At 29.0% G+C, this 62,877-nt stretch overlaps 1 protein-coding gene and 1 pseudogene across 1 annotated transcript; one reads left to right on the top strand and one right to left on the bottom strand.

Annotated features, from left to right (window-relative positions):
- Positions 1–5,924: 5,924 nt before the first annotated feature.
- LOC112692387 lies at positions 5,925–13,982 on the bottom strand (annotated as a pseudogene).
- A 6,162-nt stretch (positions 13,983–20,144) lies between these two features.
- LOC112692357 lies at positions 20,145–48,331 on the top strand. The gene is made up of 4 exons (XM_025567006.1): positions 20,145–20,363; positions 20,492–20,691; positions 46,025–46,215; positions 48,099–48,331. Exons 1-4 carry the CDS (start codon positions 20,331–20,333, stop codon positions 48,272–48,274), a joined length of 600 nt encoding a protein of 199 aa, XP_025422791.1. The 5' UTR covers positions 20,145–20,330; the 3' UTR covers positions 48,275–48,331.
- Positions 48,332–62,877: the final 14,546 nt, after the last annotated feature.

The raw sequence follows: 62,877 nt of genomic DNA, 5'->3' as shown, positions 1-62,877 counted from the left end.
TATTACATAGCCAGACAACAAATTATTTGTTACATACAATATTATAGCATAATACGGTTCGTTTCCACCGAGTCAAGCGTGACTTGTACAGCGATTATCCAAAAATTACATACAGAAACTATAGCAAGTATCGTGTACAAAAGAAACTCCATTTTATTTTTTTAAAAAAAATCTATATCAAAATTTATATATTGAAGTAGCAATGAATCAATTGAGGATAGTAACAAAGCAAGAAATTGGAATAGATGGAGAAGCAATTAACTTATTGAGTTTTGCTGATTGAACATTGCTTTTTGTGCAGAAACAGTGAATGTTTTGTAAAACATTTTATTTAACATAAATAACATACTATGGGACAAATATGGAATGTGATTAAATATAAAGAAGACAAAGGTTATGGTGTGCAGCAAAAAAAAACCCTATTCAGCTTAACATAAATATAGATAATGCATGCACAGAAAAAATGCATCATTTTAATTCACTTTAATTACTTAGGAAGTAAAATAACAGAAGATGGCCGATGTAAAGATGAATTTTAAATATAATGCGCTATTCTTTACCTGGGCTAAGCAAAGAAAAATTTTCAGAATAAAAAATACTTATTCACCACTAACAGTATGGCATTAGAAATAAGGAAAAAGTTCTTAACAATTTATTTCTGGAGTATTGCGTTATATGGCAGTGAAATTTCGACAATCAGTACAGCAGGGAAAATAAAATTAGAGGCCTTTGAAATTTGGTGCTATCGTAAAATGTCAAAGATTAAATGGATTGAAAAAATAACGAACGAAGCAGTATTAGATAGAATAAAGGAAAAGAGAGTTCTTAATTATACTATAAAAGTTTTATAAGACAAAATGTTATGACATCTACTACAACACGATATCCTAATGAAAAGTGTAATGGAAGGTGACGTTGAAGGTTCTATTGAAAAGGGAAGACCAAGGATGGAGTTCATGAAGCAAATTGTGATAGACTTATGGAAGAATAGCTATAAGGGGTTAAAGAAATTGGGTAACGATAGAGACGCATGGAAATTCACCACAAACCAATCAAATGTTTGAAGGCGTTAAGAATAATTCAAATTTAGAATATTAATTGAGGTATCATCTTAGTAAACTAAAGATATGTATATACAATACATTTGTATGGATGTAGAAGTACGACACAAACATAATGTATGCGTGAAATGGAAATAATCAAGTTAAAAATAATCAAATAATGAATAGGTTAAATAGAAAGCTGTTAACATTTGTATACTCGTATATGTATTTATAGTATTTATATTATTTTATTTATAGTGCTTATAAAAAAAGTATACTTCTTTTTTTCCACTGAATATTTTTTCCGTAATACTCAAATGAATCTAACACAATACGTGTAATATCTATAACTAATTCTTTTTTGATAAAAATCGATCCTATTGTTAATTATCTAATAGCTACAACAACCACACCAGTGAGTCTAGTAAACGAAATTGTTTCTGTGTGAATTCGAATACGTACAAATCGGAACAGCCTGTTTCCAGTCCAACAACGAATGAGTCAATTAACCGTGAGGCCAATGAGCGGCGATTACTGTATATTTTAACACTATCATTATATTATTGTCAGGGCTGGGTGCATTAATTACTTTATAACTTAGCTTTTATTTCTCTAGATTAATTTAATTTTACGAGTAAAAAAAAGAAAAAAAAATCATTCATTTGTCCATCCTTGATTATTTTAAAATAATTTATAATAAGTAATTACCACTCAGTGCACTACTATCAGTTTGTATGTATTTTAATGCATTTTGCTCGTTATATTCTACTCATACACCAAATTCGATGTGTACAAACCAACAAACCAAGTGTTGAAATGTTATGTGCCATTTAATTATTTACCGGTAAAATATATATATATATGTATGAAAAAAAATAATTTGTAGTAAGACCGTAAAACCGTAAGAACTTTGAAATTAGATGTATCTAGGTTATATAATTTCGTATATTTATACGATTTTGTCTATCAAAATAAAGGTTTTTCCAATCTCACCACTCTGATACCTACTAAAACCGTATGCTTGCAGTAACAAACGGGTCGTTAAATGCATCCGACATACTTTCAGGTACGTCTTTCTAAATTCTTTCACATATACCCGCAATCAAGGGCAGTTCTGAATGTCCACTAACTCCACACCGTACACTATGACCATCCTATCCAACGTATGATCCAGTCATTCCAGCATTAATTTAATTTTCCTCATCCAATTATATCTGTATATTTTTGATTTTTTTTTTTTAATGCCAACTTAGTTTATTTTCTTATTGTCATTTTTGTTATCTCATTGTATTTATTCAGAAACATATTTAATTGTAAAAATTGTAATACTCAACGGCGTGAATTTAGTAAAATAAGTAATTAAATCAACTGTTTCCGTGTGTGACAACATTTTGACAATAGTTAAATGCTCGGGTAATATAATAATTTCAATCGAATCATATTATCGTAATAAATTCTGTTTTCGATCGACCGTTGATGGCTTTTGCGGCACCGATGAGTTCGAATTTATTGCGATTTGTTTGTCGTGGTAAAATATATTACAACGCGAATGAATTGTGCAGGCCAGTAATCGTTAAATTAAAATTTATATACGTATTTGCACTAACTCGTCGAAGAAGCGTTTAAAAAATGTATGTATATACAGAGTGTGCCCAAAAAAAGTGTAGACTGATTATACGATATATATACCACGTCTTATCTCACCACAAAAAAAGTATCAGTAAATTTTTTCGGTATTTTATCGTTGATTACGTGGGCCCGTCCAAATAGTCATTTATGACTGTTATTTATAATGTTACGGTTTGTATGTAACCGTAAAACAATTATTATAATCGATTTTCGTGCATAATAATATATTTTACATGTGTTTACAATACGATAGTCTGGAAAACAGCCGTGTACTATTGTCACCAAAAGAGTGGGTTTTAATGGCGAATGGGTGAGTGGGAGTTGTAGTCCTGCAGACTCCCAGAAAGTAGCCAGTATTAATCTATAATTATCTAACGGAAAATGTTGAAGAAACATAGTAAAACTATTTTAAAACTGAACATTATACGTATTATGTAAAACATAGTATGATGTGGAAAAAAAATATTAAATTATTAAACGTATTCCTTGGTCCACCGACGAATTTTTCTTTCCCCACGACTAGTGGTCACCAGGTACATATAATCCTTGTTTGTCAAAATTTTTTTTTGGACCTTAGAAAATTCCACGTTGGTTAGTCTTCCGTCGATGATTCGTTTAATAACTAAAATGAGTGATAATTTTCAATATAAAAAACAAACCGATACATATAATTTACTTTGAATTAAAGAAGAAAACGGATGCTTATGATTACAATACTATAATAATCGAATATCGGATGGAAAGGTGATCCAAAATGGTGGACGAAAAAAAAAAATTAAAAAAAAAAAAAATGGTTTGACGTCAATATAAATCAATAATAATTATAACCAGTTATAAATAAAAGTCGTATTTTTGTATGATATTATATTTTCATAATATTTTCATTACTTAGTTGGAGTAATTTTAGTAATTGTAGTAATTTTACTTTAAACTTTTTACGTGTACGAATACTTTGCACAATTTAAAAAAAGTGTAGAAAACAATTTCACGTGAACATCTCCATAAAATCGTCTATCTATAGTTAACTATAAGCGTTTACCAACATTTTTTTAATTTACGTACCGATTGACCACTCACTAGAACTTCGCGTACTTCATACTGATTTGGCGGCCTTTTTTATTTTTTCTTTATATATCATTATATTTTTATATGTTAACTAATCACATTCCACTCTTATTAAATTCTAATGTAATTTTAAAAATAAAAAAACTCCGTAAATTATATAATAATTCATTAAAATAAATAATTTACATAATTATGTATACTAGACATATACTAAATGAATTACTGAAGGTTGCGCCGGAGATCTAGCTCTATTTTAGATTAGAGCAATTACTAATCCTAAAAAAAACAATTTGAAAAACCCAAGATCATCTTATATTCTAATGGTATTAATTGTTATCTATTTATAATAGTTTAATTTGCTTATACCTCGATCAATAACTATAAAATCAACATATTGAATAAAATAAAATATTTCCTATCTAACCAAAATTAAAAATAATTGTACATCCAGCTAAAAAACGTTTTGACCTTTAAAAATATGATTTTCAAAAAATCCTCTTATATTGTATACCTATTAAGTATTAAAAGAACTACTATGTCAACATTTCAAGTTTATACATTTTTATTATTATATTACATTTATACTCTTTTGAGGTTTAACAATTACTCAGTAAGTGAGTAGTATTTGAATCACATGAATATAATATTTATACATAATATACGTATTATATACGGTTTTATTTGTATGAGAAAAGTTCTTTATTTTTAATTACATATTTTTTTTTACATACGAGTACATTCGAAAAAAAAATTTTAAATAAATCAAATTCAATATTTTTCCGACATCACCAATTTTTTCGCCTACCTTTTGATATCAAGTACCCTTACAGTTACACGTAGGTAGGAAAACTCTTAGTTATATTGAAACAGTCATAATCATAAATAACACATTTATAACATATCGATAAACTTTTCATTGTTGCTATACGCTGGTAATTATTTAAACGATTTTGACTTTATAGCTCGTTCCAAAGACGATAATAATAAAAAATCATTTATTATTTTTACTGTTAGCTTGCGTATTGAATTTTGACTATATATTATTATTTAATCTATTAATATGAACATAACAAAAGTTATTGCGTCTATCACGGTTTTGTTCATCTACTTCTCGGCGGTTTATCGATTTTGTAAATAGTGCATATTTATGTGTCGATAGTATCGTGAAAAAACATTAAAAACATACACATTAACATAACATCTAACATTAGTAGAGTGCATTTTTTTTTCTTTAAATATTTGATTTTCGATCATGGTTTAAATAAAACACGTATATATATATATGTTCGTTTTTTTAGGAAGAGCAAGTTAGGTATATTTGTTTTGACGGTGATATTTTTTTTTGTATTTTGAAAAAAAGTTTAAGAACAGTATATAAAGTTCAACATTTCTTTTAACCATATTAATCGATCAGAAATTTAACACAGATATAATTTCACTCATGTCGAAATTATTGAATATTTTTTAAAAAAAAAATATTTAAAATCTTTGGTAAGACGCATATACGAAAATATCTTTCTCGGTTCTAGACTCTATAAATTAATTAATTTGTGAATAGAGTTCAATTACAGTACTTCTAGATGAATAGAGAATATTCTTAAAAATTTTAAATGATAATATAAATAACTGATAAAGACAAAATATAATTTAGAACAACTTGTGCTTTTGATCTAGTTTCCTAATAAATCATTTAAATAATCATTTAATATTCACTAAAAATTCATGAGGATCGTGCTTATTAATTTTGGCATTCTAATTCCCAATCATAGTTATCAGCGATAGATAGTAACATAAGTACAAATTATTTTATTAAACATAATAATGTATAAAACGAGAGATGAAATTTTATTTTATAATTACTTGTACATCGTAGAATTATGACAACAATTATTGTTTAATAGTAGAATAACTACACTTACACCTTGTTTAAAAAATTGAAAATAAGTTAATATTTTTTTATGTGTGAAGTAATAACATTTGTATAGAATGTATGTATTCAATCAATTATTAAACTTTAGCCATAAGGAAAAATACGTTTTTCTTTTAATTTTTACAAGTTTTACATGTTACCTTAAGATATTATTTATTTAAATTAAATAAAAACTCAAGACAGTTGTTGAAAAAATAACTAATATTTAACTGATAGTTATAACTATTTTAAACTAAATTTATCATATACGGAGTAATCTAGAAATTGTTAATTTCCAATTAGAAATTTGCTATTTTTGAACCAAAAATGGATATTCTGGGTGCTCTGTAATTCTGAAATAATAATAATTTTTTTTTTTTTTTAAACAAATAAAGGAATTATAACAGTATTCATTGATCCACTAAACTTTTCAACTATACATTTAATGATTAGGCTTAGTGCATTTATAAAAAGTGTTGATTTATATCTTACTCGGGAAAGAATAGAAATCGTACAATACGCCCTCCTTCTCCTGCATCCTGACCGAGCAGAGTTTTCATTTCATTTGAATCCAGTTTGAAATCGAAAATCTTATAAATAAATAAATAACTGTTTTTTTATAAAGGATAATAACGATGGGTTTTAATATTTTTTCCCTACGAAAACAATTTACCCTTATGTTTTCCACAATCCGTTGTGGGTTTGTACTCTTGGGTATTACTGAAACGCCCTTTTGAATGATAAACCGCAATAATACCTGAGCTGGAGTTTTGTTATATCTTTTTGCTATTTTCACCAATATTGCGTTCTCCAACATTTCCGGCAAACTTTTATTACTGTAAACCACAATATAAACGATTATATATATATATTTGTACATTTAAGTAACTCGTGCATTACAACAATGATCACTGTTTAATTAAATCGAATCTAAAATGATAAAATTCTAGAAAATACGACTGCTACTATAGTAGTTGAACGCAAGTATTGTTTTCGTATTCCCTTTTATTTTCTAATTATTTATATACCATTAATAGCTTATAAGTATATTGAATTATTATTATTTGGATTTGTCCACTTGATACGATTTTCGTACTTGGAACTCTTCCCTCCCATCCACGTGATAAGTTCCTGAATACACCCTTTGATAGTTTACGGCCTTGCCTTGCACGTCGACAATATTATAAGTGAATATTTAAGTGAACAAATAAATAATTAAATAATAATACTTAAACACGTTTAAATAATGGCATAATTACGTCCACGACATTCCCATCAGTTCTCTAGAGCCTTTTGTACCCAAGCTAGAGTACGACGTCATGGCGATTGCATTTTTTTTGGCAGAACCGTACTAATTCCGGTTCTTGCAGGTATAAATGGCTTTCATTCTGAAGATTGTCGGGCTTGATGCTGCAGGTGTCCAGTATTCGTTGTATTTGTTTGATGTTGAAATTTGACAAGCCGATCGCTTTCGTGCGGCCAGCGATCACTTGCCTTTCCATTGCCTACAAATATCGAAACTTTTAAACATGATTAATTAAGATCAATTATCGATAAAACCGAAGATGAAGTGGAATTGTACTCTGCCCACCGTGGTGAGTCGGTAAGTTTCTCTCCAGCGGCACGTGGAAATGAAAAAATGTATGGCAAATGTAGAAACATTATTCTATACAAATAATGTCTTGACGAAAAGTGGTATACTTTCTTACCTTCCAAACGCTCACGTGATCCGTACCATCATCTCTTTTCATGTCACTGTATTCAACCTTGTTGTCTTTGAACACTCCGAACGGTAAGTGTACCAAATACATATCAAGGTATTCCAGTTGGAAGTCTTTTAGTGATTTTTTAATATACTTTTCCACGTCCTCAGCTTGGTTTCCATAAGCAGGGAGCTGTGTGGAATATTCATCATAAATATTGTTTTAATCTTCGAATTATTCGTAAAAAATATAAATATGTTATATATTTACTTTAGTGACGATAAACAGTTCGTCCCTCGTCACTTTACCGGATGATATCCATTCATTCAAAACCTTTCCTATGACGTGTTCGTTACCATAACCACTGGCCGTGTCGATGTACCTGTAACCGGCTTCCAGAGCATTATTCAAAGCATTTTCTAATTCTAAGTCTAGAGCCTGAAAATTATAAAGAATTATTATATTTTATTAGTTTATCTGATATTTATGATTAGGGGTGCTAAAAAGTTATCAGAATATAATCACATAAAATCGGTAAACAGCCAATGATCATATTAGGTATATAATTTGTAAAATATTATTTCAGTTTTTAGTACTTAACTACTTAATTGCTTTTTGTGTACTGAATTAATATTATTTGCGATAAACTGTGTCCTTATCTATATTCTTCCGCAAGCCACAGAATATTTTATTTCACTATATACTCGCATACTCGCATAATGCCTTTTATACTTTTGAGTAGCCGACATTCTATAGTTTTGCTTGTTTTTTAAATTTATCATTCTATTCTTGTATATTTTTGTAAAATATACCTACAAGCAAAAAACTGATTGTTCGACATTTTTCTGACATTAAAAAAATATTCTGCCACGTGAGTTATCATTGAAAAAAATCAAGTGTTTTTTTAAGTTCTAATTCAGTATTGATCAAAAAAAAAAAACTTTATTTTTAAAATTATAATTTATGTAAGTGGTCATTTTATAAATATTTTAAAACAAATAATAATCATTATTTTTGTTGATAAATTCTGTATATAAAAAACTATAAGACAATTACATTTAAACATAACTCAATAAAGAGATAAACAAATATTATTACTCCGTTTATATAAATAATTTAATGAAAAAGAGTCTACCATTTATGTGTAAACTATTTATTTTGACCAACATTGCAGAAAGTCTATTTATAGTCCATTCATAAGCCTGTGAACTATTGCATAACTATATTATTATGATCGTATTATAAGAATCACCATTATTGTACTTCAATAAAATTGACTGAACGGACGTTAGTTAACTATAAATAAATATGCATAACCATATTTATAAGACTGTCAATTTTTACGTAACCAATACAATGCTGTTAAACATGGGCGTCCCCAGGGGGCAAGACGGGGCACTTGCCCCCCCCCCCAGGAATAATGTTATTTCCACAGAATTGGTAAAATTCCAAATGATAAATTATTTTCTAAAAATAGGTCTACTAAGTTTCCATAACATATTATGTCAACGCACGGCTGACGGCTATCTATGAAAACTGTCATTAATAATAATCGGACTATTTTATCTTGATGTATTTTTTGAGTGATGTTTTAATTGTACATTATACATAAATGTCAGTAATGTCATAATTTTAATAATGACGAAATATAATAATTTACTATAAATAAAATGTATAAAAAATTTTCATTTATTTTTAAATTAATTTTGCCCCTCCCCCCCCCCTAAAAAATATCTGGGGACGCCCATGCTGTTAAACTTTTAAGATAGACAACATTCGATAAAATTTTTTACGTATTCATTGTCGTTCGCAAAGGACGGATGAACGCTGTACAGCGGTATATCGGTTTTTTTTCGTATACGAGTATTACGAGTATATACCATAGATTAGCGTTTCTCATATTTTTTCATTTACTTATCCTTTAACCTCTCATCATTGCTTTACGTACCCCCAATTGTTAAAATATGTCTATTTTCACATAGGGTTTCTAGGAAATCATAAAAATAGTTTTAATGAAAAATTAATAATTATAAAGTATTTATTTATTTTTATCAATAAGTATTATTTATTTCTTATCAGTAAGCACCGTATAATATAAACAAAAAAAATAATATACATTTTACAATATTAATATATAGGTTGTTGTAAGTACACTTAATTTTTGAAAACTGGTTCCATATAATAAGTAAACTGGTAAGTCTAAATTCACAGAAAGTCTAAATCAATACTTATTTTTAATGAACGTGTTTGAAGAAAAAGCCTTTTCAACAAAAACAACACTCCTTATCAAATTTTTCATAAATTATTTATTAATTCAAATGGGTACCTACATTAATATTTACATTCTCGGTTATTATCTTTTTTTTTTTCCTGAGTACCCTTTTTTATTTTTTCACGTATCATCGGGGGTACGGATATCCCCGGTTGAGAAAGGCAGTTATAGATAATAGATGATAATAATAGTAGCGGACGAAAAATAAAAGCATTATCGAAATGATAGGGGCTTACGTAAAATTCTGAGGAGTGGTCTCAAGGGATAAATCAATGGAAAAAGTTTGGAAAGCGAACATTAACGTATACTTTGCGGAATGAAACTTTTAAATATTAACTGGTAGAAAAAGTTTTTGATTTCTAAGATTTTGTTTCCAAGCATTACGATTTCGCAACAGCAGTATGATGGGGTAAAATAAAATATTATCTAATCGGTGTTTATATGTGTATGTAATGGTATGGCTTATTCCAAAAAGTCGTGTTGAAGTATTGACTCTAAATAGAACATTTTCGCCCGGTTAATCGTGTCAACGGTAAATCAGGTTATTCAAATTCGTTGAATAAATATAATAAATAAATAAAAGAAAAAAATTGAATAAATTATAATATCCTTTATCCACCGTATAAGTAATCGCCCCACAAGTTGTTGTCGCTGAAGCCATGACACTGGATACTACCAGCGTACACCAACTCGCTAAAATCATAATTCTGACTGATACACTTGTGTTTCGTTTTACATTCAATGGTCTAAGTTATCGTGGATTAATTTAGAGTAATTTAAATTACTTTTGTAACCGGAGTTCGTAAAAGTACGAGAAAAAAAAATTATGCTATTTGCTATTCGATACGTAACACGGTTGTACTGGATTTTAAATTATTTTATAATAGGTAGCTAATAAATTCCATACAACTGCAACATGTGAGTCGAACGGGGGACGATGAAAATACGTATTGACAGAAAACTTTAATAGTATATTATTTTACTTGAAACCGAACGTTTTGATGTGGCTGCACCTAGATAGTCGTCTAGTGGTGATATTAGAACAAAGCACAAACGTATGTAGGGCAGGGGAGAATAGCCCCCATTCGTCATTCTTCGCGCAGGTTATGATTTATTATAATTCTGAAAACTAATAATTAATGTACAATCTAATATTGTAATGCATACATACGTTCTTAATTATGACTTTATTACAATTCGCGGATGAATTAGTTTATTTATTACGATATATGGGAGTATTCAAGTCGTAAAATGAATTTCAATGTGAAATACAGTTTCAATATCGTTTTTAAATATTTTTTTTCTATGGAAAATGATGAATTCCGTATCTGATTTAAATTATTTTTCAAAAGTTGTTCATATAACTCATGTAGTACAATAATTGTTAATACGTTGCTATTAATAATGATTGGCATCGATTGCAATTATGTTCAACTTACTATAATATTGATTACTTGAATTACTTTGAGACAAACATAACATTACGTTTTCATTGCGAACTCACAATACTTATTTGCGCCGATTTCCGTAGTCATTTTACTCATTAAGTATATAATTTTCTATTGTTAGACCGTTCTCATGGGTCGTTGCTAACACCTAAGTATTACCACGACTTAAGTTTATGATTTTAATTGGAACGTCGTTATAATTAACTGATTGATCAATAACAACAATATGAGAACTTATACACTTTCACGTGTTTATAATCATCACTAAAAAGTATTATAATTGTATTGAACTTCTCGTCGAGAGCCATTGAATGTTGTATATTATAAATACTCTGAAGTCCATTTATCGAGTAGGATGTTCGGTTGGCTAATTATGTACAATTGTTCTAGAATATAATCGGTTCTTATACAAAATTAAAAACATAATAAGCTCAAAATCTTTATTATAAACAACTTGAAACATTATTTTATTTTATTAATACACACCTTATTCATAATAAAGGATACAATGGCGATTGAATTTTTAACCTACGCTTAAATATTCCAGAACATCCTACTGTAAGACCAAAAATAAATTCGTCATAAAACGCTTTACTATAATTGTTCTAACCCATAAGTTCAAAAAAATATAAAAAATAAATAATAATAATAAAAATCAAAAGTTTAAACATCATATATGAGTATATCAGAGGTTCTACTAATGAGTTTTCCTCATTTCTCATATTTTCATATGCTTTTTATTTATCTTTTCAAATTGTTATGTATAGACTGTAAATATTCTTTTAAATAAAAAAATGAAAAAAAACCTTATGCTGAATGTTTAACGTTTTTAGGAGAACGGGGTTTTATTTATTTACTTACTTTTTTTAATTGGATAAATTATTATTGAAATAATTCATTATTTGTAAAATAATGTAAGACATATTTGCTTTTAAAATGATTTTAAATCTTCAATATCCATAGTAGCAAATCACTATGGGAACAACTTGTTAAATGAAACATATCCGTACAAATGATGCGTACTTGATCCTTACCCTTGGGAAAACTTCAAAAAGGGGGAATGCCGAATGCCACTTTTAAAATCCAGATCAAGAAACATTCAAGCTGAAGAATCGCTAAAGTAAGTCAAATCGCGATTAAAAGAGTTCAACAGCATATTTATAACCACACATATCCATCTATTATTTATATTTATTTTATACAGTTACATCATTTTCGATTTTAATATTTGTATTGAAATGTTTTGATTTACCTACATCTTAATATTGGAAACTTTTTACTTGAAAGTAATTTATTTTACTTAACGTTTTATTAAAAATCAATATTTATAATAATTTACCATGAGGATTATTTTACTTTGGTATTAAAGAAAAAATTATTGTTATGTACTTATCGTTTTAATAAAGATATTTTTAACCAGATTTACGAAATAATAATATATTATTTTTGTTTTATCGGTTAATGTTAATAGTTTTCGAAAAAAACTCTTAATAATCCAAAGAAACATTATTAATTTGATATTAAAAATTTGGATTTCCAGAAACAATTTTAACAATCAATATTAAAAACTTCAATGCATCTAGATTATTAATTATTTTATTATAATGAACTTAAGACAAATTATATTTTATGCTATAATACAGACATATATAATTTCCAATTTTCTTTTCCTAATGATTTATCAATATTAATAAGAATTAAATTGTATATTATATGGTTCAGCGTATTTTTGTGAAAATATTCTCTTTAAATAACAAAAATCAATATTTATCTATAGTTATATTTATCATGTTAATTTATCATTATGGTTGATTAAAAGATATCTGCTTGTATTAATAAAGGAAGTTTCTTAAAGTTTTTATTTCTTTATACTTTCTAAAGAATAAATATATAGCGATTATAAATTTATGGTCACAATATTTCTTGCCCCTAAATTAAGATTTCTCTAGATAATATAGTACGACATTTTCCGTTTAATTTAAGATGATTCGTCAAATCTCAAAATTTCAAAAAATAATAACAAGCCAATAGTATACCAAAAAAAATATTTATTTGAATATAACAGTATAATTATACATTATATTCCGTAGAAAATATTTTTTGTATTTCCTTTTATTTTTGTAAGTTTGTATTTTTTTATTATTATTAAACTTTTATGACTTTTAATATTCGTTATTTTTTTATTGTTAAATTTTAATTAATTTTTTTATAGATTATACAACACCTTCGATAAATTTTTAGTTTTTGTTTTAAAAAAAAAAAAACAAAACGCTAATTGTTAATAATTACCACAATTTGACTGTCAATTTTTTCTGTTGACAATAGTAATTTGTTATTAAAAATAAGATATTGATTAATGCAAATGTATAGGAGTGTCACACCAAAATATAACACAACAGTAATACAATTTAAATATATTATAATATAGGTATATTAAATATATTATAAACGCATTCATACAATACTTCGATACTATTCGTAGCGTTTCAAGTATCATTCAGTAACAGTATGAAAATAATAATTGAAAATTATTTTTAATTTTTAGGACATTTTAGCTTTTCATTTTTTGTTATTTTTGTTTGTTTTTTAGGTCATCAACATCCTATCTCTAATAGTTATATTATGAAGCTTTGCTTTTAGTTTGTAGTTTTACATAGATCTTAACGGTTGTATTGCAGTAATGAATTCACACACACACACACACACACATATATATATATATATATATATATATATATACATATAATATTCCGGGATTTATTTCAAAGAAGGGTTTTTGAGAATATTATGTTAAAAAGGTAATAATTACTTTTAAATATATCTCAACACTTGAAATTCGAATCAACTTACCAAAAATGTACCGTAACCCACCATTGGCATCCTACCGCCGGATAGTAATTTCTGGTACTTCATAGTGTGCCGCTCATTGAATTTTAACTGAATAATTTAACTGAATTAACGAAGCTTTATTATTGTGTATCATAAATCATAGCTTGTATATTTTTATAGTTTTCTGTATGAACCAATGGTTGCCACGTGTAATTTTCACACGGTTTCAAAGGTAGGTGTATTTTTGTCGCAGGGAAATAATTATAATTTTAAATTACTATGCATAGTGAAAAAAATCGATTTAAAGACGAAATCTATATATTGTTGTGAAAGAAGTTTTAAATCAATTGTATGAGTATTTAAACACACATTAGTTGGTAATTATTATAATCATGTAATTATCTCCGTACAAGGCCGGATTTAGAACTAGGCTACCTAGGCTATAGACTAGGGGCACCACGACTTGGGGGCACTAAGCCATGGATGGTGAAATTTTTTTTTGTAGATACTAGATAATATAATTACTATTTGCAAATTTAATTTACCATCTACGAGAATTTATATAGTTGAACTCAAATATTAGTAATAAATAATGTTAATTATTATAAATTATTTCGCTGTTGTAAATATATATATATATATATACATAATGTGATTGTGCATGATAAATGTAGCGTGACAATCACCGTATCAAAAGTGATACATTGAAAATTGCATATAATATAAAAATAGGTTTTTTTTGTGACTATAAATCTAATTATTTCATTATTTGAGTGGCAGATTATAATTCTTACGGCGTTGACCGCCGTTTTAGTTAGGTGGACTTATTTATAGCTTATTTATCATTTTGGGTTATATTTTCAAATTTTTAACGCATTAAGCCCGATTCCACTGGTACGATACGTCACGACACGACACGACATCAAAAATTGTCTGTCGGACATATATAATCCACATACTACGACCGACAGACGCATACTTAAGTAATTCATAATAGACAAAATACAAACAGTACGAAGATAATTTTCGTTTATAGTAGTCAGTTACTTGCAAAATGATTAAAACATTTTCAATGACTGATTTAATAATAATTGCAGTATTGCTTGATGAAGAGGAAAATAATCTTAAAAATATAAATCCAAAAAGGCGTATATGGGTTCATGACATATTAAAAAAAAAGATAAGTAAACGAATAACACGTAACATTTATTTTTGTCTTTCAAGTTTCTTTAATATTTTATAATTATATTAGATAGTAAAAATAAAATAATTTTAAATTAATATGTAGTTTTAAATACCTAAAAATGTTCAATAATAATATTAATATTAATATTTTTATTTTATTGATAATTTATATTTTAGTTGCATAAAATAATGTTTGATTCAACAAATTACATTTTTTGACAGAATCCCAATAGACATTTTTCGGTTGTCTATTTACATTGAACCGACAATGAACGAACCGGCACAGATAGTCACCGACAGACCGACAAAACATTCTTATTGAGAATATTCGGTCGGTTGGTGAGTGCTGGTGCAGTGTCGGTCGTGTCAGTGTAAATATCATAATAGAAATACGTATTACAATATTTTATCGTGTCTTGTCGTGACGTGTCGTACCAGTGTGAATCGGGCTTTACACTCATTAGTGTCAAATAACCAAGAGCCACTAATGGAAAATTGGACGTTTATACATTTATATTTAATATTATTGAACATTAAGCCGCGTCCAGACTAGACGACCAAAGGTAGGCCTGCGCGATAGTCATTCATTAGGCTCGATAGTCGATAGTGTCAAAAAAAAAATCGATTATTTCGATTAATCTATAAATTTTAAAGACAAAATATATATTCTTAGTTTTTACGAAATTATTTTATTCGCCATGTACAATAGTCAATTATTGGATTGAAATAATCGATACTATCGATACTATCGGATAACCCATCATTTTTTTTAACCCACTGCACCTTAGGCTATTGGGTATTTGGACGTGGGGGGGGGTTGGATGCTGTAGAATTTGAACATACGGTAGGGTGAAATACGTGTATGCATAGTGTATGTGTGTGCCATGTGGGGCATAACTTCGTCGCTAAAAGTTACTATTATTACTGTAGTAGTGTAGTCTATTAAAAAAAAATAGCTATCAGTTATCACTGATATCAATTTATCAAATATCGATTGTATCGATATTTCCGATTATATCGATATACCCGATTAATCGATGTATATTTATTTCTTATTTATATCGATTAATCGATATATCGGCACAGGCTTAACCAAGAGTACCGAAGACACATGTGACGACCTTATTCGGTGATGTTGGTCTAGGTGTAGACAGCGCGATCGAACGAACGACGACGGCGAATGTGCCTTCGGTTGCCTTCTCTCGGGGAGTGGTATACAAAGGAATTCGTTATCAGTTTAGACATGATTTGTTGATATTTTGGTTTTCGTCAACATTTGGTCCGATCGGATATATAAAATAAATTGTGTGCGTTCACAGTTTACACCAGCGAAGGTTTCCAAACGCAGACAAACGACGAATTCGGAATAAGTTTAGACAGTATGCCAATGTCCTCACATCTAAACACAGTTAACGCCGAAAATGAAAAAAAAAAAAAAAATGAAAAAAATGAAGTAATTTTAGAAGGAACAGAAGTTGTGAAAATAAATACATTTTTCGTGATAATTAACAAATTGGTCCTAGAATTATCAGAAAGATCAAAAGCTTACACTAAACTTGATAGTCTATTTAATTTGTATTCAGACTTGCTATTTATATGCCCGAAAATATTAAAATAAAAAAATAAAAGATTAGTTGAAAAATATTCCAATTACCTAGAAGATGAGCTCTATGAGGAATGTTTGCATTTCAAGCAATTTTTACATGAGATTGAAATAGAGGAGTCAGATAAAAAATCTTTTGGCAAATTTTTAAAAATTTGAAGAGAAAAAAAAACTATTGCAACGTTTAAATTTAGACACTGCTTTGAAAATGTATCTAACCATTATTCCATCAAATACAACTGATGAAAGATCATTTATTATTTTAAAGAGAATTAAAAATTATCTACGTAGTTCCATTTCAGATACAACGGTATCTAATTTGTCGCCATTTAATGCGAATTCAGAATTACTAGAATCTATGAATTTCAATTACTTAATAAATATGTTTGCAGCATCTAAGTAAAGAAAGTGCTAAATATAAATATTATTAATTAATAAGTATTATGGATGAAAAAAATGCATTAATTATTTTTTTTTAATAAAATATATCAAGAATAATTTTTTTTCTGTCATCACAATAAAATGTATTTTTTTTGCTCTTCTGGTCTAGTATCTTACTTAACAAAAATATAAGGCATAATTTTTTAGGTTGACTGAAAAAAAAATTTAATTTAATCCACTATATATTTTTGTATATACATAAAATTGGTAAATTAATAAGGAGAGGGACTCTCAGATCTTATTGAATAAATTATGTTCCAAAGAGTAGCGGCGTTTGTTTTTTACTAGCCTAGAGGCGCCTTTTAAGTAAATCCGGCCCTATCTCCGTATCCACCGTTGGACTCCTATAAAAACGCTATAAAACATACTGTTAATTACTTACAAAAGTATATATATATGTTCTAACTCACTGTCATACGGGTATCCCATCATCCCGATGGTTACAAGATTGTTACATCAACCCACAGGTGTTGGGTTAAATTTGGAGTTTATTATATATGTCTGCAGATGTGGATTTTCGTCATATATCTTACCGCCGCGGAGACGAAACATTAACTGACGTACGATTGCGATCGTACGGTTTTCATTCAGAACTATACGGGGTTTGGTACAATAACACGTCTTAGCGTAGCCATGTTTCTGCATTTATTTTACATCACAAAACCGTATAAATGTGACCGCTAAAATGACAACAGTTAACAATGAGAAATATAAATAATTAAATTATCTATTTCACTTAAAAATTAATAAATTAAAGACTGTACTTCATACGAAATAATATCTCTGACAACTCTGATGATATTTCTGCGTGCTTTATTTTCAAATGCCGTTACGCTATTGTCTTACCATTATTCTCGCTCTTCAGACGATCATTTTATGAGGGAATCTTTCCAACTGTATTGAAAACTTGTTCAGTCACGCCGGTTCTGAAATCGGGATATCCCTCCCTTGTCTTTAACTTAAGGCCTATATCTATTCTTCTTCATATTTTTAAGGTATTTAAATTAATATTATACTTATATATTAAAGGATCCCTAAACCACATAATAACTGATGATCATCACAGATTTAGATATCAGGGAAATCAAATATTACTAGCAGCCTTGTTTTTACTATATACATTTTAGAAAGCTTCGAATCCTATTTCCAAGTTGATGCAATGTTCACTGACTTCAAAAAAACCTTTTAACACGGTAGATAATTTCTTCTTATTTCAGAATTTGAAAGACTTGGTATCAGAAACCCACTGCTTTCCTGGCTCCGGTTCTACTTGTGCTCGAGAATTCAGTATGTCAAAGTTCGTGGTGGTCCTCTCAACCCAGACTCGTAAATTATTCTCTCAACTCTCTAAGGAGTCATCTCAATCAACTCTTATTCGTTATATCCATAAATTCCATAAGTATCTATCTCTTCCACTTAAAGTCCTCTTTGCCAATGATATAAACATGTATCTTAAATTATATTCCATTTCTGATTAAATCTGATTAAATCTAAACATATAATTATTTTTGTTATTACAAATAAATAATTTATATTTTGTTACATATAAAATGTAAATGTATTAATAATTGACAATACCACATGCAATTTCCATTTGGCATTAAATAAATAAAAATAATAATCAGGATGAAAACTGCATTAAAATTGTAAAGTGAATGATTTTGATATTAGTAAGTCACCGTCATGAAAGACTAAACTCATTAAAGGTATCTCAACTCTGTTATAATTAATCAATTTTAATACTAAATTAATTAAATTATCGCTGCTATATTTATACATATGCAACAGAATCTATTGTACAAAAATGTTTGAGGTAATCTGCAGAACTCATGCATTTATACTATGAAACCAAATAAAAAATTTCAACCATCTAACTAGTAAGTTATTGACATAACTAAAGACATAACTAAAGTATAACAAAAAAAGAAGAATTTATGGTAGTTATAATTTAAAGTTACCAAATCTATTATCCACTTTGTTAAAAATGTACTGAAGTAAATTTCCAAGAAATAACTTTCTCGGTCAAATAATTATAATTAGACTTGTAGAAAAAGTTGTACTGAAATGTGTACCATTGTAAGATGTTTTCAATCTCCTCTTAAATTCATATTCTAGCTCCTCCATTATGATTCATTTCATCATGAACACCGACTTTACTGATTTAATTACAATTTAGTATTATTAATGTAACACACAACTATAATGTTATACACAACATTACAATCGCCATTATTGGTAGATGAATGCAAATAAAAAATAAAACGGTTATACGAGTAAAATATTGAATGATATTCGAATGAATTTAAATGCTATACGGTGGACGTTTTCTTTGGAAATAAATACACTGGTTTACAATAAAAAAAAAAATTAAAAATATATATTTTATTCATGTACTTTGATCTTAATGTCTTACGCGGTATTATTTGATGTTTAAATATTTGTTTCTTCCGTACACTTGCGGTATACGTTCTCCGTTAAAAATATTTTCTTAGGACAAACTCGTATCATAATAATAATAATGTATTTGAATTTTTGCCTTGGTAAATCATTGAGATATTTTTATTTTCATTTTATAATACAATCAAGAATGTTTTAATCATCGACAAATGTACGCGAGCCCATAAGTTTTCGTTTGAAATCTTTTTTTCTTTCCCCAAAGCAGATGAAAAAGCAGATGATGTTATTGACCTATTAAGTTATGATAATGTTGTTAAACTTGGACGGACGCTATTGTTCGTAGATATCACAATAAAAGACAAAAAAAAAAAATAAAAAATAGCCGATCGGATTGTGATCGGATTGCGAGACCAAAATAAAACAATATTACGTAACCACTTGAAAAAAACGCTCAAAACGACTAAACGTAAACGATATTTTATTCATTTATTTGTGAACGCGTAATGATCGCGCAACAGCCGTGATAACGATAATAGTAATAACATTATATCTGTTCGATTCCGGCATCGTCAGTCGACCGGAATACATTATCTAAAACGAAATTGTTATTCCGAACGCATGCATTATCGTGTATACACCGCACTCGTACCGTATCGTCTCATATTGTGCTCGCCGTGTCCAATAAAGCATGCGTACGAATCATAACCACGTCGTTTGTTGCTGCGTCCGTTTTTTCCGTCCAGCAACGCGTGACCGCCTAGGACTTCAGAGACCTTTCAAGACTTCAGTACTTCATCACCATCACCATGAAGTTTTCCGGATCCGAACGATACGTGAAGGTATGTCGATATCCACCTCACTTACTCCCCTCCCCAGCCCATCTTTTTTTGCGATTCCTATTTCTATTTCCGTTCCGCTATCGGTAACCGACGACTTCACAAACAAATCGTCCGATTTTCCATTTTAGTGCGCGAAACTGAAGGCCTACCGTCACCGGCGCGCGTTAACGTTGATCGGCATGATGACCGTGTTGGCGGTACTGTTACTGACGGCCAAGCGCGAGAACAGTATCCGGTACACCGGCAGCGACATGGAGCACGCGAGCTCGCGACGCGTTTGGGAATACGTGTCGGACTTCTCCAACATGGTGCACCTCAACCCGACCATGTGAGTACACACGAGTAGGGTTATCGCTGGTCCTCCGCAACGTCATTCGGTCGACTTCAGCTATCGGTGCTGATGCCACCGGCATGGTAGTTTCTTCCCGTTGCGTTCCAAAACCATCGCAAAACGATAATTGGCAGGACAAATCCTTATCGCACGAAAATTTTCGAGTCGTCCGAACGCACCGACATAACGACCCTAATAAGTTCATGCTTAAATTTAGATAAACGTCTCACCCGGAATTCACCTTCACGGCTTAAACGAAAGGTCCTAAATGTCGAACATCGCCAAGTTATAAAATCCGAACCTTGGATTAGTCACGGATTACCAATAATATACAAATCAAAGGTAGAATCCATCTGGGCGTACTGTATTCAAACAGAACATGTACTAAACATTCCTGTAAAAAACCGTCCAGATCTTTCAATTTTCCTTGGATATGAAAAACATAGGCATAAAACCCAAAAAATCGAACCAGTTTCTGTCACAGCTAAAAATTACTACAAATTATTCTACGCCCTCTTTATATTTTTAAGACGACTATGAACTCTTGGTGTTTTTAAAATATATTTTACATTACATTTTCGATTTTATACCCTCGGTCCCGGAGTTAACGCAGTGTACTCATAGGCGGACATTTGGTTGAATTTTTTTTTGGAAGGGGGGCTATAATAATTCAATATAAAAAAAAACCGTGGGGGCTTTGCCCCCACACCCCCTTCTCATGCACAACTAAGACTTATTACTATTAAAAATATAGATATGTTTAAATTGTATTAAAAAAAAACACTATATTTAAAAATAACTAATATTTTATTTTAATGACAAATATCTATTTGTATCAGCAAAGATATTCAAAATATCATCGTTTTTTATGTTTTTCGATATATTATTTTCAATATATAGTATTGAAAGATCACTGAACCTTAGCCAAGTTTTATTTTTTTTCATTGCTGAAACTTCTTTCGTAAGTAGCCGAACTAATTGGTATTGTTAATGCTATTGTAAATAGTTTTTTATTATTTCTTATTTTACGATTTTCAAAAAAACCAATAGATAATTATAAAAACAACGAAAGACATTTCTAACAAAGTTTCGATTTGGGGGGCTAAGCCTCCTCTGATGTCCATCTATGAGTGTACCCGATCGCGTATGGCGTGTTCAAATAGACGGTGCATGGACAAAAAAAACAAAGTACAAAAACACTATTTTTATAAAAATAAAAAACCGTCTACGATACTCAAAATTTAATACTACTCGTATATATGAAAATGTTTGATATTTGTTCTTCAATCGGTTCTTGTTTCTTTAAGTATAAGTTTAAACTTTAATTATTTGATTAATTTCAAACTTATATAATATGGGCAATTAGTGACTTATTCCTATTAGGCTGTATTTAATTTAAGTCTATTTGCACATGAATAATTTATTAAATGTTCAACTTTGAAAATCATTTTTTTTTATCTATACCCTTTTAAACAACATAAATTATAATAATATTATGAGTATTATATTATATGAATAAGACGCCATGATAAAAAAATGTGTTAAAACTTAGGAATATAACTGAACTAGGATGTTGAAATAATATGGCCGATGGCTTATTATTTTTTCACGTAGGTTTCGTGTAAAGTGAACCTGCAATTATTTTTGTTTTTAATGTCAATAGACGTTAATTATACTCATATGTGTAATAGAATAACATGCAGTATATATAAAAAAAAAACCGTTAAATATAATTGTTTCTTTTTAACCGGATACCGTCCAAATATAAGCTATGTTGTCGTTCCCTCTTCCCTGCACGTAATATCGATATAGTTTTTATACGGCATAATAATATTAATCTAGATGGTGGCATATTATCCCTTAGTCAACGGTTTAATGTTTTAAATTTCGAATCCAACTCTATGGATATCCAATTGAACTTACATTTACGTCGAAATCAAAAGTGTTGGATGTTGGACAACTTATTACCATTAATCGTATATTGAATAAACCATATAAACGAATAATTCATACAAATTTAATTTTAAGACACACTTGGTACTGTAATTTACTAAAAAGAAATATTCTCAACTATGGTCGAAAATTCGAAAAGTCGAAAATGAATTCGTCCTTAAGTCCTTAAACTTAAGCTGTTATTTAATTATGGACTTAATAACTGAACTAGCCTACATACTCATAATTGATCAAGTTAATTTAAAAAATAAGAATTTAATTTAATTTTTCCATGTTTGAAACAGAAATCTAATATTAATGTTGTAAGTTACAATAACAGCAGCTGCTAATTATTTTTAATCTATTAGTCATTGCTTAAAGGAGTTGTGTTGGCTAAACTTCTTAACTAAATCGAATGTTAATCGTTTTCATTTACTATTCTATCTTTGAATATTAGCCAATTCGCGTGCATCCCTAATATTTGCACATCTTTAACGTCTCCACGATATCGTTGTAAATTATTGTTACGCTAAATTGTACGGCAGTAAGATTCCAACAATATTTTACTAGACATTTTCAATGGTAAACATATTATTTAATGCGGCGTATGCATGTATATCGTATCAGGTAATCAATTTACGGTATTTTTGCGTACCCGATCTATATGCGGTTAAAAAATATCCGATTTCATGTATATATCATACTATAGAATTAATTATTATTATTCAAAATCTTAGTGAATCTATACGGGCAACCAATACATAAATACCTAATAGATGTAATATAATATACGAGTACACGGGTAATGCGCGTGACAATGATCGATAGTACCTTTATTAAGTACCTTTATTCATAGGGAAATGACGAATTTTAATAAACCCATCTATGTTTGTTGATGATTATATGTTTTTGTTATGTACGATACACGATTTTATGTTGTAGCATCACTCAACTATAACAAAATTGTGCTTATTAGGAACATGATGGGTAATTGTAAGACGGTAAGAATGGTAATTCTTCCAATGGAAGAAAGAATAATGTGGTTGTTGATAAATGAGAGTATAAACTTGTAAATAATTAATGCAATCGTGACACATTATTAGTTTTTTTCAGGTCCTATTGTCCTATTGTATTATCAATTCCAGTTTATTGTGAAAAGTGATTTTTTTCTGATTATTACACTTTTGACCAGAACTTACAATAGTATACAGAATGGCACATTTAATTACAATATTATAATTCAATGCTCTGACATTCGAGAATAATAAATCGGATGTTAATGGTAAGAATTTTTTTATTTTGGTGTGCACTTTATATGGCAGTATAAATAGTTCAAAATGGAATTTTAAATGAGATATTGTAATACGAAAATATTTTTTTTCGGTTTTCGACCAAATAAATAAAAACAAATTAACGTATATACGAGTATATATATATATGGTTCTGGTACGATACTTCTGGATGAATAAAGTTTTTATAATTGGCTAGTAGAAATCGTTTTCGTGTCACTTTGAAATTCCAAATGATAGTCAAGTAATTGATGAGGTTTAAGATATAGACTGATTTTGCTATCTACTTCTTAGGTAATTTAACGTAATTTAATTATTCATATTAAATTTTCAATAAAAAAAATGACCACGTTTATTAATAATATTGAAGTCTCAGACTAGTTTACGGACCACTCTGTAACGATGTTACGCCATGCTTACTATCAATGTTCTAATTAATAACAATGGATTTCGTGCCCTCCCAGTATATATTTTTCCAGGACCTTTATCATAGAGACGTATTACATTTTCGGTTTTGGTAAACAAGATTTCAAGTCTTGAAATATGTTTTATCATGTGGGTTGCGGGCACTTAGTTATGGCATCGATTCTGAGTAGACTCTTTCTCGTTGATTAGTACAGTAGGTAGGTCCTAGTAGTATGGAATAACTTTGAACGTTTAACTCTAATGGCGATCTGGAATTTCATGTGGATTGGTAGAATAATGTCTTATGATTGGTTATTGGTATAAGTAGAACAACTTGAATTTTGTACGCAATATTATTTTACGAAAAAATTGACAGCAAGGGTCGGATAAAGTGTGTCGAGTTACGAAATATTATAAATTATTATTTTTATTTTTTCTAAAGTTTTTAGAATGTTATAAATGATAAGCTATTTGTTTTGCCCGACCGCCGCCGTCAACTATAATGTACACATCAAATGAACGATAAGTACCTTTTATGTTTGCGATTTTGCCAAATAGGTTTTTACTTCAAATTTGTGGGCGCCCACCGAGTGTGTCATAAAAGTTTAAATTAAACTTTTTGCTGCTCTACCTTTATTTTTCATAAATAATTTCATACACTCCACTGCCACACTGCACCTCTATATTATATAAACCATGTTTTTTTTTTTTTTTAGAAAAAAAAATTATATATACAGATATTTTTATTATTAATGGTGGACTACTAAGAGACTAAGAGCCATAATTTCATTGCATTTTAGTACATTTTTTTACTCAATACGGCACGGCTTAATAGGCCATTTATCATTTCCTTATTTTATCGCCTTAAGTTGAGAAGCGTTCGAAGAATTTCGCGTCACTGCGCCGTTATATGATATGCCTTATTTTCATTCATTTTTTCCCTACTCTTTTGAAAATTTGTTAACATTTTTTGTCCAAGTGTTGTTTGCGGAACAATATAAATTTTTTTTCCATTTATTTTTGCTTGTCACAAACACTGCAAATACACTAAGAGATCACGTAAACACTTCACTTCCCGTGAAATATTTTAGTGCACGTTAAATATTTATTCTAATAACTCTTGTAATTTGAATAATAATAAAATTAATGATAAAACTATTCATAGGTTAGGTTAGGTTAGTGTACGACTATGATGCAATGTATGACCTGCATGGTATACATCAATAAAAAACGCATTGGACTAATCCCAGCACTTGAAAGAAAAATAATTGTATTAATATAATATCATTGATTATAACTAGAGACCGGATTTATATGCACTTAAAATCTTAGAAAAAAGATGTTTCCATGCTCTATAATTTCATCAAAATATTCTTTTTCATAAAAATTTTTTAAATACTGAAAAAACAAATAATAGTAGTAGTTTATATAATGTAGGAGATTTTCGGTATTTAATTTACCAAGACATACACTAAAACTTGATACTTAATGCACTAGTAGTCAGTAGTAGTAGTAGTAATAGTACACTTAAGACTTAACAATAATTAAAATGATTAATGAATTTGTAAAGATTATTTGATAACTGTATTCTGTAACCCGTGATATCATTATATCACAGGTAGAGACGTTACCGTAGTCTATGCACATGCGCAGAAGCAAAGGATAATGAAGTATGTGGAACACGATAAGTGCTACCCTCGTAGAATGCGGGAACTATTACCATGGTTCGTCTATAAAAATAAGATAAGAGAATATATAGAGAATAATAATTTTTAATTTACTTTCTTATCAATATTCCTTTCGTCAAGATAAATAATATATTATAATAAAAAAAATTTGGGATTTTTTTATAAACCATTAGTTTTTTCTATAAAATATTCAAATTGAACCCCAATATACCAAAATATTCCTAAAACATGTTTTTTACACAAAATATTCTTATTTATGCTCTAAAAACTTTTGTATATCAGTTCATAGGTAAATGAATCATCTAGAAAACTTATCCAAATGGAGCTGCATACTCTCAGTAAAAATATGTAAAAACATAAAAATTTGGTCTATAATTATAACGATAAAGTTATTTATAATCAAAAATATTATGTTTTTAATGCATCATATGATTAGATTTCTATTTCTATTTGTGTATACATATATTTTTTTTAAATTTTATTGGACATTGTAGCTATTGTATTCATAATTTAGAAAAATAATTAATAATGTTTGTTTTTCGATAATAAAGGATGAGACGTTGTCTAGATTTTTTTGTTCATTCTTATAACTCAGCATTTGATACAACGCATAAAAAAATTAATGGGTATCTTTTCAGTCCAAGCATATAATTTTCATTTTAAAAACTCATGATTCCGTTTTATAGGGGATTTGTTTTAAAATTCGTTTAGCGTATTACAAATATACATATATTTAAAGTAAAATTTTGCAATCGATAATTTTTATTTTCCGTCATATATACTCCAACCCTCATGCCTCTTCTTGTGAAAAATAAATAGTTTGATTATTAGTTAATTTTCAATCTTATAGTATAAACAATTTTTACTCATAAATATAATATAATATAATATCTACTAAAAATTTAATTTCGAATTTGCTGCAATCAATTAATTACATAAAAAAAATGCCAATGTTAATAGTAAATGTTTTGTAACTTTTTTTTAATAAAATTATATCTAGTTCAATGGATGTCAGAATCAATGTCCCTTTTCATATATGTATTTTAATCGATTTTTGGATTTTGTGAGAACTTGATGAACCATACTAGTATTTTTTTTTTTAACTCGGTATGTAGATGAAAATATCCATACTTGGTAACTCATCATATTTCTAAAGTTTAAAATACAGAGTTTTTTGTTTCAACCAAAACAATTCATATAATAATAACATAAAAAAGTAGGATCACTTCCCTTTGTACCCCCTTAAATAAAACGTCTCCCCTAAAATGAAAAGTGTCTCCAGAGCTCACGTTATAGAAATTAAATATTTCACTTAGTACATATTGGAAAATCAAATCTAAATTTCACGAGACGAAAGCAGTGTCGAAAGCGGTTTGTTATTTTTCGAAACTATTTTTCCATAGTTTTGAAACTCTGGGATGCTGTTAAATGTTATTATGTAATTATAAAGTTAACTCGTTGAAGTGAAATGTTTTGTTTTTCTATGAAAACATTTAATGGTTTCACGAAAAAAAAAAAAGAGAAAAAACCTTTAAACAGAGATGTTCGAAGCAAAAATAAATATAACGTTATACAAATAGCTAATACGCCGTCAGGTCGGATTTTTCGTTCGTTTCTCGTACGGCCTTTGCGCGGATAACGTAGGGGGAAACGTATTGCGATAGCGGTTGTATTCAGTGCTGTAACAACCAAACTTTACGCCCGAGGCGAAACTTCAAAATGCGCCCTTATGTATTATTAATTTAAAAATATTATGCTTATTAAATATTATTTTCAATGATTGATTTAGTTAATACGAAGTATGTTAAAGAATTTGTAAACAAAATATACTACATTGACCATTGTAATTCATAACATTAAACGGAAGATTTTCATTTTTGCGCTCTCCCAGGAATTGCGCCCAAGGCGTAGGCACTCTCGCCATCCTTTTGCTACAGCCCTGGTTCTACTAACCACATCACACGCAGATATGCGTGGCACTAGCGCATCATTGTACATTACGTTGTATTCGCGCGGTGGCAGTGATTTTCGTCGGCAACGTCGGAAAGATTCGGTTGTCGAGATCGAGATCAGCGGCCGCCTACAGCTCACCGTAGAGTGGACCAGCGGTGGGTTCCAAATGCATCTGGACGGGTTGCAAACATAATTTCGATTAGACGCTGCGTGCACTGAGTGCACTGCACTCGGTACAATAACGACCGTAACAAGAGGCATGTATAATACATTTTTAAATGTTATGTACAGGTAAGTGTAACGCATGCAGGAAAACGATACTGTTCCTCACAGGTATCGCAGGCCACGTGTTCCCGTGATGAAACAATAGCCTTTCGATGTTTACGCATCGTTGTCCGTCGTATTATGTATTACAGCGTAGCGCGATGTTGATACCTACTGAGAATATGGTCGAAAAAATCAATTTAAAATTACAAGTCCGTAGAAATTATGTTAACTGATACGTAAATCAGAGTTTTTTTTTTTTTTTTGCTTTTCTTGTTTGTTTATTATATTCATCCATTTATGACTTTTCTTGACCATCAGAAACGTCGTTATCCGGATTTTTTATAATTATTTTCGACCAATAAAATATAATTCTTTTTGGACATATAAAATCGTTATATTTTCCAATTTTACAATACCGTATAAAATATCATTATTATATTTAATATTACTCCGCAATATTATTGGTTTTATAATAACCGGTCATCGACAATCAATAATATTTCGAATATACTGCTTGCTCTGAATATATGTTCCATCGTGTGGGTGTACGTAATCATACGAAATTGTCAATGTAGAATATACGATTAAGTCATACGAGGATAGTCCGATCCAAGACTGATTATTACTTTGTCGCAATTTTAAATTCAGGGATTTTTTTTTTGGAAATAAAACATTTCAAAAAAGCTATCTATCATTATCGAAATTATATATCATATTATAAACGAAATTAGGTCGAGATAACGTCATGCCATCCTATATTATAGTTCAATATAGAATTTCATGAAAAATTAATATTTTACGAATTCGTGTACGTTTTAAATTTGACTGCAAGCATTTGTAAACACCGATCTACTTTTGTGATACATTAAGTGTTTTATGGAGATAAATCACTACGATGCCTCCTAAGATAACGAAGATAATCTAATTCTAATTTTTTTTCACACCGCTCGTAGGGACAAAGATCATAAAATATTCGAAATTTAATTAAATTGTTATGTTTTGGTAAAAATTGAGAAAATTACTTTTTATTTTAATATTTTCAAACATTTCCAGTATAGCAATTTCATATAACTTATTCTTCTGAATATTTTTACGGTTTAACTTTATTTTCATTCGCGTTTTGATTTTCAACGATTTTTTATTTTAGTTTAGTTTATAGAAAAAATAGTGTAATCGTATAACACTATTTTAATAATTTTTTTAAATCATCGGAAAACAAGATAAGATAATAGGTATAAAAAATGCAAAATTACATTATTTTAATACATTAATTGTTATGTAACAAAAAAAAAAAAAAAAATTAAAAATTACAACATAATAAAAATAAACGTTGAAATGTTAAAATATTCAAAAAAATTAACTCATATAAAATGACTATAATTATTTTTAAATTTTTTACCAAAACATTAAGTAAAAACACAAATATTCGTTATGACATTTGAGAATCAAGTGAAAAAAAAAACTAAAACTCGATTTTTTCAGTCAAAACTTCCGATGAATAGTCTATTCACTACGACTAATGCGAATTTCGGAGCAACATAAAATGGTCTAGTTCACAGGATCCGGCAACGACTTATCGGAGTGATAATGTCCGATCGAATAGCACAGCGGTTTGCCGGCGCCTCCCACGCGATCCCGGGCCTGAGTGAATTATAAACCCGCATTTCCGTTTACTGGGTCCGTTGTCGTGATCAGAGGTCACCAATTAATATTTTACAAGGGCCATGTTTAGAGAATTGGGAAATTTCATCTCGAGCTATCGAAATTGAGAGTACATAAGGAGATTGAGATTCAAGGCGAATGACATAAATTTTGTTATTTTGCATAAATAGGTATAAACAGGAAATGTATACACTGCATGACGCGGCCTTTGGTTGTCTTTGCGTGAGCAATAAATGATAACCATCAGTGGTGCGTGTGTAGTCAAACACTGCATCAATCTACCATGTGCAATTTGTATGAGAAAAATAATTCCACGTATGACAACAAAGATTTAAACACTTTTTAAAACAAAAAAAATGTTCGAATTCAGACATAAGTTCATCGGTTGGATCATTTTATTATCATGTAGCGAATTTTTAAAATTCCAAAACTGATTTCAAAATCTTTGCAAAGTCACTAGGAGTAATAATATTTTTGTCGAGCATCCCGGTCGTTTTGACGTAAATGGATGCTTTTTACAATCCTTTTAATATTTTAATATTTTACTTATGTCGTTCGGCAAAAGTTCTGTACTATTAAGTAATAAGTAGAGCACGGGCTAATATTCTCTTAAAATAGACAAAATATGATGTTTATATTACCTTAAAAATTGAATATATACTAGTGATATTTTTTAAAAATATTATTAAAATATTAAAAAATATGATTTTTTTATCAGTTTATTTTTTAACATCAAAATTAATAAATATAAATAATAAATAATAATTAATGAATAATAACATTTTAAAATAATAGTAGGTATACATTATATTTTTTAAAATTTGTTTTTAATGTTAAATTTATAAACAGAATAACACATAAATTAAAATAATAAATGAAATAACAATACAGGCTATATAAAATTCTTCATCCGATTTCAAAAATTTGTATTCATAATAAAAATAAATATATAAGGGTGAAATAAAGTAAAATATGTATATTCTTAAAATAGTCAAGTTTTATTTAATTTGGTTACAAATGTTCAATATGACCCCCACTGGTCGCCCAATATACGGACTATACGGTAATCAAAATGGATTAATTCCCGGGCGCCCATACTGTTAATGCTGTGCAGAGTCGTGTCAAACATTTCAGCGCCCCGGGGAAAAATTTTTTCTATGGGGCCACTGGGCACAGGTAGCGTATTAAGTGCAGATAAGGGCGCCCCCTTACTTTTAAAAAATTACGGCGCCCGGGGGAAATTGCCCCCTTTGACCCTTCTTAACACGGCCCTGATGCCGTGACACTTGATATGACCAGCCACGTTTAGGAAGAATTTGATAGGCACCCAAGAATTGGGCCACAATTAACCTTTTTTCAAAAAGATATACGGTTATTGGGCCACTAGAGTTTTACATTTAAAACAAGTAGACCGGTGATTGAGTCACTATTTTCAACTATTTTTTATTATTGTATCCAGTAATTAGACTACCATTAAATTAATGTATCATATATAAATATTGCTAGAATACCCAACAGTGCACACGAAACTTTAATCGAAGCGACCGTGTGCCTTATCAAATTGTAATGAAATTATATAGAACTATCAGGGGCTGCCATAGTCTCATCAAATTATATGGATAAAAATAGCTAAAAGTGTAACTTTCAATGATTATAGAACGTCGCGATCGTTTAGTTGATTGCAAACTATATGATTCACGTTTAGTAATATATGCTGGTTCGATAATATATGAATAAAATGGAATAATTGGAATTTATAACGTCGGAGACGGGAAAAAATTATTAATTTTTAATGATTATAAATTATCTTTTGCTTTTTAGAGTCAATGTGGCAAAATTCGTTGACGATGTTTTTTATATTATAATATATATTATATATTATATTATATTATTATATTATTTTTATATTATTAGTATTATACTTTTTATAAATTAAATTTGTGAATCCTGCGTATGGCATTATTGAAAAAAATTATTGTATTTTATGCATTATAAAAATAATTATTAGTTAATTAACTTTGTATATTCGTATATTTTTATGCTATTTATTTATGACCCAATCTCCGGCTACACTTTAAAAATAAAGATTTAATTTGTGACCCAAACTCCGGGTAGTCAAATGTAAACAAATATTTTATACGAAACAGGACGTACGTGAAGTTGGCCCCCCCACTTTATCTTATCGGTTTTAAACAAAAAAAAAAAATGATTTGAAATTAATTGTAAATGTAATTTTGTAATTTTTAAATTGTCTGAGAACCAGGGGCGGCTCGTAAGGGGAGACTTTGAGACTGCGTCTCCCTTTAAAGAAAAACATCTACTTGTAAATAATAACTATTTAAAAATAGTAATATTATACACTACATAGATATCGTTATCTTTGTTTATTATTCCAAATTGAATTCCACAAAATCTAAAATCTATAAATAGTTATTTCGATGGAAATACTATTTTAGTCATTTCGACCACGTGTCAGTAAAACTGACTCCCGACAGGTTCAACCGTAACATGTAATATTTTAGCTTGTTGGACAGAAAGGGTCGAGAAAAAACCGATTAAAATTTATGTTTCCTGAGGACACTACATTATCAGGAACGAAAAGAATAAATTCTGAATGGAATGTAACATACATTATAACAGAAATATTTAAAAAATTTCCATCAGCTATTGATTATACTAAATGCACTAATACGTCATGTAAAAATAAAAACACTAAATTTCGAATAATTGTATTAAATCAACAAGCTTTAATAAAAATCAACCGTTTAGAATAAGTTTTAAATTATTATGTAAATAAAATTAATTATACTTGTTCTCAACCTCACTGTGATGGAGAAGTTTCACAACACAAAATTCTACAACAACATTTATTCATTATAGCTGATCAAATTAAAGACTTATGTGAATTTGAAATGACCGATTTTGGAAAATCGGTGACAATCAAAAATTAAATATAAGATTTAAATTTATTGTTATATAATTATTTCATTTTAAATTATGATTATTTTATTTTGTTCAATGTATTTATATTTAATGGAATTGTAGAATATAGTAATAGACATTATGTGAGTCACATTCGACGTTCAAATGGACAAAGGGAAATGTCCAAAGACTTGGCAAAAAAAATTCTTAACTATAACTCCCCATAAAAACAAAATTTTTTTCCTCATTTAATTATTTATACTAAAACGTAATTGCTAATTTAATTTAATTGTTCGCTATAATATCTATTTTAATTAATTTATCATAAGTCTACACAATTTTTGTTTTATTTATTATTTTTAATTTTTATATTTAAGGTATTAGGTAATATTTATGTTTACACTATTAAGCAGTTTGTATATTAAATTATTTTTCTAATACAAAATGTAATAATATTAATAGTTTTAATGCTCAATAAATATTTAAATTGAATTGAAAGTGCCGGTTCAGAATTTTAAAAATGAATTAAAATATTTTATTTATTATTAATAAATTATTAGTTCTTAATAACTTACAAGGATACCTTTTCGTTACTATAATAAAATAACTTAACTTTTCAATAGGAAAAATAAACACATTTTTACATATAACTTAAAAAAAAATATATATATATACATAAGTAATAAAAAAATTAACTATAAATTTCCGATATCTCAGTTTCCTTGGAATTCAGAAAATATACTATTTTAGGATAATAATATTACAAGTTCGACTCATTACTAATATTAAACTATATACTACCACAATTTTGCTATCTATATACATGATGTCATCCTACCTATAACTATAATAATATTTATAATAATTTGATTTTGATTTTCCATGTTCTGTGAGAATTTACAAATTCCAAAATTGCATTTACAATTATTTACAATTAATTTACTTATTTTTATGGATTGACTTAAAATGTAGAATAGTGCCTAATAAATGTAGAAGTGTATATCAAGTTATAACACGTACAATTATGAAATTTAAAAGTGCCTTTTTTTTACTTTTTTCAGCATCTTTTATAAAAAATGCTTATTTCCAGTTTATCTGATTATTTTTGCTTATTTGACCAGTTTTTTTTACGTTTTTATAATTTTTTCCTACAATGCAAAATCGTTTTTGATAGAAATAAAATTAAAAATAATTCTCATCTTATCTACGTTGTCACGTAGTTCGTCGCCGTCCAAGGCATCGTTGTAGGGTTAACAAAGATATTCCAACGCTGAAAATAGAACGCCAGAATGATCAGGAACAGTTTACATTTTATTTTTCAGAAAAATCCCTTAGAAAATCTATAAAATCCTTAAAGTTTTGAAAATGAAGTTTTATTCTTATTTTTTTGATTTTTTAGTTAGAATTTTATAGTTTTGTTTTTATTTGTTGAGTAAATATTTTTGCTTAATTTTAAATTTTTTAAATGCTTATTTTAGTGCTTTTAATGATGTTTTTAAGCGCTTTTTTAAGCGCTTATTTTAATGATTTTAAATGCTCAAGTCCCGAACCCTGCTCATAACATAGTAATTTACAAACAATACATTATATTATAATAACAATAAATGACCGATACGTTGTATTCAGGATCGTGTAAAATGTATTAAATGTAGGTGAAAAAAGGAGTGGTGTGCATGGAAGGGAGGGGGTAAATATCAACGGTTGAAAATATCAAGTATGTAGGTAAAGTATATTTACGGTTGATATGTGTTAGATGTTTTTAGGTTATAATTATTTTTATAATGACCTATTTAATTACTTACTGGGATTTTGTCAAAGGAGGGGGAAGGGAATCTTCTCTTACAAACGTCAATGACAAATATCATTTTCGTCCGAGAAGTTGAGAAGAAGAAAAACGTAATATCAATCATGATTACGCTTTTGGTGGTTTGAAGGGCACGGAAGGTACCAGGGTAGCATGCAGTTACTATTTGGTCCTCTCCTGTCGCCGCCCACTCACTGACGCACGACACGCGGATTCATTTTTCCACCAGATGGCGTTACACTGTCGGCTGAACGCGCACCTGCCGGACGTCGCGACCTATTGGACACCACGTTCGCGTATTCCATCGGTTTCGAGTCGGATTCATTCGTCGTTCGGAGCGAAGCAGTGGCGCAATGCTAGGGGGAACTTATGCGTTCCAATTTGATTTAAAGGATATACGGCAAAAATAGCGAAACAATAACAACGAATGTAAAAATCGCAAATTAATAATGGTGAAAATAAAAACATTGAATTTTATAAAAAGAGCGAAAATATACAATTAATTAATTAGGCATTTAGTGAAAAATTATATGCTATACCATTTACAAAGTTATTATTATCATTAGTATTATAATTTGTAATTAACCAATGAAGTCTTTTAACATAGTCCTTGAACTTTTTTTTTATCTCTAGTTGTTCTTCAGAATTATACTGTTCTCGTTTTAACTCTTCTATTCAATACATTTATCAATTTATCAATAAATTTCCATATAGTAGGGTGGCTTCCACATAAAGAATATTTATTATATTATTAAAAATACTAATTATTAATAAAATAAGTTATAGTTTTATAGTTTTATAAATTTTGAAACTTATCTAAGTACTATATTCAAATATATAATATTCATAATAGAAATTACAAAAAACTGCAGTTTTGTAATTAAGTATGATTGTTTATTTTAAAATTCGCTATTTTTATTTTTGCAGTTAATTATTTCGCTATTTTGGCCTAAAACTAATTTTAAGCACCCCCATGTTCCGTGTCTTTGTAAATTGAAAATGTCTACATATAGTTAATGACATTGTTCCTGGTGCAAAGGAAAATTTAAATTTGCTGACCGATGTGCGCAGAAATTCTGTTATATCACGATCACGTATTTTTTAGTGACAAAGACGACGAAAAATATTATGTCGACCGTTTATATTCACGTCAAAAAATGACGATAAAATTTAAAAAATTAATGATATCGTAAGAAAAGATCGGTGATTGAGCAATAAATAGCTGACATAGATAAATTCGACAAGGATGTATATCAATTCTGCGCTAAAATGGTCACGAAAAAATCTTTACTCTGGTGCAAAAAGATGGTAAGCGAAAAATTTGCACAGACATTTTCGGACGGATGAAGAACGAGCCAAAATTGTTGAAAAGGGTGATAAAAGCGATACAACTTGAATTTTCCAGTATGATACCGAAACTATAAGACACATTTTACGCATTGGAAAACTTCCACTTCGCTAAAAATGAAAAGAGCTCGGAATGATCAAGTCAAAATTAAAAGTCATGTTGTTCGTATTATTTGATGTTAGGGAAGTGATTATGATTGAATGGGTACCACGAGGACAAACTATAAATCAACGATATAATACACACGTCGTAAGAAATTCGAATGGAGCGATGTATTAAACTCGGAAAAAAATATGTAGAAGGAAGAAAATGTTAAATTATTAAAAATTGTAAAAAAATTGTTTTTTTTTTGTTTCGTTGATAAATAACCACACATTTTATAAAGATATTGTGAATATTATAATGGTATAATTTAAATATTGACTATGTGTAATGGTAGAGGGTGTGTACTCATAATGTTGCCTCCCAAGATTTGAAATCTAGTTGCACCACAGGAGCGAAAGGTTCCAAGTTTTTATAAAATAGTAAAGAATAATTGGAACGAATCGCATGGTGAACATCTAAAATTGGTTTTGTAAATCATATTTTTTTTTATTCGTAATGTATAATTGTTTGCGCCCAGTAAAAATACACTCATGTTTTCGTTAATGGTAAGCGACTCTTTGAAATAGTGCATGCACGTTTGGCTGCATACTCGTTTGTAGTATCTGATAATATAAATATTTTTTTAATGCTATCATCAAATTAATTTTTAATTTACATGACTTATTCTTGATTGAATACTGTGTAGCTCGTAATTGTTTTAATAGTTAATTGTTTAAAATAGTTACATAGATATCGTGTACGCAGTATGCTTCTAAAGTATAAATGGGAAAAATCCGGATGGCTTATGTTCAAAAATCTGGATTTTATATTTTAAACTCTGATTCCGGATTTCGAAAAATTAAATTACTATTCTTAAGAATAGTAAAACATATAATTATATGTATTTTGTATTATATAATTTAAAATTCAGTTTTAAAAACTATACATATTTTGTAATAAATTGATTTTTAATTAGAATACAGAATTTTACAATGTTAAACCCAAAGTTCGATTATTGAAATCTATAAATTCGTATTTCGGATTTTAAATTATGAAATTTGAATTGTTCAGCCAATTCCCAATACTAGTTCAAAGAACAGTAGAACATCTGTGCTAAGGAAACTGAAGGAAAAATAAATAAGAAATTGAATACATATATGTATCATTTCATAATCGAAATAATTTTTAGGTACGAACTCGTATACTAAATTAATTTTTATATCAATACACATATTATTTAGTTTATTATTCAAAAAATATTACGTTTAAAATTTAGAAAAAAAAATGTTGTAAAATATTTTATTATTAATAATTCTTAATGGCTCTCCGGTACCTACCTATTGTTAATTCCAATAACTCAGCATTTGAAATTACGGTTGAAAACTTCGGTTGTTCATTTAGCTCGAGGTTGCCATTTATGAATCTTATATTTCGTTAATCGTTATAACCAAATGTAAAAATATTATTTTTATTTATTAATGAATTCCCGTCATTGAATAGTAAAATCTGAAATCGTAATTTTATACCATACTATATTGTATTATACCTACAAATATTTTTAATTAGTCCTATTAAAAAATATCGAATAGCCAGTGTACGAATCTATACCACTCCGAACAATTACGTTACCTACACCATGCTCTTTGTTTACTTTATCAAGTAAACTATATCGTTATAAATAACACGGTAGGTTATTATATTATTGTATTCTTATAAATATGTCAAGTTAAAGTTATATCAACATTTTTAACTTGTATAACAGTTTCAATTGCATTATCGTTTTTTTTTTTGTTGTTTTAATGTATTACATGCAATTACATAGTATCGTTTTCCATTTACGTTTCAGAAATTAAATTTATTCGTTTCGACAAATATCACGATTTATATGAGTTATACTAATTACATTTATGGAGGCATTAAATTTTTTTTTTTCAATATACGTTTATTGGTACCTTATTGGGCTGATTGGAGTAAAAATTGTGTTGTGTGTCAGTTGATTCTAATTTTTGGATAACACAACATTTTATATTAAAGTTTCAGCTATTTTTGACAAATATTGGTTTTTATTAACAAATAATATATCATGGCCATCACAATTGAAACTTTCTTTTAATTCGTTAAAATCAATAAACCGTTTTATTTATTAAAACAGATACTTCCAAAACTAACAAGTATTGATGTTTGTTAAATTAGTTTTATTTTTAAGTGTAATATATAGAGCTCGAATGTTTATGATTTGGCATATTTTTTTCGCGTAATCAGAATTATACCCTAATATGAAATCTCGATTGCAAATATGCAAACTTATTTTACATATTTTTGCATATTTGACATTATTGAGCATATAAATGTATAGATCGATTGTTTCTAGATTAAGAGTATATATTTTATAAATTATAAGTATAATATTAAAAATTGTCCATATTATTATAAATTATTAATCATTACTGTTAATTGTGTCATTTTCAGTCTACAAAAATTTCTTGTTGGATCGTCGAAGGTCCTTAAAATTTGAAAATATCAGCAAAATTATTAATGTACAGTGTAATCCTGATAATTAAAGTGCTTAACCTATGAAAAATTTAACTATAATAGATCGAAAACAAGTTCATATTTTTTTTTCCATATATATTAGTTGTGTGTTTTGTAATAAAGTAATTTTAAATACACATTCAAAAGAGTATAGACGTTTTTTGAATTAATAGTAACTATTTTTTTGAATATATTTATTGAAAAAATAGGTACATTTAATACATTATATGACATATAATTGCATATTTTGACATTCTTTATTTTGCATATTTTTAAAAAAATTTGGTTATTAACATCCGGGGTTTAGTAATATATTTCATAATATTTTCAGTGTTCAAAATATTATTAATTTTCAATGTAAATTATTTAGTGAATTAACAGTTAATAATTGAACAGTGAAACACAGTACATTGGTAATGTTGAACATTATTTTTTGATTTTTGATTTTTTTAACATTTGATTTGTCTGTTATTAATATGAAAAAAAATGTATATTAAAATGAAAAAAAGTAAATATATCAAACGAAAATCAAAAATTTGTTTTTTAATTACGAATATTTATATCATGAAATAATTTCACTTATTTAGATTTTTTATTTAAAAGCTTTGAATTAATTATACCTGGTATTTATTAAATAAGTAATTACATTTTGATGGTGTAGTAGGAATGATGACTCACATGGATACTTAAATTATCCATTCGTTCAATTTAGATATTTTTTTAATTTGATTTTATAATATTTGTTAACAAAATCTGAGTTAAAAAAAGAAAATCGCTTTTATCTTCAAGATAACTTCTTTACAAAACAATAACATACACCATGAACTAGCATACCAACAGTTATAAATAATTATATTCATCAACGTTTATTCGAGCAATTGTCAATTTTACGCACGTTCGTCTTTCTCCAAACTTATTGTTTCTATTTACACGCACATTTGAGGAAATGCGGTATGAGCTCTAATTTTATAGCCCATTACGTTTACACCGTATATACGTAAAATATGGTAAATTTTAATAACCATCGTAAATTTTTTTTTTCAAATCAAGCAGAAGATTTATTTTTATTGGATAGTATTTTTTAATATTATTAGGTACCGATTATTTCAAAATGTCTCCCAGATGTGGTTTTTTAAATATTTATATGAGAAAACTTTTTTTTTACGTATTTTGTATTTATTCGTTGTAAAATCGGTTGTGGTGAATTATTTACTTTTTTTTTTATTATATTAATTTTTATATGTTTTTATTCTTGTGCTGATAGCTTACATTGTTCTATAGATACATTTTTCGTTGAATACATTCGTTCTTTGTTGAGCAATAATACTTTATAAGAATTTGATTTCAACATAATTTTTGTAACTGAGGCGCAGTATTATTGAACCACCCTATTGCTAATAATCTAATTATAGTGATTACTCAATACGTTTGGCGGAATTCTATTTGTTTAGGTTCAATTCTTCTCAGACGGTTTACCAATAGATTGATTTGGTTCTTCCAAACGACGTTGCTACCGATTTCAACTGCGTATGCTAAAATCGATTCGTAACATTACGATAATATTATACATATACGTTAGCAATCGTTCCGCAGTGATGATATCACGTACTTGTCGCTAACCCCACCCAATCAAAATATTGACATTTTCTTCATGTCAGAATTTAGCAGTCAATTAGCAACAATTTGCAAGAATATTTTCACAATTTGCAAGGCTTTAGTTTTATCATAAAATGCAAAAAACCATGGGCGGGGTAAAAGACACGTTCAAATTTCGGAAAACTTTTGCGGACGAAACATTGGTTTGCAAATGTCTACGACTGGCTTTGCTAATCGTTGTTAATTGGCTGCTAAATGATGGCTAAAGAAAAATTTCATAATTTATTTTTAATGATATGGATGGGATTGGAGACACGTGTCTCCAGCCCCACTTATGGTTTTTTGCGTTTTATCATAAAACTAAAGCATTGCAAATTGTGAAAATATCCTTGCAAATTGTGAAAATATCCTTGCAAATTGTTGCTATTTGACTGCTAAATTCTGACATGAAGAAAATGTCAATATTTTGATTGGGTGGAGTTAGCGACACGTATGTGATGATATCATAACCCGTAAGTTTTTGTTGGGATCACGGTGTTCCGGTTATCGCGCTAATAATAGTTTTGTCGTGATTTTACTGACGTTACCACGCACGTACACGTATTATATACTATACGTCGCATCGATTCCGGCTTAGCGTTTTGTGCGATACTTGCGTTTTATTTTGAAATCACGGAACATGTTATTGATGTTGTTGTGCGACGCGAGTTATATCTGCGCACATGTTTTCTCTGGCACGGTTTTATTCGATTATCGGTTGCGTTCACATAATAACGTAAAAATCCAAGTGCACCACGAAAAACACGCTGCAACTACAAAACGTCGAGGGTAAAATGTTCTCTCGAAAACGAACGGATTAACAATTCTTTCGCTACACAATATGCGAGACGTTAACCCATGCCGGGGCGTTTTAAAATTATAATCATCGTTACACAAGCACCTGTATTACGTTTATTTGAAAACGTGTTAAAAAATGTGTTCAGTTTTTTTTTTTTTTAAATATTCACCAATATATAACAAAATATAACACCGTATTATTTTATAGTGAAGCGCATTGTTTATATTGTTCAAAATGTTAAAAACGCCGCTGTGTATTTAAACGAAATGTACAACTTATTCACAATGTCTTACTTTATGGTATTTGATTTAAAATCTTATTGCTTATAAAATACTTTTCCGGATTTCGATTTATGGCTGTAGGATGAGAAAATAGTTTTACCAGCGGGCAATAATATTTTATAGCGGAGCGGATAGTGAAACAGTAAAAACAAGACGATAAGACGACTTTTTCACCGTTTCTCGCGGGCAATCTCTCTCCGAAAACTTGAAAGATTTTAACGATTAGCGCCGCTGGCTTTGTGTTTTGTTGGTGCTCGCTATTAATTGAACAATATTGCGCATAGAAATATGTCGGGAGTTGTAGAATATTAAGATCATGGTTTTTTTTTGTTCGATAATCAAAGTTTCTTAATCGATTTACGGTTGTGACGATTGTGACGCATACGATAATTGTGTACACCCATAAAGTTGACCATAAAATACCATAAAATAGACCTTATTTGCGGGACAAAAAATAGGTACTGATAAACATAAATATTTAGCTATAATACTCGCTGTAAGCTAAGCTTGGGATGGGAGTGATAAGTTATAAATAGAATAATACGATAATCGTATTGATCTTTTTTTTTTACTTTTGTAAATCACGATAAAATTTTCCTTAAATGTTTACTTGACAAAAAAAAAAATTAACTCTAATGGTGTTCATGTGACGGATATTAAAAGTAAAATAATTCTTTAAAACCTTGTATGTTGTCATGTTTAAACCTTTTATGTTTACACTTTTGAATTTTGTCAGTCTTCTTTAAATATAAATAATAATTCTTTAAATATAAATATAATAATAAAAATCGAGAGAGTTATAAATCTACGATATTTTTATGTCAATTCCGATACATTAAATAGGATTCAAAGTGATAAAAAAAAACAGGGATTCTAATCCAAAAGACTCTAATCCATACATCATTCCCAGCGTTCTATATAATCTCATACAATTAGTAAATAATTAATTATAAATAGGTATAAAAGTTATGAGGTTTTTTAGTGAACAATTTCCTCCATAAAATATTCATGTGGTGTAAAAATATTTAAACTTGTAATTTAATTATTGTTTTAATAACATATTGTAAATATATCAAAAAAATAAAATAAAAAATAAATTATAAAAAGTATATATTGTATAAGTATAGATTACTATATAATTTATAATTTATATTTAATATTAGTTAGCTTTGTTTGAAGAACAGTGTTTAACACCCAGTGATATCAACTACATTGCAAAGCTAATTTGTTAACTGTTTTATTGCAAGGGCGTCTTAAAGGAACCACTTAGAATCGACTTTTGTGTAGTTCTTTTTTAAAATTTATCTGTGATTTGAAGTTATGCTTGTGTTTTATTTGATTTTCCACTAAAAAAAAGCCGAAAAAAAGCCCAATTCAGTATTCACAGCCATGCGTAATTTGATTTCGTTATAAAATGATCCACATTAAAAAAATTTGAAATATGTATCCCACATATAATTGATTCCTTAAATACGGATTCAGGGGGGCTGATTGTCTCTTTACCACCCCCCTAAAATACTTCCCTGTCTTATATATATAATTTTTCAGGGGAAAGGGCAAAATCTGTACATTTGATTTTGACGTATTTACATCAAAATGTTTACAATTCTAAAAACATTAAATATGTATTTTAATCAATACGAAATTCAACAACAGTATCAATTATAAATTATAAAGTTTAATACAATTAAGCCATTAGTACCGAATATTAGTTATTGATCATAAATATAGATAGTATATTTTTCTTTATTAAGTACGATTATAACCCAACACGTGGTATGGTGTTAGAAAAACGGTTTCTATAGTAATTACAAAATTTAGTACCGTATTCGGGGGAACGCATGATAGGCGAACGACTATAGCGATGTAATTTAACTTATAACCATAGCTTTCGGAAAATAATAAAAATAAAAAAATAAAAGTCCTGGGGGATGCCTCCCTCAAATGCGCTATTTCATATTCTACCGAACTAAATGTGAATTTCGATACGGAGAAAACGAGTAGCAGTCAAGGACGGACTGGGTTAATAATTTAGGCCAGGAATTTTTTTTGCCAGGCCAAAAATTAACAGAGGACCAACGATTTAGTCATAATTTAGGGCTCGGAACTTAATGCACTTAAAAAGTACTAAATATACATGCCACTTATGCGCTTAAAAAAGTACAAATATGCTCTAAGAATATGCACATATATTTTATTTTTGTACATAAAATTTTCATTTGCACAAATATTTTATAAAATTATAAATATAGAAAAAGCAAAGTAGTAAAAATAATTATATTTTTTAATTTTTAATCATAATTTAAAATAATAATAATAAAATAGCATTGAAAATATTTCTTGAATAAAAAAAAAGCACTTGTAGAATGTTCTATAATCATTGAGTTATTTTCCTGGAAAAGTATTTATAGAAAATCATCGAATTTCGATAGCAGTTGTTCCTATTTGATATTTGTATAATACTTCATTTTAGATAAAGCTAGCTGTAGTTATAATTTATAAATATATATATGAATATATATTATATTAACCAATAGGGGAAAAACATTGTTTTTAATGTCAAATGGAAATTTGAAATATACGATACAAGAATATCAAGAAAGTTCTCTCAATATGAAGGTATTTATTTTTAATTTTTCGAATTTTCATACTGAATCTTCAAAAAATCTTTTAAAATCTAAAAATCATTAAGTATGCAAAAATATGCACTAAAAACTTTTGATATGTTTTTCGTAGTGTCTTGGAATACATTTCTAACTCACTTAGTAATAAATCCAAAGGTGCAAAAAAAAATATGCAAATGCAACAACTTCCGAGTCCTATTCATAAGTATGTAAAAAGAAAATAATAATGATAAAAACTTTTATTATTTCAAAAATATTTTCAATATTTTATGTAGATATATAAAATTATACATAATATATAAGACATTTGTTTTATAGATACAGTGTACATATTTTAATATAATACCTATATATTAAAATCAAAAGCAATTCTTTTTTTACATAATTAGGTTTTTTTTCATAACTTCACTAGGTTCCCCAATTCTGTCGATTAAAATATCGTAATACTATATTTTTAATTTCTAAAATAATATCAGGCCATTTAATCTATTATTGTAACGGGCCACCGGGCAAATCCCGCCAGGCCAGTCCGCCCCTGGTAGCAGACGTCATCGTCTTGTACAAGGACACTACCCCGTGTGTGTTGACCCAACAATGTAGCGATGTATTTCAATCATAAAACACTACACCAGATACCTCGGCTAACCTGCTGACAATTACCCACTAAAACTATTACTCGAACTAAACCTAATAATAATACATCGGCTGGCGAATTATCATAACTGTATTATATCCAGTGATTTCAGTGTAGTTGACCGGGGGGGGGGGGGGGGGGGGGGGGAGTGAAAAAGACATCGGTGTGGGCTTATAAAAATTCCACACCAAATTTCTCGCTGAGTTGTGGTAAACGTTGAATCGTTTCGATATAATTATCTATGCTGTACAAATCATTTTCGAGACGTTTCACCTACGAATGCAAGGCATACGGTACAGAGTGATTTCTCGGTCGTAGTCAAGGACGATAATTTTCCAATTATTGTGTTATGATTGTTTTTTTTTTTTTTAATTTTTTTTTCCTAAATCCAAATCGCGTTCTACGATATCCTTCTCGCAACCCGAAATAATCGAATCCTCTTCGCGACAGGTTGTTTCGGCCGGACAGTGTGGACGTTTCACGTTTGTACATGATCCGTATACATTCTGCTATCCATCATTCTCGAGATCTCCGAGTGTAATCATCGACGCTACCATAACATTAATACGGCAAAGTACACTTAAATGATTCCATAAGTCATTGTAAACTTTTCACCTTAACGTCTGGTTTTTCACTGCTAAACCAGTCGTACATCACATAGTCTACAGTTAGTTGATACATAACAATATACATCTATTATGGTAATAATGAAATAAAATATACCTAAACACATAAAATGCACACTTAAAATGTAATATGAAAACAATTAATTTCATTAGATATTGTTATAGAAAAAATGGTGTGTGAAAAAACTTAATTATTTATAGCTGTCATTGTTATTTTCTCTTTTTCGCCATATAACAGACTGTGGCGCGTTTACTCTGGGTGTACAAGTTGTGTGTTAACGCCTTTCATTACTTATGTATAATGTGTATTTAATTATTACATAGTTTTATTAAAAAAATCTGTAAATAACTAAGTACTCTGGTCTAAAAATAAAAATAATAAATAAACAAATTTTAGCTCAACATTAGCCGTTCGCCGACTGCCGGCTGTTAACAAGTACGGTTATTAACAATAATATTTTTACCAATAACATTGTCAGTCAGAGTCGATCTAAAAAAAAATTAACCCTCTTTAAAAAAAAAAAGTGAAAATAAAAATATTATAATCATCATCGAATTCATATTTAACTTTTTAAAAATTAAAAAATATGTAATATATATATATATATAAATAATTGAATTTGTGTTGTTTTAATAGGAATGATTTAAGATTTTACTCATGTACGTTTCTGATTAGATTTCAATCACATTATTCTAAGTGAATAAGTATCATAGATGTCAGAATTTACATATAAATCCGTTTCTGAGTAATAAAATACATTTCGTTGCGGGCGCGCGTGTTTATATGTGTGTGTATGTATTCATAGAGAATGTTAATTTTATTTTTTTTCACTTGCTTTGCGCAGAAAAAAATTCACAATAACACACGAATCGTCCAACGATAAACAGTGGAATTATACGGTCGAGTATGAAGAGCACTTATCGCAGCTTCCGTTCGTGACCAACAAGATTGTTGGCAATTTCGTAGTGGAAGAATCGCGATCTCGTCGCACAATCAAATCGACCCACTGGACGTGTTTCTCTAGGATTTATTGTCGTGAGTACATAAACGCGCCATCAACGTGTGCAATTTTGTATATTATTATTATTAATGCAGAACTAATGACCTTAGTTTAATCCAATAAAATAAATAGTACAAGAATCGAGTCACGGTCATGGGACACTTTGTACAATTAAATATCATCCCTTCGAATATTTCAAATACATTTATATGTCTAAAACACATTTTGTAAAAATTATGTTATTAACAATAATAAAAAATAAATAAATCAACCCGAGAGTGAAAAATACCAACAGAAATGTTTTCAAAATAAATTATCTAAAAAAGCAAAATAAAATGTTAGTTGTTTTATTGTACGCAGTATAAATTAAATTTATAGCTAAAACAGCTTCGTTTTAGACAATTAGGAAAAAAACCTACAAAATCTAAACTCTAATTAAATTATCAATATGTATATATCATCATATTCACTTGATAAAGTAAAACAATAATGTATACAATTTTAACACATATTAGTTATACAAGCATGTTATTTATTATAAATTGATCTAGGACGAAATATCTATGAAAAAATGTTTCTGGTTAAACATTCATGTGAAAAAAAACATCCGTTTAATGACGTTATAAGTGTAATTTAACACAATTTCAAAAAAATATAGAAAACGTCATAAAAATATTACATTGTTGTTACATGTGTTACATATGTTAGTATGACATAAAGTAGTATAAAAATATAAAATCAATACGATTAATTGGCGAATAGAAAAGGGTTTGCATTGAAAATATATCATGGTTCTATGAAAATATTCGTTGTACTGAAAGTTTCGTTGAACAAAAGTTAGTTAGCTAAGACTTTCAACTGGGCGTGTAAGAGACACTGAGCGTGTAGACTGTCAACCGGCCAACAGAATATATTCAGATTGCGGGAATAATTTTAATACCGTGACCATAAGATGTTTTCGAAGCTAGTGGAGTCACACGATTTATCGGTTAACAGTTTGCGTTTCGATAAGAAATACGTACTGGATTGATTTGATTTTACGTGAACGATGTATTCGTGTTTCGTCGAATTCGTGATATTGCCATGTTTACGTATTAGTCGATGGTAAGAACATATAACTGCGGATCCCATTAAATGCATAACAAAAGTCTGTCTAATTCATGAGATCGGCAGTTAAATGTTATTTTATTTATGAAATCGATATTGCCGAATTCGTATATTAACGACATTACATGTACATCATTTGTTGACCCCTGTTAACGTGCAAAGAACGTATAAACAAGAATACGTCAACGCGGATCGATCATTATTAATTATGAGAAGCAATTTATTTATTGCTGAAACTCCGTTTTTAATATCGCCCCACCTGCAGCCACTCGTTATTTTTTTCATAAATTTATAATATTATTCATTATTCATATGCATATGTGTGTGTGTATGTATGTTATGTGTGTGTATAGTTTATATAATTGTATCTATGATGCACTTCAGATATTTAACTTTATATGCGTATTTCTCGTTCCCAAGGGTACTTATAATTCAAAATAATAAATATTTCGAAAAAAAGCTACGAATTTCTCTCGAAAACACTATTCTCTGTCGCGTATGCATAGGAATTATGTTCGAATTTTACTTTACACCCTTATTAATGATTACAGTAAAACGTCAATATTCTATTACACATCTAAGCACAAAAAATCATAACATTTGTTTTTCATTTCAGTTTTCTTACAAAAATATAAATCTTATTCGCCTAAAACAATATGTAACACACTTATTGATATTTAAAAATTTTATTTTTTATATTTTTGTCCTAGTTTAACTTTAAAAAATGTATGTACAGAATTGCAGCTTCACCTGAGTCGACTAAACTTAGTCTTTCCTCTGTGATAATTTTTTTATTCTCATTATGTTGCAGTGAACACTAAATCGGAAATGCAATTCCTAGATCTATCAAAGGGTTCCAGAGTGGTGGAGATAATCAAGTACGAGTGTCCATGGTTGTTGACCAAATTCTGCACGAACGAAGTCATGTACCAAAGGAAAGAGATATTTGGTCGGCTCTGGACCGTGTTCGCGCATACAAAACATTAGTTATATTTTTCGATGTTTTTATTATTATCAACAGTACAGTTTATATTATTTTTTAAATTGTATTTTATTTTTATTCTTATCTTGTCGTTAGTCGTAAGAAGACGACTACACAGTTTGTTTCCTACTCCTGTTTAATTAATAGCTCCCGACAAATAACGATTTGCTCAGAATAAGAACACAAAAGACCAACATTTAAATTGTTAATTCCTATTTTTTGACTTTTTATTTTATTTAATACAAGGGATTAATTTTCTCTGGGCCATGTCGAGGGGAAAACCCGAATAATAATATTAACGCATTCTTTTACTGTAGTTGAACCACCCACGTTTTCCTTTCGCTTCGGTTAAAGAGTATAAATAAAATAAAATATTGTGTTCTGGTGGTTAGCTGAATACAAATGAAAGGTCTCGATTTACATTAACGTTTTTCTTACGGGTTCCGAAAAATACCTCTCTAACATAAACAATCTTTTTTTTTTAGTTTATTTTAATTTTTCCAGTCTTATATTTCGAAACATCGGTGTACACACGTTTTTCAAACAATATTGTTTCGCCCAAGCTCGGGTCTCGTTGACCGATTGTTTATGAGAACCGTGCATGTCCAGCGGCCAACATAAAACTGAGAGAGACGATTTTTTTTTTTTTATTAGTTTTTCTTCATTCACCACCGCCGTGAACAGTACAGTTTACGCGAAATATTTCGTTTCGAATTCATTTACTTAACGCGTAAACGCGTGTTCTATTGTATTGTGTTTTAAAATTTTTTTAAAAACATGAGAATATTGAACACCTGTCCGTAATTTATCAATACGTAACCTCTACTTTAATTTGGGCACGCGTGTAAACGTCAAATCGAATATAATTTTCCGACGTTTGTGTTTGTGTAGGGAAAAAGTGGGTCACCGATATTATTGAAATACATTATATAAGGTCGTTCGGGAAATGCCTGCCACCTACCATGTGAAAACACATGTCTTTCTCGCTGCTGTTTTAACTGAAAACCAAAATAAAAATAAAAAAAAACTCCTATAATAGAAATTATCCGTTTCACCGTGATAATAACCGTATAAGCGAAAATAATATATGTTTTATCTGTACACACACACACTCATACACGTGTGTGCGTGCGTGTAATGCGATATAATGATCTTCATTATCGAATAAAAATGTTTGTTTGAGTGTTTGATTTGTAAATTATGTTTAACAGTTCTACGGATTGTTATTATAGCCCATTTATTCGCTACATAATGCACTATTTTTCAATAATTTTAATCGGTATAACGTCCATAGACGTAATTACAGTTCAGATTCTGCGGAGCTACAGCTTTCCCACCAAAACCCCACTCCTCCTTATATACCATCAGTGGCGTACGTAGATGGTGGAGGGACGAGGGCTAACAGGCTAATTCTCGTACACGTATCGCATGTTGTCTGTACGATCGCAGACGGTAAATCGATTCAAATCGCAACGTGTGCTGCAAGAGAAGCGGTCATCGGCGGTGCAGGATTTTCAGCCGTCGAAACATCAACCATCCGGACACGTGTACGCGGCACGATGTGGTATGTACGTGCAAACCGCAAATATCGTTTTCTGCTGTCGTACGTGGTCGCTGTTCGTACCGCGAATTTGTGTTACTCGTACTCGATGCGGCAAATCGGTGGCGAAGGGGATGTTGGCTGCAGACGCGTACGATTATCCGATGGATCGTTTATAATGGTCGCACTGCAATATTATGGCGCTCAGCCCTTCGAAACCGACTCGTTTGCGTAAAATCACTGTCGACAATCACTTATTTTTCGATGTGCACGAAAAGTACACCGGTCTAGAAACGAGGTCACGCTATTAATATCACTAAAGTAGGATTTTGTTAAGAATTAGTAAATTGTCTTATTCGAAATACAATGCGGGTTTCCTGTGATCAAAGGCATTTAATTATTTTTCTAATATTAAAATCTATAGTTCGATTATTAGTTAGACCAAATCTAATCGTTATCGCAAAAACAATAGAATATTATTATTATTCATACTCGTAACGCACGCGACGGAATTATACACTCGTTATACCAGTGGCGTATTTATGGGGGAGGGGTCTTGGGGGTTTCCACCCTCCCCCTAAAAAAAAAAAAAAATTTGAAAACGTCAAATTTTAAACATATCAGTAATATAATAATTTAAGATTGTTAATTCAATAAAGTATTAAAGTATAATGAAATATATATATATATCAAATAATTAAATTGTAATCGAGTAATAATAATAAAAATCGACCGCACGGCACTTACAAACACATGGTATATAAATAATCTGATGTGAGGAAATTATTGGTCGATATGTCGATGTCTTTGCCATGCTATTGATTCATCGACATTTAGACTTTCAAACCGATGAAGTTATTGATGATTTGACAAATAAAAAACGAAAACTAGAATTTATAATATAATTTGTAATTTTGTTATAGTAGTTTTTCAATAGTTTGATTTCAATAAATTAATAAAACACTTAATAATAAGTTGATAAAAAGCATTTTATACTAATTTATAAAATTATTTCACTATTAGATATGACACCCCCCCTCGAAAAAAAAAGTTTATTAATACGCCACTGCGTTATATACACGGTTTGCATTGAACATCTGAGATTTTAAAACACCCAAAAAATAATCATTGCAGATCGTCGTATCATCGTTTCCGCGCAAAAATTAAGCAGTATTAATGTTTCTCGGTTATTTTATCGTTTTTCGAAAAAAATCAAGCAAGTCAAAGTTATAATTAGTTATATTTTTTTTTATAAAAAAAGAAGGTTGTACTTTTATGAATTTATATGTAATATTTATGCATATATATTTTTTTTTAAACGGTACCAACGTTTTATATTTCATATATGTTACTACCTGAAACGAAATATTTCTCAAAAAAGTTATTAACATATTATAATTATACACTTATATATCCTTAGATAGAACGTCCATGTATATTAACACAATCAAAGGGTGGACTTTGGGAGCTTAGGTCCTTCAAAAATGTCAATAGCAGCCTCCTTTTATAAAAAATATTATTTTATTTTTCTTATTTTCATTGATTTATATATTATGTTACGATATAATATATATTTATAAGTATATTGCGAATATTCGATAAAAAAACTCTTAAAACCGACTTCAACTACACCGCATTAAATATTACGAAGTAAGTATATGCGTGGGACTATAATAACGATATTATGAAACGTAATGAAAACAAGAATCAGAACGTTTGAACAATATTGTAGACGAAAATGAAAAATTATTTTATACCGAGCCGCACGGAGCCTAGGGCCACCCCCGTAAACACACTTGCACGCGTAAAGAAAATGTCCGGCGGTAGTCATAACGTATACGATAGTGAATGAATAATGAATCGGTTGCAAACGGAATTAATTATAACCTAGGGAAATTCAAACCCACCCGTCACGCTAACACACACGTTAGCACATACGTTGTTATACATAAATTGTGTACCTGATGGGTGTATTATGTGTAGGTTTACATTCTTATAGAAGTTCCTACGACATCGATGATCTATCGCGGCGTGGTGAGCTTTTCGCTCTACATTATCTTTCTTTCTTTTCTTTGTCTATCTCCCTTCCACATCCTAACCTAACGTAACTTTTCCTAACATTTTCTCTACCATTTTTTCCTCTCTATATTTCTTTGTTTCTATCTTTTTTTCCCTGTATACTTCTCTGTCTTCTATCATTCACCCTTGTCTCTCTCTCTCTCACTCTCACTATGTATCATTTTCCTGTTGTTATGATAATATCGAACAAAAACGTTTTATTCAGCAGGGTACCACCAACAACTGAACGGGTCATCAGATTTGCTTGCGCTCCGATCGAATCAGTGTTCGACGGAGATGGTTGAGCTTGACATTACAATATTACTTACGCGTGTATAATAATAATAATAATAAATTGATATAAACGAGGTGCCATCAATCAGGCATCGTCACACGAAAAGTGAACGTTCGTCGTAAGATTCGTAACCGTCACTCATCTAAATCTTTCTATACCTATTGACTTCTACTAAGTACTCTACTACTAATACTACTATGCAGTTATCAATAACACTATAGATTGTTTGGTGGACTTATACGGTGCGCTGTAGAAAGTGAAAACATCATAACTTAAGATGATCCTGTTTAAAAAACGAATATAAAAACGGGGCGTTTATTAAAGTTTCTTTTTTATAGAGAAAAATTTAAATTCCAAGCCATAAAATGTAAAGTAAAACGAATTTTACTGCGTTACTTCGAAACAGCAATCTTTAATTTTTACCTGAAGACTGGTTTTATTTTTATTTTTATTTTATTACTTGTACAATGAAAAGGGTTTCTAAAAATTCTTAATAAATCGACTTTGTTTTTGTTTCTACAAACATAAGGAACCCAGAATTGAACGAGATCCTTTTCAAATATGTTTCATTCGATTTTTCCTAAAAAAACAGTGTATTATATCAAGTTAAAATAGCACATTGGCTTTTTATCACAAGGTAACGGAATAGAATGAGTGATAATATAATAGTAACACAGAAAGAATCTCATTTTTATATTTTCTCCTCGTATTTTAATCCGAAGTGTATCGAACAAAGGATCAGTTTTTTAATAAAGCTATTTGATTTTTTTTTTACAAATATTTTAAGATATTTTTTTAGAAATTTTTCAGATATTATTCTTGTATCAAGTGCAGTAGAATGACTGTACACCTATGCATACATAAACAAAAATACCTTTATCGATGGACTAAAAACATCAACTAGTTTGTACTTTAGAAAGGTTGATTTTCGAACGGGGTTTCAAAAATATCTTTAAAATAAACCACCCACGAATTTTTAACTTAATCGACTTTGTGTATTCTACTGATTTACTGGTTTAGTTTTTACATTGAACTCAATTGTCGAACGTGTAATATTTAAATTTCTCCTCGGCAAATAAGCCGAATTTTTATTCAACATTATAATGATCGGGTTTTATTTTTATTTTTTATGTAAACGAAATTACTGTAGGTAGTTTTTATTTTATTTTTTTTCACTGGATCGTAAGGAAAACGAAGAAAAGCGTACGAATTTTTTGGTAAAACTATAAACTGTAAAATTGTATTTATTTAGTTTCAATGCAATCTAATTTAAACATGGAATTCTGATTCATTCTATATTTTTACACCAAAGCGTTTTGCATGGCATGATAAGGTAAAGTTATTTTTTTTTAATTTTTTTTATCACTCATAATAATAATGATTTGACATTATAGTAGCTACAATATTATATCAGAGTTCATTTTAATGAATTCTTACAGAATACTTTGTGTGTATGCATTGCATAGATTAATTTACAATTTGTATTCGTATATTTATTTCAATTAATTTCAACAAATTATTTGAATTATTCTAAGTTATTTGAATTTTTTTTAAAATTAAATAATCTGCTCACCATCTAAAGCTAATATAACTTTGAAAAGGTTACCATCCTAAATGTTTTAATTTGGTTAATAGTTTATGCAACCAATTGCATTTTAGATACGTAGTTAGTAGATAGAAAAGGGAGCATCTGAAATATCCACAACCGCAGCCTCAAATTATGACACAATACTGCAGCTACTATAGCGTCAAATCCTTATTATTATGATTATTATGAAACAAAAAATAATAACAATAAAAAAAAAAAAATGCCTTAACATGGCATACAAAACGCTATGATATGAAAATTATAGAACGATTCTGAATTCTATGCTTAATTTAATTGCATTAAAACTAAATATATACTATCTTACAGTTTACAGTTTCGGAACCTTTTTTTTTTTTTTTTTTTTTATCTACTATAGTTTAAAGTATATATATGTTACCAAAATATGGATAATTCAGGTATTTTATAAAATACCTAGGCATTATGCAAAATGCCAATTTTTCTTTAGGCAAAGTATAAAACATTTTATTATATATTATATTATATTAAGATACTTATAATTATTATACATTATTACTCATATTACAAACAAAATTTAATTTTTATCTATTATTATATTATTACTATTTTTTATAAATATTTTACTTAAAATACTCTTTTTTTATTATAACTTGTTGTAGAAGAGTGTCATTTTGAAGTATACAAAATTTTATTTTTAAGGTAAATACTCTTTTTATTTTGACACTTAGATTTACAAACACATTTTAAAAGACCGTGATAAATTCTTGTGGATTGAATTTTCATCAACTCATTACACTGTTCTCGTTCTCAAATAAAAAACTAGTATTAGTGATCAAACTTTTAAAAAAAAATTTCGTAGTTTGTTATGAAAATTTTACTTCATATAAATCGTATCCATAGTTGTAACAACATAACGAAACACGAAATGTCGAGAAAAATGACTATATTGTTTTTAAAATTATTAGTACGTTTAATATTGTACCTCAGATTTATTATTATAGTAATAAAAGAATCTTAATATTTATTGCGTTAAATCGTGCACGCAAATTTATGATAAACGGTAAGTAAAGTCATTATAATATAATAGGCGATACCCAATTTTGTTTATTTTCATTATATTGCCTACTCCACGTTTGGCATTTTGTATAATGCCTAGGCATTTTGCAAAATACCAGATTATCCATATTGCCGGTAACATATATACATATATATAATATAAATCAATTTATGAATAATAATATATTTTTTTTTTTCAATAAAAACAATAAATACATTTTAATTTCAAGAAAAATAACTATATTGATACTTCTCCAATGAGCCAAACTTCCGATAGAGTATAATTAGTTTATTATCTACAATATACATTTACTGAAAACTAACAACCATAATAAAAACTATATTATAATGGATAACAAATTAAAATTAAAATAAATTAAAATTAATGGAAAGATAAAAATTAACAAAAAATCAAAATATAAAATTAATATTATCATATATACATATTATTTAGGTATAAATAGTGTATGTAATTCATTAATTTGTTTTTATTCAATGACTTAATATGATTTAAATTGATATTAAATTTCTTGCACGCTGTAATTCCAACAATGTTAACGCCTTTTTGACCAAATACAGTGCTAAACCTAATTGAATTTAAATTGGATAATTGTTTAAATCTATTATGTTGCGCGTGTTGTATGATATAGTTGTTGATGTCCATTTTTAATGATTGTAGTTAAATATATTTAAAATAAAGTCCATTATTATTTTAAACACCAATATCATTATGGAGTTGGATAGTTAAGTAAAATCGATATTTACGAAATATTAATTTAATTAAAATATTTCTAAAATTTCTACGACTTAACGTTATTAAAAATTATGATGATATCTCACGTAATTCTAATATCATTATAATATTTAATATGGTAATGTATATTTCAATAAAGAAAATATAGATTGTGCGTTTTCTATTTTATAACTAAAATGAAAAATAAATAAATTGATAAAACTCGATACGTTAATTTCACGCATTCGAACAAACTCAATAAAATTAATGAGTTTTATAACTTTTAACGAAATTGCAAAGCAATAGTATTCAACTCGAAACTCCGCTCGGTTATAAATATTGTTACTAACGAATGTCGATTTGAATAAAGTTGGCAGCACAAACTTAACAGATGACAATATTATAAATGTATCCCCAGTGCCAGATCTATGGGGGAGGGGTAAAAAATGGACATGCTTGCCCCAGACGCTATTGGTATATGGAAGCTCTTCATTTTATGGAAAATAAAAAGTCATGAACATACATAACCTCTGTACTTCCTTGGAATTCAATTACACCGTTATGTTAGAGATATTAAACAATTTTTTAATAGTAACAATCAAACTAATTATTCAGTATCATTAACTAATTTACTGTAGTTGCGTTTCAATTTTTTATGATTGTGGATACACAAAATATAGTTAAATTTATACTAAGTTATAGTAGGTACAAGATACATATTTAGTATAACATGAAACTTGGTACACAAGAAACCATTATAAGAAACCATTCAACATAAATCAAATAATACTCTTGACAAACGTAGGTTGAATGTATTAAATAATTTAGTTAGTATTAAGGTTTTAAAGTATTATAAACTAATTAAGGTTTAACAAACTTATTTTTTTGTAAACACCTACTATTTTCTGTGCACCTACGCAAGAGTGTTGTATCTTTATTTACCCGGGCATCTAATATTTTAGATCCCGAACTATATATCCCACACAAAATACTCGTATTATAGGTGATCCACTTATTATTAGATAATACCAACGTTTTAGTACTATTTTATCGATAAATATTTTTTGTAAGCAACAAAACTGTTCCTTAGTAATCTTTTTTTATTTTTTCAAAAAAATGTGATTATTTCTCTTTGTTCGATGTTAATCAATTGCTTTTGTTTGTAGTTTTAATTTTAGAACTAATCGTCGATAAATCTATATTAGTTCCATTTTTGGTATTGTCTATCGAGCTCTCGGATTTTCTATCATTACAAAAGAAGTCTAGTTTTTACTAATAAATCGAACATAGTATAGTTTTTTCGGTCTAACATGAATTGTTACAAATTTTACTGGTAAATAATATCAAAAGATAAAATCTAAAATGTATGCGCATACGCATTATTCGTAAATAGTAGCGAAGATGAATCGGTTAGAAGTTTTATTTCGGAAGTCGTCTTCCGACTGGGGAGTATGCTAAAATGATAAATGTATGACAATAATAGCGGCACTCTAAAAATGGTTTTGAGTAGAGTTCGGTTCAGTGTAGTGTTTTTAAATTTCAAATGTTCGAATGTAAATTGTTAAATACAAGACTCTTAGTTTATGTTGCACTTATATAAATAATAATGTTTACAAACTTTCAAAATTGACTAGAATTTAAACTCTAAATGTTTTTCATAAAATCACTATAATTTTTATAATATGTTAATTAAGGCTAAAATAGTGTTTTATTTATTTAAATTTACAAAGCCTCTGTATTAAATTACTAACTTATAAAAACTTATGAAATATAAAAATTTCTTAAGATTACAATAGTTACTAATCAAACATCATTCTTGCTTACTTATATATATCATAAACATGACAGAAATGTAGAAAAATATACATTTTTATCCACTTCCGTTAATACGATCTTTTGACAGTTATGTATTAGTAGAAAAAATAAATTTTATAATATACAATATCATATTTAATTACAATAAATAGTTAATATTCTCATTGCCGTGTACAATTTCTTAGAGCCATGAGATTTTAATTAACCTTCCACTGTGATTTTGAAAACAAATAACAATTCACTGTAAAGCCTTTGATAAATCTCCAAAGGATTCAAATGTCAGAGTTGAAATTCAGTTTACCATACATTTTTAATCTTTAGTTTCTTTTATTTTAATATGTAATTAAAAACTATTTTATTGTTAAGCAACGAAATAACTGAGCGTTACCAAATATACACTAAGTATTAAAAATTCGATATTCAAAAAAAAAAATAATAATAATATGTGTATAACTGTAGTTTCTGCTGTATAATATTATATTATTTCATCTATATATTAGTATTCTATTTGTTATATTTGATTGATATACAATATTAATATTGAGAACATAACCAAATTATGTTTTAAAATCTTGTGACATGCTATATGTACTCTGTGATGGTATGTGTAAGATGATATGTAAGTAATTACTTTTTATACATTTGTGTTCATTTTAAAAAATTCAACACGATATCAAACAACCGAAAGTATTTATGTTATAAAATTATTCTCCATACATACATACGTGAAACCTGACCGTTTTTTAAATGAAGTTTTATATCGTTTTTTTGCTTATAATCCTATTAGTTGAAATTGTTTTACATTTCCATTAAATTAAAATATTCAAAAAAATTCAAATTTTAACCACAGTATATTTTGGTTCCATTATATTATAATTAACAGTATCATTACACATTTAATATATATAATGATGTAACCATACATATTTATATTATCCAACGAGATATCAGCAATTTGTGCAGAAAAAAAAAACAATAAGCCATATAACCGTAGCGATATCATATCATTGTAATTAATCATATTAAAACAATATTTTCTTTAAATAGGTACTTAAACTAAAACTATCCGAGATATTCGGATTTAAACTACGGACTGCGGCTTGAAAAATAAAAGAACGTCTAAAGCCTTTAATAAATCTTGAAAGCTTTCTGTCCAACAAATCTAAATTGTATAAACATATATATATATATATATATATATATACTTTAAGGTTTCAGAGAAAATAATAGGCAATTTATTCTGTCCAAAAATTCTATAATTATTTTTAAAGTAAAAAAAAAGTAAACGAAATTAAAATGAACTCGAAAAATAAAAAATACAACTTTCGCAGGAAATAATAACTCAAAAAATGTTTCCATAAATATAAAAGCACACAGTAATTTTAAGGATCAATGTAATTATCAAGTCAAACGTGTAATAGGAAATTTAATTATACATTCAATAAATAATATTACAAAATTGTGTATGCCGCGAAAATACCTTATTTTACCCAAAATATCATCCTAATTGTTATTATAATTAAATGCAACTATTTGTACATATTCATAATGCGTTAATTTTTGATTTTATAATTCTCAATTACTTTTAATGTTTTTTTTAATCTATTTTAATTTGTGAATTTTTTTGATGATTAAGTATATTTTGTAACAGTAATATTGATTTTAATATAAACATCTGTTTGAATTGTTTTAATTAAAATTTCTAAAAATGAAAAAATATTAGAATAAGATTTATAAAATTGTTTATTGAAGTGAAAATGAAAAGATTCACAATTATTGGTGATTTTAGTTAAATCAGCAGCAAATGCCGCCCAAATTTTTGAAGTGAAATAGGAATAATAATTCAATAAATTGAACGCATATTCTCGGTACTTTGAATTATCAGGAATTACAAACACAAAACCGTCAACAAAACAATCGAAAACTTCATTTGGATCGAGAAAAGTTAAGCCAAGTGTAAATTTTAACCACTTGTTATCCTTATAAACTAAAATTAACTCTAGTGTTTAAATTTTCCTGTACGTAGCTTGAGTCAAGTGAAAATGACAACCTATAATTTCGGATAGTGTCCAAACTGATTTCACAGTGAGATGAAACATTAAATTAAATTTTGTATTGCTTTATTTTTAACATATGACATACTCATGTACAAGTTAATATAAGTATGTAATGTCGATTTATTATTTAAATTACAAAAATACTAATGGTAAATAAAAATTAAGTAGATAAATTATAGATCATTTTATAATTACAATTTACACGTTTTATTAAAATTAAAATAAATATTTGCCGCATACCTACCGTGATTTTTAATAATGTTTCCGTATTGAATTAATATTTTTGCTGGACATGTTTTATTTGAAAAATAACACCGCTCAACATGTACTCGTATAAAATATGTAAATGTCAAAATATACTTATGGCGATTTTCTAAAAATCATTTTTTCCCCTCTTGTGCTTGTCGTTAACTCCAGTCTTATAATTTATATTTAAAATAATTAAAATCAGAGAATATTTAACGTCTTTAAAATATATGAATTAACCAAGTCGTTTATGTAAAATGTTTACGCAGGTAAATTTGACCCAAACGGCTGTCGGTAAAAATACACCTTCTTTTTTTTTCTTTTTTTTTTTGGCGCAAATGGGCAACTCCCGAGGATACGTATATAATAATGATTCGACATTCATAGACAACGCGCGCGACGACTTCCACAGAAGTTTTATAAATATTTAAAACGGTAGACGCGGTAAAACAAAACAAAAACACAACGTCATCCGGCAAGAGAACCGATCCTATTGCACGCGTACATATATTACTCGTATGTACACGTTTCTTGTGCGTTCTTCCGTGCGTTCCTATCGCTATTGATCCACGCGCGCGTTCGTGTGCCATGAATTATAATATATAAACACACACACACGTATAATGTTGTATACCATCACGATAATGGCAACAATAATGTGTGCAAATGAAGAAGTACCGGCGGCGAGACGAACGGAAATATTTCGGTGCATCTCACAATCCCAAATCTTCCGGTGCAAATCGTGCACAAACTCGAAACAAATGCGCATAATATCAAAAGACTACTGTCTTTATTGCGCGCGCAGTAATATTATATATGGCGTTATCCTCCGATCCTTTCCGTCGCTACGACCGAATCCACAAAAACCGGTCGGGCGCGTACGCCGTCATTAATCGGATGCAAGTTTTTTCGCGCGAAAATATCATAATGTTTCCCGCTCAGCCATTCGCACGAGTTTATGTATATATAATAACATTATATACGTGCATGTAGCGCAGTCGCTGTCGTTTTACAAGTATACTCGTCGTATATATATATATATATATATATACAATAAGAATTATGTGTATAAAATATAAATACATCGCCGGCCATAATTCATCCGGTTGTGCGCGTGCGAAGGGATGTGAAACGACGCGTGAGCGAGGGATGTACGCACCAATATCGGGGGTGTGCTGCATATGCCATACATTCGGAGGGAGTTATGATGACAATAAAAATCGGCTCTTAAATATTACGCGTTTTTTGCCGTATATACACGATTTGCGCGCGTTTTACATATAATATCGTACATCGTGCATGAACGTCAGAGCAAGACGAAGCCAATAATAACAGTTATACATAATAATATAGCGGTGTTTATGTTTTATCAATTCATTTGTTTGTCATTTTATGTTATCATTTTCGTGCGCTTCGTAGCGGTGCGTTACGTATCCACAGCCCTCGTCGGCGGCGGTGATAAGCCTCCGTGTGCGACCGGCCGGGTACGCAATCGCGCTGTTATCATCGCATGAAAATGTCGTTATTCCACGTCTTCAAATTTTATCGGTTATGTTTCGTGTAAGTTTTAAGTCATTATCTCAGTGCCACAAAGTTCATTAATTTCGAGTGTTTTTTCAATTTTGTGTGGTGGCACTGGGGCATTTTATCTTCATTGTGGTGTCCGGCGACCTTAGCCTTCGTGGTGAATGTCGTCGGCCCCATTTCGCTCTCGTTTCTGTGTGTTCGTGGTGTGCACATCAAATTTCGTTTTCAAGTGTTCATACGTCCGCAGCCATTTTCATTCAAACCACGTTTTTTGTTGAGTAGTCTCATTTTCGTTTTGTGATTGACGTGGTTTTCGTTTATTGTTCTATTGTCCAGGGCTGTGGACCGTTGCAGTGTTTTTGTTGGTGACTGTGCTTGAGTGGTCGCACGTACCAATTCTGTGATTTATTTTTATTGATACACTGCGGTGTGCCGTCTAAGGCAATTGTCTAATCACAGGGTTGGTGCGGTCGCGTGGATGGAATCAGCCATTTCAACATAGTCACAAGTGAGTATTGGCCGACCATATTTGTTCATTTGTGTTTTAAAGGCCGACGGACCTGGCCGTCGTAGGCACGTTATTTATTTATATTGTATTATTTTGCATTGGCCGACATAGGCATCTACCACATTATTGTATTATTTCATATTTTTTTATTTATATATTTATTGTTGTGCCGCTGTAGGGCCAACACTTGTATTATATTTATTATTTGGTGTGTGCCGTGTGGGCCACACCTTTCATTTATTTATTTATTTATTTCGTTTATTTATTTCATTTATCTATTTACCATTTATTTTGTTTGCATTGCCATTATTATTATGAATTTATTATTATTACTGTTTTAACATAAATTACAACTAGCTGTGATCTTTATTATTATTATTATATTATTATTATTATTATTCTTATTATTTTATTATTATTATTCTTATATCATTATTCTTGTATCAATGAAATTTATTATATCAATTATACAGTTCACAATTATTTTATTTTTTTTGTTAATTATTAATTATTATTAACAATTCAAGTTGCGCCCAAGCCGCTCAATCTATTGCGAGCACTTCATGCGCTAACAAGCGGTTTTAATTGTATTTATTTGTACGTAATATTACGGAACGAGGCCAAAACACTACAGTAGACAGGTAAATGCACATTTTTTGGTGCACGGCAATTTTTTTTATTATTATTATTTTTTTTACACATAGTTTGTATATTGATTGCGCTCGTAATATCATGATACTGTTTAACGGTCTAGCATTATTAACGTTGCGCATAGGAGTTGAAAATCAATGCACGGGAAAGACCACGGAATAATGGAACTTTAATATTCATCTCGAACTGGTTGAATATGAAAACGTTGAAAATCAACATCGGATCGTTTAAAAAACCTCACCGGTTATTCGAAGCAATGGGGCAATAAGCAATAAGATTGCCGGCATATTCTGATAAATCGAAATGTTGTTTTCGTCATGGCGGATCTACTAAAACAAACTGACGACGAAAACGAACACCGTCTCCCTGAAAAATCAATCGATTTCCGAAAGATACGTATACGTATAACGTATGTACGGATGAATTCGATCGATGTGGATTCCCACTTCGAAACCGCATAGATTTCTGCAGAAAAGGAGATTTGTAAGACGGTTTTAAATCCTAAAACACTAGAACCTATTGAAACCGATCACATATACAAATACATGGTACTAC

This window comes from Sipha flava, unplaced genomic scaffold, assembly GCF_003268045.1.
Source record: "Sipha flava isolate LNK unplaced genomic scaffold, YSA_version1 73_pilon_pilon, whole genome shotgun sequence".
NCBI classification, from domain to species: Eukaryota; Metazoa; Arthropoda; class Insecta; order Hemiptera; family Aphididae; genus Sipha; species Sipha flava.
Note: the sequence above shows the minus strand (reverse complement) of the source record. Positions and strands in the feature narration are given on the sequence as shown.

What these genes read in the sequence shown, in the direction of transcription:
- LOC112692357 (XM_025567006.1), top strand. Translation starts at nt 20,331, where the DNA reads ATGAAGTTTTCCGGATCCGAACGATACGTGAAG. An exon ending in GTGCACCTCAACCCGACCAT is followed by an intron (nt 20,692 to 46,024) that starts GTGAGTACACAC and finishes TGCTTTGCGCAG; the next exon opens with AAAAAAATTCACAATAACAC. An exon ending in TTTCTCTAGGATTTATTGTC is followed by an intron (nt 46,216 to 48,098) that starts GTGAGTACATAA and finishes ATTATGTTGCAG; the next exon opens with TGAACACTAAATCGGAAATG.